A 57,632-nucleotide genomic window follows, 5' to 3' on the forward strand; every position below is an offset into this window, starting at 1 on the left:
AAATATGAGGCATGTCAGAAAGAGGAGTCAAAGACAACATCACATCAAAGTAAAGATATACCTCAGTGATGGTGGTTGGCCACTCTTATGAAACAAAATTGTTGTTCGTGCATTCTCAAGACAAGATATCACAGATGGTGATTGATCACATCAAAGAAGATCAAGCTGGAAGCAACTGTAAAAGAAATGATCTTGTGGTCAGATAATGGAACTGAATTTAAGAAGCAGTTCTGATTAATATCTGTAACATCAAGAATATTTTGAGACATATTCAGCACTGGAAGCTCCGTGTCAGAATGAAGTGGTACAAAAGAAGAACCAGAACTTGATTAAAGCTACAAGGGAAATATCAAGCTAATCAAGACTTTCTAAATACCAAAGGGCTGGAGCAGTCAATACAGTTTACAACACGTTAGATCAAACCTTGATCCGGATGTATACATGAAGACCACTAATGAGTTAATGGCTAGTAGAAGCAAACACTGGATAACCTAAAAGTGTTTGGAGAGAATGTTCTACAGAAGCAAACAATAAAATGTTTTTAGTTGTTTGGAGATCTTGGCATTTGCAGCTAAGACCTGTTAGGATATTTTCCATGGCTACTCAGTGGAGTCTACAACCTATAGGGCATTTGTAGTTGATCAACAAAAGATGATTGAAAGTCTAAGTGCACAGTTTAACAACCCCATGCTCCAAGCTGTTAAAGGAGAAATTGATGGTATTGATGATTCATATCCAAGCAGTGGAATGCCAATGTATAATATAACTCATTATTTCAATGAATCCAGTCAGCATGGGTAAGGATTTTCAGGAAATCCCAGCAACAACTTAGGGGGAACAATAGAAGGATCAACTAGTCAGACACAACACCACATTGAAAATTCAGAGGACACAACAAGAACATATCTGTTGAGACAAAGGGTTTGATGTCAAGTCTATTCCCAGAGTTTAGTTCTTAAGTGATCCAGATGGTGAAGTAATGATTAGCAGGGCTACTGAATGCGAATGATTATTTCTCTAGTTTTCTATCTGAAGAAGAAACTAAGAAAGTTATAGAAGCTCTGATAGATCCGGATTGGTTGGGTGATTGTAAAGCAAAATGAACTCAATCAGTCAGCAAGCAGATTGTAGGGAAGCTGGTATCCAAACCAAATGACAATATTGTAATTGGTACAAGGATAACCAGGAGTCAAACTGGATGACAATGGCATTGTTATGAGGGACAAGGCCAAACTGGATGCTAGGTTATTATCAGGAAGCAGTATCTAACAGATAGCACCAATGATGAGACTTGAGGATATTACGACATATTAGGCACCTGATGCACATTACACTTGGAATTGGAATCTAGTAGATGTGTATAAGTGCACTCCTGGTTGGTGAGTCAAAAGAGGAAGTCAATGCACCACAGTTCATGGGATTTGCAGTTACAGACCTATTCGACTACGTATATCTCTTCTTCACAAGCTCACTTCAGGTCGGTATGAACTAGTATACTACTTAAGTAATCGTCAAGGATAGGGTATGGCACTCTAACTGAAGTTACAGTTTAATATGAACTAGTAGAGTCGTCATATTAATAACTCTCTTATCACTAGGCACACACATAATGTTATATATGTGCTCTGATATAATGATAATGTTATATGTTGGTCTACTAACAAAAAATTGTGCAAGACTATTTGCTAAGTAATTGCAGAGTAGGTATGGAGGAGCATGTGGGAAAGGTTACAATTCTTTTTGGAATTACTTCAAGCAAGACATTAGGATAATTCTTTTAGGAGCTCAAGCAAGCCAAACGAACAATTCTTTTAGGAGCACAAGTAAACCAAAAGGATGATGGCAATACAAGTAAGTTAAGGATCTTTTGAAGATGCAAAATTTGGAAGATTCTGAACATGCCAAGACTACTTACCAACGGAAACCACTAAAGCTTGATCAGTGCAACTCAGGTATAATGATAAGCTATAGAGGTATGACAAGCTCACTCTTTTACTCAAATGCTAATAGACAATGTGTAATGTTTTCAAGATTCCAATATGCAAGGTTCCAAGTGGATCCTAGAGAATTCAATCTTATAGCTATTAACAAGATTATTAGATATCTTAAGGGACTACCAACTCTTGGAGTAAAGTACCCTAAAGATATTATGCTTAACATGTTTGGCTATATAGATACAGATTATGCAGGTTGTAAAAAAGACAGGAGAAGCATCTCTGAAGCTGTCAACTTAAGAGACAGGAGAAGCATCTCAAGAAGCTGTCAACTTCGTGAAAGAAGATTGATTTCTTGTTATGATGAGAAACAACCTCAAATCCAACAACTCTGTGAACACTCTATGACAAGGAACCTTCACACCAGGTATCATTTCTTTAGAGAGCATGTCTTTAAGTCAAAGAGTTACTTGCGAAAACATTTACCAAATTACTTGTTAAAGCTAATTTTTCAAGACTGATTTGTAAGTGTGTGATATCATTCATTGCATATTAGTTGGAAATCCCATATGTAAGGAATTCTTAATATAAGCTCACAAGTATTAAATCTTCAATATTTAAAGGACTTGTGAATTTATCAGTAATCCAGTACCTCGTACTTAGTGCTACTATCTTGATTATCATGATTACAATGTCATATACATTTGTGGTAGTTAAGTATTATAGCATTAAGTTTGAATATTATTTTAATTAATTTAAATTATGACTGCAGACAATTCCATTCCATATCAGTCTCATAATTTGAATTGTATTAAAATAATATGCAGCATAGTTATTTGTATCATGCATAAATAAATATGATATTTTTAGTATTAGTGATATTATTTAGAATTTTTGTTCTAAGTAATCAATGCTTATTTCTAAATCACTGATATTGAAAGTTGAAGTATTTTCTAAGTCATGTGTATAAAATTCTCAATATTTTATATGCTTAGAAAGTATTTCTAAAATTTCTAATTATCTAGAGAGTGATTGCCATGTATATAAGTCATATATCCTATTGGTGATTATTCAAGGATAATTATGAAAACATTTAAGTGCTAATATCTAAATCATAGATATTTAGTATTTATTTATTTAATATTTATTTTGGGTAGTTTGGATTATGGAAATTGAAGCAATTCAATGATTTTATTTGCTCCATAATTCAAACTAACTTAAAATAAATAAGCAGCATGATTGATTATAACTAAATCTGTCAACAATTGATATCTAGTATATTGATTGTAACTTATGTGTTATAAGTTAATTATGAGATTTTGGCTTTAGTGAATTTAGCAATGCTTATATCTCAAGAATTCACTGAAATCAGAATCATGATTGTAGCATGATTAGTTGTGTGCTAATTTTTGACTTATATCAGTTAATGATATTTAGTTAAGAGTTCAAGTATGAATTAATTGTGAAGTATTAGTATGTGTGACATTACTTAGAACTCCTCTAAGTAATCAATGTTTATCCTCAGTCACTTATACTAATATAAAAAGTGTAAAAATATCTCTTGAAGTACAACTATGGTCAATGAAGATTTTGCTTTATTAGAAGTAACCATATGTTGTTCACCTAGAATAATTTTTATACTTATTTGCAAATTCCTAAACACTTTGATAATAGATGCAATACTCAATGGATCAAAGTATATGGAACTTAGAATATTTTTCTAAGATTGCAAACAAGTCAATGTTGGTTAATGTTGATTTATTTATCGAACCAATATTGTTTGAGATATTACAGTTGTTAGGAGTTAACAATTGTATGATATATGAAATTGAATGCTGATGTCTTTTTGATAGATAATTGGTATTTAATTCATTGATATCTTATTTTAATATTTAAAATAGGATGCAATATAATTATTAGTATCGAAAGTACTTGACAAGTATCAGACAATGATATATTGTTAATATTTTGTTGCAGATAATTGTGAGATTTTAAGTTCTAGTGGATTTATATGAGTTGCTACATCTAACAGATTCACTACAACTTGAAATCAGCAGCATAATCAGTCTTATTAAGGTTATTTATCAATAAACAATTTTGTTGATTATAATCTTATAAAGATAGATTATGGAGCTTTTAATATGAATGAGAATTGCTTAGACTTTACCCTAAGTGATCAATGCTTTTACAAAAACTCATTCATTTTGAAAGACAAATCTTTCTTTCTCTTCTTAATACTGCTAGGTCATCAGTCCGTGTCTTATCAAATCATTTATCTTTTTAGGCATAAAAATAGACTTGTGCACTCGAACAGTTTTAGGAGAAAATCAAACTTCTTTCTACATTGGTGATTGCTTATTTCATTAAAATCTTTTAAAATCACTATTGTACATCATTTCTCTCAAAGATTAAATGCATAATTTTCATTCATTATAGATCTTAAGTGTATTTTATCTCTATATTGCCATATGCTCTGTGATACAGGTTCAGCCTCCAATGGCTTTCTTTCATTTGATAGTCATGAGGTTGAAAACCCACAACTTCTATCCTAGACTGTAAAGACAAACACAGAAACAGAACCAACCAACACTCTCTTACCACTAAAATGAAGTATGAATGAGCGTGAGGGAGAAAGTGCCTTAGTGCACCACATAAGGAAGATTCTGAAGTCAACCCAACAGCTCTGTCTTCTACAAAGATGAGTAGTATTTAAACCGAGACAACTGCTAGCCCCCATACATCTTCTTAAAAAGATGTAATGGATGAAAAGGCACAAAAATAGTTACTAGATTCATCCCCTCAACATGGTGCGTCTATTGAAATTCGCTTGTCGGCCAGGGTATCCGATATAGTGTCACCACCTCAAACATAAACAATTCTTGATGCACAAGGAAAGGGTACACACACATAGGATGAGTTGATGAAAACAAGAGTTTCGACCATTTTAAGGCCAGATTCGATTGTTCAAGGTTCTTTAATGGACCAATTGCCTTTACAGGTGTTAGGAGAGGATAATGATCCAATAGCCATATGTCAGTGGTCAGTGTCTACCTCCCCAGGACTAATAAACCTGGATGTATCTGCGGATAGTGGATCTGACATAGGTGCAGATCAGCAACTTGTTGACAATGATTCATATATTACCTGATGAGTCACAAGGAAATGTCTTCACAGACATTAGAAGGGAACTTTGATCTTTATGCTAAATTCTTTGGATCATTGTTTACCTTCCCAGAGTTCAAATCTGGAACCCTAAAAGGGAAACTAGCAACTTGTAGATTATGACTCAGATTCATCTGACGAGTCTAACAAGGATGGGGATTTGCAAATTCCCATTGCACCACATGTGACCTCCTTAAGGATGGCTAAGGTGATTTTCCTTGCAGGTACAACTGGATTTTGGAGCTATGAGAGGAGTGATACACTTGTGAGAATGAGTGTAAACATGAGTGGAGAGAAGAGTGAAACACTTGTGAGGTACACGAAACAGAATCATACACTCACAGTGAGGAAGAAAGACAGAAACACCATATCCAATTCCCTATCCCTAAACATGGTTCTTGATACTTCGGGTCTCAATTTTGTTTATGAATGGAACTTAACTCTTAGGAACCTAACATTTACAGATTGGATTAGAATACTTCGGGACCTTTGGGAGCTCACAATTGGTAACACTTGGTGATCTCACATTTGGGAGGTATAAGAAGTTGGGAAGATTGGTGAACATGATGATCAATAGTGAAGTCATTCTTATAGCATTTAAAGGGACATGGTTGATCAGACTCTGACTTGTTATTTCTTTTCCAACCAAGTAACATACGAAAACTCCTTCAGACAACAACATACATTTCTTCTCTAAGGGGGAGATAAAAGCTTATATAATAGTTTGGAGGATTCCTCAACTAAGGGGGAGAAATAGCAGGGAGAAAAGAAAAAGGTGAAGCACATGTACATCACACAACATCAGAAGAAGTGGTTTGGTTCATCACTATTCTTTATAAGGGGAGAAGGTAAAGCACATGTACATCACACAACATCAGAAGAAGTGGTTTGGTTCATCACTATTCTTCATAAGGGGAGCAGCTGTTTTCCAAAAGGGGAGTACCATCAGTTCTTATATGCGGATCCTATTGTACGGGAAAGGTGGTAGACGAAGGTGATCTCCTTTAAGCAGTTGATTCTCATAGGGGGAGAAGCAAGAGAGATATGCGCTTCTCAACAGGAAATGTGGTTGTACAAAAGAAGCTGCTGATGATTACTTCAAGACTGAGAAGTATTATCTGGAAGAGATTTGAAGAACCAAGGAAATGAAGATGAAACTACTTGAAGATTAGTTCAGTGCTAGAGGAACAAGCATCTTTCATTTCAGTTACTCAAGAAATCTGGAAATGCGGTATTTGATCCAGAAAACTAGTAGCATTATTTACAAGTCCTGGTACATTACTTTTTCTAGTTGTTAGTTGAGTTATCCTCTCTATTTAATTTGTTTGTTAAGTTTAACAATCAAATAAGGGGAGATTGTTGGTGAGACTACGTAGCTATATGAACAGTTACATGATAACTCAACACAATAACAATACTAGAACATGACATGTTAATAATACGACGTCTACACAAGAAATCAGGAAGAATGAAAACAAGGCAAATACAAAGAATCAGAAGATTAGAAGAAAGCCTGAAGTCTGTCTACAGGTCACTGAAAGAAGTTCATTAATATGATCATGCCTCAGTGAAGAACAAAGGTTAAAGACTTTCAGGGTTTCAGAAATGTTGAAGATTCAGTATACAAGTGCTACCGGAAGATTTCAGTGTATTGGCATTGATTGAAGATAGACAGTGTTCGAAGCATAGGAATCTGAAGAATTGAAGACAGGGTATAGACAGAGGTTAATGAAGACGTTGTCCAAAGTACCAGAAAGGATTCCAGTGAAAGTACAATTGTTTATTGATAGTCAGTGTTCGAAGCAATAAAGTTGAGGCAAGCTTAACAATGTAATCAAGGCTATAATACGAAGACTTGAATCGGGGTTAGTCGTCTGTTAACCAGACCAGTTGTACTAGGCTTCAACAGCTCGTGAAAGGAATTTGGGTATTATTTATAGAAGGATTGTTAAGTTGAGGAATGTACTTGAATTGAACGTTTATCTGTTAAAGTACGAGAAGATGTGCGCGGGGTATACAGCTCAACAGCTCAGGGGACTTGCGAAGCTCTAAGTTTAATTGTTAAATTAAATAAATTATTTAATGGACTTTAATATAATTTATTTAATAAACTTAAAATGATTTATCTTATAAACTTTAAATAAGTTTATTTTATAAATCTAAATTAGTTTATTTATATAAGTTATATTTAAGTTTATTTTATAAATTAGTTTAATTACAATTTAGACTTAAAAAGAAAAAGAGAAAAAGAAAATAAGAAAAGAAACAAAAAAAAAGAAAAAGAAACAAAAAAAGGAAAAAGAAAAGAAAAGAAAAAGAAAACAAAAACAAAAGGAAAAAGAAAAAGGAAAAACAAAAGAAAAGAAAGAAAACAAAAAAAAAGCAAAAAGAAAAAAATAAAAAGAAAAAATAAAATAAGCAAATGAAACAAAACGTGTACAAGTTTTATTTTTCTGTTTTTGATAAGTTCAGTTAAGTACAAATACATGTACTTGAGTTAGTTAGTCGCCACAGAGGTTTTGTCGCCACAGAGCCTTTTTTGTTTGGTTAGTGTAGTGTTATTGTCGCCACACACTCATGTCACCACAGAAGAACAAAGCTGTCGCCACAGAAGCTATCAATTCTCAGCCACATATTATTGGATAAAAGACTACACTTTGCAGCAGAAGAGATTCAGCCATTCATTCTGAATTATTTACTGTTCATCTTCTCTCCCAAAAAGAGAAGTGAAATGCAGCATTGATTTACAGAGAAACTCAAGTTATTTGTTTATCCGTTTAACTTCTCACCAGAGTAACGTTATAATGCCCGATTTAATTCTTGTATATTCATAGCGGCATTATAATCGTTACCCGGTAATTAAATCCTAGTACAAACAAAAGTTAGATTATTGTATAGGATTTGAGTTGTAAATCTTTGTAGTAGCTAGGAACTTTGTTGTTCTTAGATTGTAGTCGGTTAATTTATTTACCGGAGTGTAGCAACACCCTCGAGGATTTATATACGAATATATATTTCCCCGAATATCTCGTGTTCCTTATTTTTATCATTCCAAACACTATTCCTCTCAAGAACATGAAAACACTAACCGAGCACTAAATATTTTATCTGCTAAAGATTCGAAAGAATTTTTAATTTAGTGATTATCGTATTCAACCCCCCTTCTACGATAATTCGGGACCTAACAGATTCCAATCAGCTCCGCTACATATTCAAGTAAGAGTTCATCGGGCAACGTCGTAACAGACTGTAATCTAGCTATCAAATGCTACAATCCGGCTTCAAAGGCAAATGCTAAATTTAATCACAGTATGTGTCCCTCCCTCCTCTGGATTTGTTCTGCTCTCTTCTTTTAATACCATATTATGGATCATGGAGTTATAAGAATTTACCATTAATATTCATTTCTTGAACGTGCAGATAAACTAGGATCAACAAATTATAGGAAGAACAAGCTTGTTGGAAGAACATAAAGTTTTGCACAAAGAGTCATAGAGCATGGTAATTATTTCTTGTATATGATCCAACTTGAAAACATAATCTATACACGAGTAGTGTTAAGGGAAAATAAACTTGCGATTTCTTTGTAGCCGAGCTAGCTGGTTTTAGATTCTTACTTGAAGCTTGCTTTGGGTCTTGTAGGCATGCACCTGAGACAAGGTTTGCTTTGGTCGGTCCCTTCTCCACGTGGATCGCATTTGTGGCATCTGCAAGTAAAGTTACATATATGTTGTAAATTATTATGAAGCACCCACCAAGGCCATAAATATCTAAATTCTATCACTATATCCATAATCAACAACTATGTAGGTGAGTACTCTGTACTCACATGGCAGCCACAATAAGTACCCAATTCATATGACATTTTACGGAATGCTAAATCGGGAGAAAGTTTATGCACATATATAACAAGTCATCCCATCAGTACTGATCTTGACAGCGTATGTACCTTCACATATCTGCTTTGGAGCTTATAGTCATGTACTTGTATTCCAGCTAGACCACCTTATGTGATGGGAGTAGAAAATTATCTAAAACTTTCAAATAAAGAGAAGTTTGCAAGAAAAAATGAAGACAATCATATTCTAGCAGCCTTCGTAGCTAAGATGGGGCTAATAGCACCATAAGACACACAAACAGGATGGCAGTGACAAGAACATTTTCATAAAGATAGCGCAGTTACTTAATAAGTGATTCTGAGGCTTATCCCATAAATGTTCGAGCTCCTTCTAGCTGATAACTCGTGTATTACTTACAAGTAAACGGAAACTGAGACTGGCGGACTTAATTTTTTCAATCAAAAGAAACCGAGCCTTGCACAAATTCAAATCACATAAAAACCTCAATTCACCTCAATACAATCAATTCCAAAAAATCCTATCAAAAAAATGCCAAATTTAATCGAAAACATAACTTGCTCGCGTAGTCAATCAACAAAATATCTTCAATTTACACACAACTCCTCAATGACACAATCCTTGCAACTTCCCCTAAATATCCAATCAAATCAAATTCAATCACACACACACATACAAAGAGACAGTCAGAGAGAAAGGGGAGAGACAGAGAGAGAGACATAAAGAGAGAGGGGGAGAGAGAGAGAGAGATTTGAAGCAAAACTACCTTCTTCTCGAGTCCAGAGGTAGACTGCGAAGCAATTGGAAACTGAACATTAGCTTACAAACCCTCACGGAGTTTCTTCAACAAAATTGAGCTTCTTCTCGGCCGGCTTCTTCTCTGCTTCTTTGGGAGCCATCACACAAATCTAGGGTTTGAGAATTGGGGGAAATAGAGAGAGAGAGAGAGAGAGAGAGATTGATTTGTGAATGTGTTTGTTCATGAGAATTGAGAAAAAATCGAGACGTGTATAGGTGGGTATTGAAGGAGATCTATGAATGTGTTTTTGGGCTTTGTTTTGCACGGATCGATGAGATGGCGTCTCTTAGAAGCGTTGGATTAGATTTCCTTTTGTAGGATGTTGGTGTTCAAGATCGAGGAGATATTATATATTTTATTTAAGTAAGAAAAGAAAAAACGAAAGCTAATAAAAAATTTATTTATTTATTTATTTTCAGAAATAAAACAAATAATTGATTACTCAATACGAAATTGAGAAAAAAGAATAAAATATAATCTTTTTTAAATAGATTATTTTTATGTTTAAAAAAACATGAAAGAAAAGAAAAATTATCATATTATCTCATAAAATAAATAAATAAAATCCTAATAATGATGGTACATCCCTAAAATCGATAGTTCCTAACATCCGTATGGACGGATCGTCAAAAATTTAATTTAAAAGAATCGATACTTCATTCGGGACAGTAGCGCATAAAGGGCATAGTCTATTCTGACTACTTTGACTGCTATATTATCTCACAAAATAAATAAATATGTTAGGTCACACACACTGTAGAAGGGGGTTGAATACTGTGTTTATCACAATCAAATCGAATATAAGAACACAAGTAACATAAAATAGATTTTATTCAACACAATAAACTCTGTTACAATATGGAACTGTCCTCTCTTAGTGATGAACAACTTATCACGAGAGCTGCTAGGGTTACAATAAATAATAACTTCGATTATGATAACACATATAGTGTAAACCCTATGTCTGTGTTTATATACTACACAGTTACAATATATTCACTAAATGATATTGAATATGATTCTGTATCCTAAAATATATCAATTAAATATCTTCTTTTCCAAGTCTTCTATTTTCCATAGAAATCTTCTCCATGCATATCTCTTCTTTATTTAGTCTTGATCTTCTTTCCTTTCAATCAACCTTTCCTTAACTGTTCGTCCTCCCGCACTTAAGTTCTGATATCCATCTTCTGATAATTATCTTCTGATAATTTAAGTACTGATATTCTTAAGTTCTGACTTCCAGTAAGTGCTGATTTCAGTAAGTACTGATATTTCCTGTTTGTTAAGATCTGAAAACTAAACATGAAACACATTAAACATGACATCTCAAATATATCTAACAATCTCCCCCAACTTGTAAATTAGCATAATATACAAGTTCAATATATATTTGATGATGTCAAAAACATTAAGTACAAATGCACATGAGAATTTGACTAAGAAACTACAATTTACAATACTTGTAGCTTTTACCATCCTTAAAGTCTGATATCAGCTTTAGCCTGTATGTTCTTCAAAATTTAGCAGTTGTAGTCCCTGACTTGGCTTCATTATGTGATCTCTTTAATATCAGGAGTTGCCCTGAGATAATTCTTCAAAAGACATCTCTCTGAATATGCAAGTTCATTCAACATCCTCCTTTTGGCTTCTTTTAGCTCAGATGTATTTCACTTATCTGAAAGATAGCAGCTCTGAGATCATTGATCTTTGCCTTTCTTATATCCTCATTAAGTATGATATAATAGGCTTTGTCTGATTCTATGTTGAATTCAACAACCCTATAACCCAGAAAGGTAGTAACAATCTTTGCAGTGTTAGGCTTCATTTCAACAATTTTTTCATCATGAGCTCTGTACTTAGGATAATATGAGCTGTTAGGCTTTATCCTGTAAAGTTTCTTCTGTCTCTCAATATTAGACCTTAAGAATTTGGAAGCATCATCTGTAGACTTGTTCTTTACTTGAAGCAAATATAGCACATGTTCCAATTCTTCATAGTACTTCAAGTTAATAACATCCTGCCTAATCTGGAATACCCTCCCATCTGTCATGAAATATAACATATCTTGTTCTTTCAGTGCAGAGTGGTAAACCATCTGTATAGACTCCAATTGATCCAATCTTTCAAGAGTTGTGCCTATTCCTGGTTCAGACAGAGATGTAGGATCTAGAGTTGTGTTGCTTACTCTTCTTTCATCAGCATTTCCCAAACCAGTTTTATCTCTTGCCTCCTTTCCTAGAAGCAATCGACTCTGAAAACCTCTTGATGTACTCTTCAGAGTTTGAGCAGATTGTTTAGCTTGGGTGAATCCTGGTAGAGTAGTTGAAGGTTTAACATGAGCAATGTCAGAGGTTATTCCCTTATCTCCTGAAGTCAAGCTAACTTAAGCTGTGTCAGAGGTTTCTTGCTTTCTTGTAGCATCTGAATTTACTAACTCCTGACTTTGAACAACTTGAGCTTTGTCAGAGGTTGTTTGAGAATCTTTCTTTTTCTTCAAAATCATATCAGTATCTTTATCGGCATTTATTTGTCCATCCATAGTTAGCATGTAAAACCCTTACAGGTTCATCAACTTTACCTTTGCCCTTAAACTATGGATCATACTCCACTTGTGATTTGGCTTTAGATGCCTCAACACTTGTTCTTTCTTTAATCATAATGCCATTAGCCTGTGGAGGTTTCTTTGCTGTTGCAGAAGCTTTAGACTTAGATTGTGACTTATCAATTGCAGCTTTCAGTCTAGCTTCTTCTTCTTCCAGCATTTCAAGATCCATCCCTGGATTTTCTTTAAGAAACAGCTTCTTTGAGATCTCTTCATCAAGATCTTCAGGATTGACTAGAACTTGTTTACCTGAGCTTGATTTCTTGCCAGCATCAGAACTTAGCCTTTGACTTGTAGTTTTATCTTTCTGTAATGAAGAGCCTTTGCTTTTTCTTTGACCTCCACCCTTTTCAGAGTTTTCCTGATCTTCATTTTCATCATCTTTTTCTTTCTGTGATTTAGTAGACTTGCATTTGGACTTAATTACTTTCTCCCCCTTTTTGGCATCATCAGGAAGAAGCAGGGAGACAAGCAATTCCACAAAATTTTGAAGTTCATTAAGCTGAACTTGTTGAGTAGCTTGATTTTGTAAAAGATCAGAAATTTGAGCTTGCTGCTTGTCTTGAGACTTTTCAATATTTGCTAAACGGTTAAAGTTAGGCTTGAAAAACTTCTGCTTCTCTATTTTGATCTTCTCCGCATCCTCTTGCAATTTATTTCGAATTTTGTCCAGTTGGTCGTGAGTTGCTGAGTGTTGACCTTGAAGGTGCCTTGTACTCAGTGCTGTAACTCTAAGATGTGTCTTGAAATCATCATTGGCAAACATCTCACCAGCTTTTGTCACATGTTGCATTAGGGACAATTTCAACATTATTCCAGTCTTTGATCCACTCTTGCCCTCTTTGAGTCTCACTCCAAGGAACTGGAGGAGCCCTTTCTACAAACTTCTCGATAAAAGCAACCTTAGAAGTTGGTGGTAGAGGAACATGTCCAGATGGACCAGCTGCATCAGCATCTACATTAACATCAGCTTTATCAGAGTTTGCAGCAGGCAGTGCAACAGAAGTGGCAGAATCTTCACTATCATCATCTGCTATAAAATGACTGTATGAGAAACAATTGGAGATCCATCTCCATGATCATCAGAATTTAGCACTGGAGTGGCTGGAGGAGTGTGCTGAGAAAGTTGTGTAGTTGGTGGAGCTTCCAGATGCAAAACCTGAGGCACTTCCAAGTTATGGATGTCAATTTCATCACTTGGCCCCTGGTTATAGCAATTAATTCTTCTTCCTATCTTCAATAAAAAGAATAGCAAGACGAATGATTCTCTCCTGCTGACTAAGAGAACGGAGATGAAGATCTCTTTGAACAGTCAACAAATCATTTTTAATGATTTCTGGAAATTGAATCCAGAGATTAGAAGGAATGTTGTTGATAGGATAACGAGTTGGAACTCCATTATTCCAAATAGTCACCTTGTCTAAGCCATAGCAGTAAAACCAACCAAACTGAGTCATTGTTTGAGAGAAAAAAGAATTGGTTTTTACTGAAGGATTATCGGTCAGTTATATAGACAAGGGAAGACCAAGGGACGCAGGGAGTGTAAAACGAAAAGAAGTAAAGCCTCGTATCCCTAGACCGATGAGTAATTATGACAGTCATTAAAAGCTTAAAACAGGAGTTAATGAGCACATGAAACAAGTAAAAATTACTGTGCATATACGAGTACCACTAACCCAAATTATTTTGACTGTTTATATCTCACCCAAACATATTCTGATTTTAAATATGACTGTTTCAGATTTAACCACAAATAAGTCAAGTAAAGAATCATGATTTAATATCAGAACTTAATAGTCATCAGAACATGGCTCCTTAACTCGAAAAGTGAATGTCTATTTCTGTAATTCTTCACACAAATACTGATTTCATTTCTTCAGAACTTAATCATCAGAATTTCCATCATAACTTGTCCTCAGAATTTATGCAACTGACACTTAAACTGTTCATCTAAAATAACATTTATCACCACAGTAATTGTCATCATTCATATGGAGTGTATGTGTGTGCAGTAAGCTAAATATCAGATAAAGATTAAAGTCTGATTCACTTCAGTACATCTTAGAAATAAGGCATAACTAAGAACTTTGCTCAAAATCTGTCATTATTCTGAAGTCTACTATAGAATGAGCTCATGTATGAGTCCACCTCAACTGTTTTGTGCTCATTTTATGCATCTTTTGAAATTCCATTTTACAGTGGCTTCTCAGTGTAAGTGAGTCACAAATGCTTATCAGAATTAATGCTATTGTCAGAGTATTTCTCCAGTAATCAGAGAATGTAAAAAGTCACCAAGAATTTTTTTTTTGCTTTTCTAATGAATATAACTTAATACCAGCAATGCACTTGGGTCTTCCCTTCCACATTTCTACTCTAGATCTCAAAGGAGTACCTGATTTTTATTTTATTTTATTTTCTTTTGTTTTTGATAAGTGAGGCTTATCAGCACTTAGTACATCCATCAGATTTACCAACTTCAGAACTTAACAGATAAGAAGCACTATTCTAGTTTTTGACTTAGTAACAAGATACACAAAGGAAACTTTAACTAAGCTCAATATCAGAATTTGCTTGTGTTAAAAGATTTCCACATAAACAATTACTTCATACATGAGATCTTTAGTATATTAAAGACTACTAGATCAGCATCTAGCACAGTTATCCTCATTGGATTAAATAGTCAGATAAACAGTCATATCACTATCAGAGTTTAGAAATTCTCATCAGACAACAATCAGCATTTAGAAAATGTCTAATTAAGCACAGAATACACACAGATAGTAATATCTGTAAATACTGATCATAAAGTCTGATGTATCAGAACATAAACTAAGCAGATTTAGAGAAAGAACCTGAAACCATTCCAAGTTCATTTACTAATCTTGTAAAAGTAGCTTCACACAGTGGTTTTGTGAAGATATTTGCTAGTTGTTGATCTGTTGGAACAAAATGCAATTCCACTGTACCTTCATCCATATGTTCCCTTATGAAGTGGTACCTAATGCTGATGTGCTTTGTCATTGAGTGTTGAACTGGATTACCTGTCATAGCAATAACACTTTGATTATCACAGTAAATAGGAATTTTAGAAAATTCTAACCCATAATCCAGTAACTGATTCTTCATCCAAAGAATCTGTGCACAACAGCTTCCTGCAGTAATGTATTCTGCTTCTGCAGTTGATGTAGAAATTGACTTCTGTTTCTTGCTAAACCAAGAAACTAATCTGCCTCCAAGAAATTGGCAGCTTCCACTTGTGCTTTTCCTGTCAATTTTGCATCCTGCAAAATCTGCATCTGAGTAACCTATTAGCTTAAAGTCTGATTCTCTAGGATACCACAATCCCAGGTCAGCTGTACCCTTAAGGTACTTGAAAATTCTTTTCACAGCTGTTAAGTGAGGTTCTCTTGGAATCTGCTTAAAATCTTGCATAAAGACAGGTAGCATACATGATATCAGGTCTACTTGCAGTTAGATAGAGTAATGAGCCAATCATACCTCTGTAATCAATAATATTTACTGATGTACCAGTATCCTTATCCAATTTTTTTTGCAGTGGCCATATGAGTGGATGCACTTGAACAATCTTGCATTCCAAATTTCTTCAACAAATTTCTAGTGTACTTAGATTGACAAATAAAAGTTCCTTCTTCATTATGCTTGACTTGAAGGCCCAGAAAATAGCTGAGTTCTCCCATCATACTCATTTGATATCTTGACTGCATCAGCTTGGCAAACGTTTTACAAAGTCTGTCATTTGTAGAACCAAAAATGATATCATTAACATATATCTGCACCAAAAGTAAGTCCTTTCCATGGTTGAGATAAACCAATGTTTTGTCAATAGTCCCTCTGTTCAATCCACTTTCCAGAAAAAACTGAGCTAGTGTCTCATACCATGCTCTTGGAGCTTGCTTAAGGCCATAAAGTGCTTTGTCAAGTCTGTAGACATGATTAGGAAATTTTGAATCTACAAAACCTGGAGGTTGTTCAACATATACTTCCTCTTCCAATTCTCCATTCCAGTTCTCCATTGAGAAAAGCACTTTTTACATCCATTTGAAAGACTGTAAACTTTTTATGAGCAACATAAGCCAAAAATATCCTTATGGCTTCCAATCTAGCAACTGGTGCAAATGTTTCATCATAATCAATTCCCTCCTGTTGAGAATATCCTTTTGCAACCAGCCTTGCTTTATTCCTTGTAATTATACCATCATTATCAGTTTTGTTTCTGAACACCCACTTTGTACCAACAACAGATCTGTTCTTTGGTCTTGGCACTAGGGTCCAGACTTTTTTTCTTTCAAATTCATTCAACTCTTCCTGCATTGCTTGTGAAAGAGATATGTCCTAAGTCCAATCATGTATGAGGATTTAGGAATAACTTTTATGTAATCTGTTTTGATTTCATTGATATTAATAAAAGGCTTGTTTTGTTTTTATTGCGGGCTCTATCTATTTAAATGTTTAAATAAGATATACCACAGTTTAGAGTAAAGCTTTTTATGGATTGTGATGAGATCATAATAATGAGACCTAAAAGATGATAACTCTAAACTTAAATAGTTCCTGGTCGTAGGATTACTAACTGGTAATTAATAATCCGCAAAGATCAGTACATACTATGCTTGTTTCATTATGAAGGATGTCTGTTCTCATAGACATTTGTGTGGTGACACTATAGCTAGTATGTAGGTGCTTATTATAGAATAAGTTCACTGAACATGACTCACACAGCTGAACAACTGATGGAGTTCACTCACGTGTCAGCAGTTGTTCACATAGTGATAGTTGTACAAGTATCCTTAGACTTGAGGTCATCATAGTCATCTTGTGTACATTGAACTATGCTTTGGTTTAGCTCTTAGTCTCAAGGGACAATTATAAGAGCTCTACTGGGTATAGGAATTTGTACACGAAGATAGTGTATGATCAATAAAGGATCTACCCCTTCCAGTGTAGGAAGAGAATGTTCAATGCTAATCCACTTATGTTAGTTCAGGAATCTCTGGCCAGAGTGAATGAAATTAGAAAGGAGTTTCTAATTTACATTAAATAGAACTAAGCATAGTGAATGGGAAAGCAAGTGATTAAATAAGATAGGCTTGACACAAGTTCCATGCCTTGTATTTAATCGTGACATTGCAGGGTAGAAGGAATTAATTGTACGGTAACTACTCACTGAATAGGTTCTTGGTATTCTAAGCAGTGAATTCGTATTATCCGGATAGTCGCGATATGCTGAGAAGTATCCCTCACGATGTAGAATAAATATGATTAATTAATTAATCATATTTAATGAATTAGAGAATTTATATAAATAATGATAAAACAGTTTATTATTATTTATTTCTACTACCGACTTAATATGGAACCTACAGGGTCACACCATAAAAGAGAATGATTTAATGATGGAGGAATTAATTAATAATGGCTGATAATTATTTATTTATGAAATAAATAATTAATTGGAAAATTTAATAATTGAATAAATGAGATTTAATTGATTATAAATTAATTAAGAAAATGTTCTTAATATTATTAATTAAGAATTTAATTTTTAGAAATTAAATCAAGTGAGAGAATTATTTCTAAAGAGTTTAGAAAAAGTATTAATAATTAAAAGGTGTTTTAATTATTAGTGAGAATAATAAAGGGTTAATAATAATATTTTATGGGAAAATTTTCAGCTGAAAATTTTGCCTATAAATATACTATTATAAACCCTATTTTTGCCTCAACCAAAAAGATTTACAAAACCCTAATTCTCTCCATCTTCTCCTCCTTCATTACATCGTTTTCTTGGTGGATACCGGTGGAGTGCTTCACACTTGAGGAGCAGCTGCTAAGGATCTCCGTTCATCGTTCTTGGATCGCTATTAAAGACCTCCATCTTTCCATTAATGTAAAGCTTCTTAAGGTAAACATACTGAACTACGAATTAAATATTATTTTTCGCATGGATCCTGCGGAGGGTTTCGGTTTTTTTAAGATTAAATTTACGTTTTCGCTGCGTTTATGTGCTAAAAACCCTTCAATGGCATCAGAGCTACTTGCGAAAAGTTTTTAATTTATTTATGTCTTTAACTGTTTTCGATATATGAGCATGTACGTGATTCACCATGATTTGATGTTGATATAATAGGCTTATATATGTATGGTTTTGAATATATGATATTCATGTGAGTTGTATAATCATAAGATGATTATGTAATCTGTATATATACTGATATATACATGATTTATGTTCGTTCTAATTATGAGAATCATATTAGATACGGATTCTGAATTGGCTGCTGCAGATTTGCTGAAATTTGGGTCTGGTGTCCGATTTACGCAAACGAATACCTTATTCCATAGGTATACTGATAGCTAAAGCTATCAACGACTCGTCTGTAAGGCGTTTGACGTCGTTTACTGCCCGTAAACAGTGATTCTTGTTTTTCTGATTTTTGTCATATTTTTTTTTATGATTAGATCATGGATAATATGATATGTTAAGATCAGATTATGTGTTTTAACATGCTTTTATGTGTTGTATGAGCATGGTGGATGGTTATGGCCTTTCGACCTTAGTGTAATGGTTTTGATTTTAAATACGACTTGCATGTCGTCAATCTTTGTAATCATAAATCTCGAATGTAACTCGAGTTATTCTTGTAAGTTTATTAGATTAGTTTTACTTTCAATCATGTAATGTAATTGAAGACTCAAGAAGGCTATCCGATGGAGGTGATACAAAGAAGAAGACGAGGCATACAAGAAGTCTAAACAAAGAAGAAGACTTCTGGAATAAGTAGTTGTATTTATTTCCATCACCATATTAGATTGACCTTGATCTTTATCATGAGCTTGATAAAGATCACATAGGATGGGGCCATAACCAAACACATTTACTTTATTGCACTTTACATTTACTTGTTTATTTAATTTTATATATGAGATATATGCCTATGTTTACCATGCGATGATAGATTTAGGTGAACTTAAATCAATATAAGGCGTGCTCTACAAAATCTAGAATAGGAATCGTTTCTTGCCTTAACAATAATATTATGAATACAATCATGAGATTCTTGTGTTTATGAAATACGTAATTGAATATGAATTTTCAATATTGAGAGAAAGGATGATTCTGTCAACAACAGATTTCTATCTGTAAGAAAGGGTTATTAAGTGACGCCTCTTGACAATGCTCCACCCGATCTGGGAATCATCTGATTATCGATTATTGATTTGAAATATTTAATTTAAAAGGAAGAATCTCTTTATAATATGATTATGATTGTAACGTAATATAATCCCTCTAAAATTAAATAATATCAAGTAGTAATTGGCCAATGACACAACGGGCTTGTGTCGGTCATAGCCTTCCAACATGGTAGAAAGTGGTTCTTACTTTTAAATCATTGTCGTTTCGTGCTACAGCCGAGGGCTTCGATTTCGAAATAAGAAATATTTGTCTACTACATAGAGATGTGTACATTGAATTAGAATCTAAAGGTCGGTACATGCTACAGCCGTGGGCCGTTGGAGACTGATTCAATTGTACGAAATGTTGGGTTAGACTTGACTTAGAATATTGAGTTTGTCGTGCCACAGCTGTGACTCAATTATTCAAGAGGCTAAACTTATATTAGGGAATAACATAAGATGTAATTGACAAGAGTTGTCTGCCTATTGAACATCACATGACGTTTCGTGCCACAGCCGAGGTTGTGTGATGGAATGTAGGATCCCTATTCCCACTAGCATTATGAATGCTTAATTTTCATTTAGGGGGTTGAATAAATTAGATAAACTAGTGGGAGACACTTATGAATAAAGACCCGATTCATATAGTGTTTTGAAATGAAATTGAATATTTGCTAAGTGTTGTTATGTGTTTATCATTTACAGATTTACTATATTCGTCATGTCTTCTGCACTATCACTCCAGAGCATACTAGATGCTCACAAGTTGACTGGTCCTAATTTAGCTGTTTATTTTCACTGTAACAAGTTGGGGCACTGGAAGAGGAACTGCAAGGTTTACCTTGCAGAATTGAAGAAGAAGAAGGGTAGTAAGACTACCACTTCTGATTCAGGCATGTTCATGATCGAAGTTAATATGTCACTAGGCCAAATTTCTACTTGGGTATTAGATACCGGCTGTATTTCTCATATTTGCAATTCGTTGCTAGGACTAAAGGGAAGTAGGACTGTAATAACCCCAAAATTTTTGGACTTTTTGTAACCCTTATGAATAGTGGTTTTGCTGATTATGCTGAATAAGGAAACTTTTCATGCCACACTATGTAAGGGTTCTTTTATTGATATTCTGAGATCTTATAAGTACTCTATGTGGTATATAAGTGTATGTAAAGATCGTCATAATCCAAATCCGAACACTTTGATTTTTCCCGAAAATCCACCAGATACCGAATGAATTGAGTATAAGGTAACAGGATAAAAAGGATTTAAATTCAAGGATTATAAGAGAGGATCATAAAGGGAATATAATTTATTGAGAAAGGTTAAGGAAACCCAAGTAATAAGATCCCGGGTATGATCCCTTAAACGATAAACAAGAACGAAAGTTAAGCGAACCGTATAACAGATCAGCGGTCATTAGCCAAGTAATTAGGAGCTACTCAAAGAGGTTAGTGATGATGATGTCATCACACCAACAAGAAGAGGACAAGTGTGGGAGGATGACATAGGAGGATGACATAAGCATGACCAAAAGGGAAGGAATTGTTGGATGATTGTGAGCCACATAATTTTTACCATGGTAACAACCTAATTAACAAGCAAATCATCACACAAATACCTAGGCAACCAAACAAGAAGCATTTCTTCTCCCCCCTCATTCTTTCTCTCGGCTTTTCCATGAAAAACAAAGGAGAAATTTCAAAACTCAAGCTACACACCTTCAAAAATCAAGAGGTTTGTTTCTTTAGCTTCCATAATTCATAACTTAGATGAGCCATAAGTTTAAGCTCAAGATTTCATGTTTAACATAGCTAATCAATTCATCAAAGTTCTCGGTGAATAGTGTTTTCAAGAAACTAACTTTGTGTTTTCTTATGTTTTCTTCAAGATCCAAGCTTAGTAGAGATAGTTAGTAGTTATTTAAGGCTTCCTAAGTGATTCTCCACTCTCCAAGGAAGGTATAACCCCTCCAAACCCTAACTTTACTTTGGGTATTAGGTTTGGTTTTGTTTGTTATAGTTCATGAGAGCATGATTCTTGTATGTTTAGATTTTGGTTGGAATTATAATGATTTTGAGTTATAAATCTTGGTTGTTGGTTGATGAACCTTAAGTATAGTTAGTAGCTCTTGTTGTGATTGAATAAGATGGATAAAACATGAAGTAATGGACTGATTTAATAGTATTTGGATGAAGTTTGGTTGTATGGTTGATTTGTGATTGAATGATGGTGGAATGGTGTTGATTGGTGGTGGTTTAATATTGAATTGATTGGGTAAAAATTTGGGAATTGCTAAGTTATAGCCGTCGTAATGCCCAATTTTCCTTAGACTATTTTTGTTCTTAACTTAAGGACCCGTGCACTCACTGTTAGATTCTGACCATTGCCATGTTTAGATAGTTCATGTTATGAGCTTCGTTTTAATATGTGGTTCACTTGAATCCGATGTAGGATTTAGGAGAAACGACCGTTTTAAGTAACGGCATTTCACGACCGAATCATTACCCCTCGCCTTACTTTGAAACATTGGTTAAGGCCCTTAAATGACTAATTGGAGTATGAAACAATTATGTAAAGTGGACTATGCAGTTGGTAGGGTATTCGCGAAAGCGTCGCCTTAAAATTCATAACGGTTAATTTATTAACAATGGTGGAGCCGAGGGTACTCGAACGACTTATGTGATTTGTTAAGCGTAGAAATGACCATAAGCAAACGTTAGGGTTCAATTGGTTAAAGTCTAGTTTCTTAAGCGACCGTGGTTTAATTCCGACTTATGTTGTTGTTCATAGGTTATCGGACCCACTCTAAGCTTAAGTCCAATCGGGAACACTCAGGCAAGTTTTCTACCCGTTATACTGTTGTTGTGATGTATATATGTATATGCATTATCTTGTGATAGATGCATGATGGTTAATTAGCAAATCTTGCGATATATTGGAGCATGCTGATATGGAATATATGCATGTCTGTTTCGTAATCTTGATATCTATATGTTGATTCCAATACTTATAGTTGCATAATACCTATGCTAGAGATAAGCAGTAGTTGCGTATACCCTTAGTATAGGGGACCCAAAGGTGGATATTTTCTAAAACCGGGAGTCGATATTCCCGAGTATATTATATATATTTATATATATATATATATATAGTTTTCAAAACTATTAATCGAATAAGGTTTATTCGATAACTTTATTCTATGTAATGAATATTATTTTGAATATTCATTTGAGGACTTATGACTCCGTTTATTTTATTTAATGAATATTACTTTGAATATTCATTCAAGGACTTATGACTCCGTTTATTTTATTTAAATGAATATTATATTGAATATTCATTCGAGGACTTACGACTCTGTATATTCTATTTAATGAATATTATTTTGAATATTCATTCGAGGACTTATGACTCCGCTTATTTACTAAATAATATTCTTTATTTTATTAAAGAATAATGTTTCGATAATCAAACTTATTTTCGATTATTCAAATAAAGATCATACTTTCGTATAAGTATATCTTTGGTTATTTAATATCCATTTCAAGTATGAGTTTTAAAACTTCTACTTCAATTATTTTTATAAAGATTATTCTTTATGGGAATATTATTTAAATAATAATATTCAGATATTTTCTAAATATATGGGGACTGATTTATTTTATTAAATCAGCATTACTCCAAACATTCTTTAAAAAATTTTCGAGTCTTCAAAATGATTTTAAAAGTTAGAGCGGATCCCAAAACTCATTTTTATATTTAAGATCTTCCTTTCAAATGGGATTCAAATACTCGCTCAAAACCTGAGGGATCCGGCTTTGTGGTGTATTTATATTCGCAACAAGGTTGTTGTTTCGATAAATGAATTGATTACTTACCCAACGTTGGGGAAGTAAGCCCATCTAAATGAGTCGGCATAAGCGATAGGCCGGGGTACGGTCTATCAAAGTGTAATTGGCTGGGTGGCATTCCATCAACGCGTAAGAGGCCGGGTGGCGGTCCAGCACAAGGTCCTAATGAGGCCAGGGTGATGACCGGTGGGGGATTCATCCATCTACTAGTAGAAAATGTTACTTATTGGTATCTTCGTCTGATCAGCAGGATATCGGGTTTATGCCAAAATTCTTTTCTTTCCAAATTTATTGGATATTGCAACTCTGTTCATACTTTACATGACAGAGGTTTTTAGGAAATGTATGAGAGATATATATGGATATATATATATATATATATATATATATATATATATATCAGGACTTAATGAAGTATCTCGTAACTTCATTTCATTCAATAATATTTCAAAGATTGAATCTATTCAAGTCTTATCTTGTAGTCTCATCTGTGTGATGAACTTTTGAAACTAATTATAACTTGAACGGTGGTAGTTCAAGTAGTATTCGGAAAAGATATAAGTATATTGGAGTATCTTTTAACTTCATCTTTTCAACTTATATCTAGTAAATGATTATCTTATGCATGACAAAGATTTTCAGAAAAACGTTGAGACAAGGTTATATATATATGAGATCACCTTGCAACGATATTTTTATACAGTTATAAACTGGAACTCTGTATATATTATACCTGTCAGAGGACTTCAAAAATTGTGAAAAGTATATATGTATATATCTACTGGATATTTTGCGAATTGGTCACGTTAAGATATCAACTTGGTTCATTTCTACTTGACCAAGACTTTCATGAGTACTATGAAGAATGCTCATATATTGTTAATTATTATACCTATTATTTCGGTGGGCTGGTTGCTCACCCTTGATTTCTTCTTTCATCACACAACAACAGATAGACAAGATGAACAGGATCAAACTCCCAATTCGTGAGCGGTTAGGAAACATTCCGCAGTTTCCTGTAGGCATTGATGCCATTGTAGCTGAGGTAGGAACTACCAATAGGCTAGGCTTTCAACTTTTGTTGTACCAGACTTATGTATATTTATGAATTGTAATAATGGCAAAGAATATGTAAATTTATTCAGAAACCCATTTTAAGGTGTTATGGCATATAATTGTGGAATAAAATGACTCGTGTTATTTTTGGATATTCATCTCTGAGACTATAACTTGTGGTGTGTGTATTTATTGTGGGGTCACAGTACAGAGTAGTTGATTGTTTATTAAGATTGGGTGTTATTAAGGGAAATGGAACTCGTGACAACCCGGATCCCCGACCCCGAATTTGGGGGTGTTACAAGGACTCTTGAAAAAGATGAGGTGATTCTACGTATGGGCAATGGAGCAAGGGTTGCGGCCATATCTGTAGGATCATTTAGTTTACATATGCCTACGGGCAAGACTATTATTTTGAATAATTATTATTACGTTCCCTCTATTGTGAGGAATATTGTTTCTATCCCTATGTTGGATTTGGATGGCTTTTCATTTATGATTAAGAATAATGAATGTTCTATCCGTAGAGATAATGTTCTTTATGGATGTGATATTATAAATAATGATCTGTATGTATGTGACGTAGAGCATGATTTACTTCAGATTGAACAAACTAATAAAAGAAAACGAGATGATGAAAATCTGACCTATTTATGGCACTGTAGGCTAGGTCATATTAGTGAAAGTAGACTGCGGACATTGCATAAGGAAGGGTTACTTGACCCCTTTGATTTTGAATCATATCCTACATGCGAGTCTTGTCTATTGGGTAAAATGACCAAATCTCCATTTAGTGGACATGGAGAGAGGGCTGCAGATTTGCTAGGATTGGTGGACCAATGTCTACGCAAGCCATGGGTGGGTTTTCGTACTTCATTACTTTCATAGATGATAGATCTAGATTCAGATATGTGTATTTGATGAGACACAAGTCTGAAGCCTTTGAAAAGTTCAAAGAATATAAACATGAAGTGCAGAAATAAACCAAACACAGTATTATAACTCTTCGATCAGATCGAGGTGGTGAATACTTGAATGGAGAGTTTCTTGATTATCTCAAAGAAAATGGTATAGTCTCCCAATGGACTCCTCCATATACTCCACAGTTGAATGGGGTATCTGAAAGGAGAAATCGAACTTTGTTAGACATGGTTCGGTCCATGATGAGCTATGCGAATCTTCCAGTATTCCTATGGGGTTATGCATTGGAAACCTCAGCATATTTACTGAATAAGGTGTCTTCCAAATCTGTTCCTCAAACACCATATGAGATATGGAAAGAAAGGAAACCGAGTCTTAAACACGTTAAGATTTGGGGATGTCCAGCTTCTGTCAAAAAGGTTGACCCAGATAAGCTGGAATCTCGATCCGTAAAATATAATTTTGTGGGATATCCTAAAGAGACTTTGGGGTATTACTTTTACACCGATCATCGGGTGTTTGTCTCCAGATATGCTACCTTCTTGGAAAAGGAGTTTATCCTTGAAAGAAACAGTGGGAGCAAAATTGAACTTGATGAAGTTCAAGAAGCACAAACTACTACGAATCAAGTGGAAACACCTGTTCAGACTGAACAACCTTCTGTGGAACAGCCCATTCATATGACAGGGAGAGTGTTTTGCCAACCTGAGAGGTATTATGGCCTTGTCATTAAGAATGACAATGAGTAGTCAATCATTGATGATGACAACCCTGTGACCTATAATGAGGCTATGAGTAGTGTTAACTCAGAGAAATGGCATAGTGCCATAAAATCCGAAATGGAATCTATGTATATCAACCAAGTATGGACTCTGGTTGAGGCGCCTGAAGGTGTTAAGCCTATTGGGTGCAAGTGGGTATACAAAAGAAAGATTGGAGCAGATGGCTAGGTGGAGACCTATAAGGCCAGGCTCGTGGCAAAAGGATTCAAACAAAGGCAAGGGATTGACTTTGATGAAACTTTTTCGCCTATAGCCCTGTTAAAATTAATTCGGATTTTGCTTGCGATTGCTACTTACTACGACTATGAGATCTGGCAAATGGACGTGAAAACGGCCTTCCTCAATGGGGAACTTGAGGAGGAAATGTATATGACACATCCAGAGGGTTTTCTTTCCAAGGGAAATGAACACCTAGTGTGTAAGCTGCTGCGAACCATATATGGTTTAAGGCAAGCTTCTCGTAGATGGAACATCCGTTTTGATAAGATAATCAAAGAGTTTGATTTTTCAAAAACATAGATGAACCATGTGTCTACAAGAAGGTTAGTGGGAGGGCGGTAACATTTATTGTATTGTATGTGGATGACATACTTCTTATAGGAAATGATATACCGATGCTACAATCAGTCAAAGTATGGCTATCAAAGAATTCACCATGAAGGACTTGGGAGAAGCATCCTACATTCTCGGTATGAAGATCTATAGAGATAGATCTAGAAAAATGATAGGTCTTACCCAGGGTACATACATCCAGAAAGTGCTTAAAAGGTTTAGCATGGAAAACTCCAAAATAGGTCTCATACCGATGAGCCATGGAGTGTCCCTTTCTTAAAAAAATGTCTCCTAAGACACCTGAGGAAAGAGAGCGTATGAGTAAGATTCCTTATGCTTCAGCAATAGGATCTATCATGTACGCGATATTGTGTACAAGGCCTGATGTTGCTTATTAAATTAGTGTGACGAGCAGATATCAGTCCAATCCAGGTGAAGACCACTGGAAAGCAGTGAAAAACATCCTTAAGTACTTGCGAAGGACTCAGGACATTTTTCTTGTTTTTGGTGGTGAATCTGAGTTGAAAATAGAGGAGATGTCAACGTCGAGAGAGTTGACACACATAACAACGTAGCAGACCCACTCACAAAGCCACTTTCTCAGAGTCACTTTGATCGTCATAAAGACAAGATGGGTATTAGATACCAGAGTGATTGGCTTTAGTACAAGTGGGAGATTGAAAGAGATATGTCCTAAGTCCAATCATGTATGAGGATTTAGGAATAACTTTTATGTAATCTGTTTTGATTTCATTGATATTAATAAAAGGCTTGTTTTGTTTTTATTGCGGGCTCTATCTATTTAAATGTTTAAATAAGATATACCACAGTTTAGAGTAAAGCTTTTTTATGGATTGTGATGAGATCATAATAATGAGACCTAAAAGATGATAACTCTAAACTTAAATAGTTCCTGGTCGTAGGATTACTAACTGGTAATTAATAATCTGCAAAGATCGGTACATACTATGCTTGCTTCATTATGAAGGATGTCTGTTCTCATAGACATTTGTGTGGTGACACTATAGCTAGTATGTAGGTGCTTATTATAGAATAAGTTCACTGAACATGACTCATACAGCTGAATAACTGATGGAGTTCACTCACATGTCAGCAGTTGTTCACATAGTGATAGTTGTACAAGTATCCTTAGACTTGAGGTCATCATAGTCATCTTGTGTACACTGAACTATGTTTTGGTTTAGTTCTTAGTCTCAAGGGACAATTATAAGAGCTCTACTGGGTATAGGAATTTGTACACGAAGATAGTGTATGATCAATAAAGGATCTACCCCTTCCAGTATAGGAAGAGAATGTTCAATGCTAATCCACTTATGTTAGTTCAGGAATCTCTGACCAGAGTGAATGAAATTAGAAAGGAGTTTCTAATTTACATTAAATAGAACTAAGCATAGTGAATGGGAAAGCAAGTGATTAAATAAGATAGGCTTGACACAAGTTTCATGCCTTGTATTTAATCGTGACATTGCAGGGTTGAAGGAATTAATTGTACGGTAACTACTCACTCAATAGGTTCTTGGTATTCTAAGCAGTGAATTCGTATTATCCGGATAGTCGCGATATGCTGAGAAGTATCCCTCACGATGTAGAATAAATATGATTAATTAATTAATCATATTTAATGAATTAGAGAATTTATATAAATAATGATAAAACAGTTTTATTATTATTTATTTCTACTACCGGCTTAATATCGAACTTACAGGGTCACACCATAAAAGAGAATGATTTAATGGTGGAGGAATTAATTAATAATGGCTGATAATTATTTATTTATGAAATAAATAATTAATTGGCAAATTTAATAATTGATTAAATGAGATTTAATTGATTATAAATTAATTAAGAAAAGGTTCTTAATATTATTAATTAAGAATTTAATTTTTGGAAATTAAATCAAGTGAGAGAATTTTTTTTAAAGAGTTTAGAAAAAGGATTAATAATTAAAAGGTGTTTTAATTATTAGTGAGAATAATAAAGGGTTAATAATAATATTTTATGGGAAAATTTTCAGCTGAAAATTTTACCTATAAATATACTATTATAAACCCTATTTTTGCCTCAACAAAAAAGATTTACAAAACCCTAATTCTCTCCATCTCCTCCTCCTTCATTACATCGTTTTCTTGGTGGATACCGGTGGAGTGCTTCACACTTGAGGAGCAGCTGCTAAGGATCTCCGTTCATCGTTATTGGATCGCTATTAAAGACCTCCATCTTTCCATTAACGTAAAGCTTCTTAAAGTAAACATACTGAACTACGAATTAAATATTATTTTTCGCATGGATCGTGCGAAGGGTTTCAGTTTTTTTAAGATTAAATTTACGTTTTCGCTGCGTTTATGTGCTAAAAACCCTTCAATGGCATCAGAGCTACTTGTGAAAAGTTTTTAATTCATTTATGTGTTTAACTTTTTTCGATATATGAGCATGTACGTGATTCGCCATGATTTGATGTTGATATAATATGCTTATATATGTATGGTTTTGAATATATGATATTCATGTGAGTTGTATAATCATAAGATGATTATGTAATCTGTATATATACTGATATATACATGATTTATGTTCGTTCTAATTATGAGAATCATATTAGATACGGATTCTGAATTGGCTGTTGCAGATTTGCTGAAATTTGGGTCTGGTGTCCGATTTACGCAAACGAATACCTTATTCCATAGGTATACTGATAGCTAAAGCTATCAACGACTCTTCCACTATGACCATAGCATATTTCTTTTTTGCAATAGACATGACATTCACTGGACCAAATAGATCAACATGTAGTAGTTGATAAGGCTCAAGAATTGAAGATTCAGTCTTGCTCTTGAATGAAGATTTTCTTTATTTTGCTTTTTGACAGGAATCACAAAGGCCATCAGGAGCAAATACTGATTTTGGCAAACCTCTCACAAGATCTTTCTTGACTAGTTCATTTATATTGTTGAAATTTAAATGAGACAGTTTCTTGTGCCAATTCCAGCCTTCTTCAATTGATGCTCTACTTAACAGACAGATTGCAGAACCATTAGTACTTGTTGAAAGCTTGGCTTCATAAATGTTACCATGCATGTATCCTTTCAGAACAACTTTGCCTGTAGATTTGCTTACAACTTCACAGTGTTCTTCAAAGAAATCCACATGATAACCTCTGTCACAGATTTGACTAACACTCAGCAAATTGTGTTTAAGTCCTGAGACTAGAGCTACTTTTTCAATGATGACATTCCCCAGATTGATATTGTCATATCCCAAAGTTTTTCCCATGTTGCCATCTCCATAAGAAACACTTGGGCCAGCTTTCTCCACAAAGTCTGATAGCAGGGCTTTATTTCCAGTCATATGTCCTGAACATCCACTGTCCAGAACTAGGATGTTTTTCCTGTTACCCTGCAATCACAAAGACCACTAATGATTAGTTTTAAGGACCCAGACTTGCTTGGATCCTTTGGCCTTATTAAGTTTGTTAATATTTGCAGCGGATTTAGCATCAAGGTTTATGTTAACATTTTTCTTATCAGCATTTACACTATCAGACTTTGCATCAGAACTTACACTAGAAGGAACAATGCTAACTTTCTTTAAAGAAGGTTTTATTTGATAATAATCATAGTACAAACTATGATATTCCTTACAAGTATAAATGGAATGCCATAAACTACCACAATGAAAACAAGGATTTTGTGGCCTATATCTAACAGACTGACTCTTAACTCCTGACTTTGAAGGTAAGGAGTTTATGTTCTTATTTTTCCTGCAAAAAGAAGCCAGATGGTTAGAATTTCCACAGTTATGACATGTTTTTCTAGGAGCATTAGGAATAGGCTTATAATTGTTACTTTTGTTCACACCTTCCTTTCTATTCCTATTTTTCCTAGGTGCCTTTACCTTGTTTACATTCTTAACATCTTTCAGCTTATGCTTAAGCTGCTTCTTTGTCATTAAGCCTATGTTTACTTCAGTTGGCTTACCCTATTTTGGTTTGTCAGAAGTTAATTTCTCTTTAACTTCTGATTTATCAATATCAGACTTTACAGCTACAAACTTAACAGGATTTACCTTTGGCTTTTGTTTAACAACTATAGGCTCAATCTCTACAGTTCCCTTATCATTCTTATCATCTCCATAACCTAAGCCCTCTTTCCAGTTTCTACTACTAAGAATATCCTGAGTTGTTTTACCAGAGTTAGTCCAAGTCCTGATAATCTCTATTTTCTTTTCTAACTCAGTTTTTAGAGATTCATTCATTTTAAGTACTTCATCCCTAACATAGAAAGCATCATCTCTATCTTTCTGAGTTTGATGGAACATGACTAACTCTTTTTCTAAATAATCATTCCTCTTTTTATAAGCAAGATTTTTAGAAGTTAATCTTTCACATGTTAAAGTTTGATCTCTATAACTAATGAACATGGTTTTAAGATATCCTCTCAACTCATTAATATCATCAGTATGAAAGGCATAAGTAGTTTGAGGTACCTTTAACTCAGCAGCATCAGAACTGCTATCAGCATTTGTCATCAAGGCATAGTTCACCTCACTTTCAGAATCTGAAGTGTCTGTCCAGCTTTTCTTCTTTGTGACAAGAGCCTTGCCTTTGTCACTCCTCACTTTCTTGCAATCAGGAGATATGTGGCATTTCTCACCACAATTGTAGTATTTGACATTTGTGTATTCTCCTCTGTCAGACTTTCCTCCTTTGCCTTCAGATTTTCTGAAACTCTTCTTATCAGAACTTGCACCTTTCCTGGAAGACTTCTTTCCCTTTCTGAATTTTCTGTATGCAATCCTTGTGATTCCTTTCACCATAAGGGCACACAGCTTCATCATCTCTTCATCAGGATCCATCTCAGGTAAGCTTTCAGTTTCTGAGTCATCATCAGTATCAGAACTTGATGATTCAGTATCAGACTTTATGATGAGAGCTTTTCCCTTGCCTTTCCTTGAGGCAGCTGCTTTGGGGGATTCTTCCTCAACCTTAAGAGCAACTGTCCTTGACTTTCTTCCATTCCTCTTGCTTCTTTGTTCCATCTCAAGTTCATGAGTCTTGAGCATCCCATAAATTTCATCAAGAGTTGTTTCTTCAAGAGCATAGTTGTCTCTTATAGTGGTGGCCTTCAAATCCCAACATTCAGGAAGAGCTAACAGGAATTTAAGATTTAAATCTTCAAGATCATATTCCTTGTCAACTAATGACAAATCATTCAAGAGTTTGACAAATCTGTCATATAAACCAGTTAATGACTCATCGGGCTTTGAGTCAAAGTGTTCATACTCTTTAGTGAGTATAGTCTTCCTGTTTTTCTTAATTGAATCAGTTCACTGGCATCTTGTCTCCAAGGCATCCCATATCTCCTTTGCGGTCTTGCAGTTGATTACCCTGTTTGACATTATATTATCAATGACACTATGCAGCAAGTGTCGTACCTTAGCATCCGTAGCAATTGATGAGATATCTTCAGCAGTGTAATCACTCTTCTCCTTTGGTACAGACTTTGCTGGTTCACCTGCAACTACAACAGAGAGTTTGGTTGGCTTGTGTGGTCCTTCATTGATTCTGTCAAGGTATTCTAGATCAGTAGCTTCCAGAAACATATACATCCTCACCTTGCATATGGGATATTCAGATGGTTTCAGTATGGGAACTCTAATAGTCTCATATCGACTGTGGATTTGAGTCTTTGGAGGTTCTTCAGTTTTGGTGGGCTTGGTTGGAGTTTTTTCTTCTTCAGACATGATTGTTTTTGGATCTTAAACTGTTTGTGTGTTAACAGATGTGCTCTGATACCACTTGTTAGGTCACACACACTGTAGAAGGGGGCTGAATATAGTGTTTATCACAATCAAATCGAATATAAGAACACAAGTAACAGAAAACAGATTTTATTCAACACAATAAACTCTGTTACAATATGGAACTGTCCTCTCTCAGTGATGAACAACTTATCACGAGAACTGCTAGGGTTACAATAAATAATAACTTTGATTATGATAACACATATAGTGTAAACCCTATGTCTGTGTTTATATACTACACAGTTACAAGATAATCTCTAATTGATATTGAATATGATTCTGTATCCTAAAATATATCAATTAGATATCTTCTTTTCCAAGTCTTCTATTTTCCATAGAAATCTTCTCCATGCATATCTCTTCTTTATTTAGTCTTGATCTTCTTTCCTTTCAATCAGCCTTTCCTTAACTGTTCGTCCTCCCGCACTTAAGTTTTGATATCCATCTTCTGATAATTATCTCCTGATAATTTATGTACTGATATCCTAAAGTTCTGACTTCCAGTAAGTGATGATTTCAGTAAGTACTGATATTTCCTGTTTGTTAAGATCTGAAAACTAAACATGAAACACATTAGACATGACATCTCAAATATATCTAACAAAATAAAATCCTAATAATGATGGTACACCCCTAAAATCGATAGTTCCTAACATCCGTACGGACGTATAGTCAAAATTTTAATTTAAAAGAATCGATACTTCATTCGGGACAGTAGTGCATACAGGGCATAGTCTATTCTGACTGCTTTGACTGCTATATTATCTCACAAAATAAATAAATAAAATCCTAATAATGATGGTACACCCCTAAAATCGATAGTTCCTGACATCCATACGGACGGATCGTCGAAATTTTAATTTAAAAGAATCGATACTTCATTAGGGATAATAGCGCATACATGGTATATCTATTTTGACTGCTTTGACTGCTATATTATCTCACAAAATAAATAAATAAAATCCTGATAATGATGGTACACCCCTAAAATCGATAGTTTCTAACATCTGTACGGACGGATCGTCGAAATTTTAATTTAAAATAATCGATACTTCATTCGGGACGCATACAGGGCATAGTGTATTCTAACTGCTTTGACTGCTATATTATCCCACAAAATAAATAAATAAAATCCTAATAATGATGGTACACCCCTAAAATCGATAGTATCTAACATCCGTATGAACGGATCGTCGAAATTTTAATTTAAAATAATCGATACTTCATTCGGGACGCATACAGGGCATGGTGTATTCTAACTGCTTTGACTGTTATATTATCCCACAAAATAAATAAATAAAATCCTAATAATGATGGTACACCCCTAAAATCGATAGTTTCTAACATCCGTATGGACGGATCGTCGAAATTTTAATTTAAAATAATCGATACTTCATTCGGGACAATAGCGCTTACAAGGCATAGTGTATTTTGACTGCTTTGACTGCTATATTATCCCTTAAAATAAATAAATAAAATGCTAATAATGATGGTACACACCTAAAATCGATAGTTCTAACATCCGTACGGACATATCGTCGAAATTTTAATTTAAAATAATCGATGCTTCATTCGGGACGCTAGCGCAAACAAGGCTTGGTCTATTTTGACTACTTTGACTGATATAAAATCTTGAAAAATAAATATAAAAAATTTATAATAATGATGGTACACACCGAAAATCGATTATTTTTCAAATCCGTACGGATGGATCGTCGAAATTTTATTTTAAAAAAATTAAAGGAGTTAAAAGAGCCTTTACTTTAAGTAGAAATGGATTATTTCTATAAGGTTATATTTAAATAATGTGGAATAAAACACATTGTCTTCCTTGGTGTAGTTGTTTGCATTCAACTTTGTTTTGTAGGAGGTCTTGGGTTCAAATCCTGGGTAGTGCAAAATTTTTGAAATTTTATGATTATGCCACGTCAGCAGAGTGGGGCCCACATGGGGACCCCCTGTCACGTCAGCAGGGTGGGGCCCACACGTGACCCGCTGCCACGTCAACAGGGTGGGGCCAACATGGGGGACACACACACCACGTGAGCAGGCCCCCTGCCACGTCAGCAAAGTGGGGCCCACATGGGGGACCCACCTGTCACGTCAGCAGGGACCACCTGCCACGTCAATAGTGTGGGGACCCAGCTCTGCCACATCAGCATTTATTTATTTATTAATAAAAAATTGAATATTTTTATTAATATATGTATTGACAACAGTTTACGAGACCTATGCTAACATAATTAAAACATGTTGCAGTATGGTACATTATTATATAGCTACTGCAACATTATCTACGGCAACATCATGTAATTACGTGGTAGAAGGTCGTTTATGGCGTAGTGGATAAAGTATATAGAGAAGAGAGAAAAATGAGATTTTATTATAATAAGAATTGTTCTTGATTACAATAGTAGAGAGGCTAATATAGACAACAACTATACATAATAAACGAAAATATCTTGACAAAGAAACTATTATAATAATGAAACTATTCAATAATATAATATTCTTTTTTTCAAAAAAATAAATAAAATAATATAATATTATTATATATGTTAACCGTTTTGACAGCAAAACCTGCATGATTTTATAAAATAAAACAAAGCGAATACGATGAAGCAGTATTGGGTGAGTGACCAAAATACCCACCATTTGGGGAGATTTGCCCAAAATACCCACCTGCGGGAAAAGTGCCCAAAATACCGACGAAATATGCATTATTATCTTGCGTATTCTGATTTTCAATTTTTTTACAAAGAATACGCATGTCAGACATGCGTATTCACTGTCAGAATACGCATGTCAGACATGCGTATTCTTTGTAAAAAATTTGAAAATCAGAATAAGCATCTCTCAAATGCGCATTTCGTCGGTATTTTGGACACTTTTCCTGCCGATGGGGTATTTTGAACAGTTGAAGCTGGAAAGTGATGTATTTTGAGCATTTTTTCTCAAATATTTACATCAATTCACAAGGTACATATACAACTACGGAAACATACAGAGAGTATATTACTATACCAGACGATTATAGCCAGATTTTGTATATGCATGTCGTCTTACTTTCGCTGCACAAGTGTAGAAAACACTTGAAAAACAAATCTGATCATGAAGTTTGAGAGGAATAAAGAAAGCTAAATATCAAACGGATCCTCACCTTACGGTTTTGTAACTTAATTTGCTAAGTGAAAGTACGACACATACATATATGAGCACACTCATCCACTCATCCACTCATCGCACACTCATCCACGTTCAACGATTGTTGATAAGCAATTTGTACGTGAAGAATTTCCGCGATTAGGAAGAACTCTGAAATCAAGCTAAAGTGCGGATAGAGTGAAATCGCCTTATCTCCTTTATTCGTATCAATTTCTCGTGTTAAATCTATCTCTGAATTTTTTTTTGCGGAGAGATGATTGCAGCGACTGTCACAGACGAGGACCCTTCAAATATAGTACGTCTTTTAAGTTTAAATTGATGACCTATATATCTACCATGTGTAAATTTAATTCATCATATGCTAGTTGTACCTGCATTCTCCGGACCATACCAGGAATGGACCACAGGAGACCAATATCATCCATCCCCCTATCAAACTCGTACCACGTTAGTTTTCCTTGCTCACAATCAAGAAATACTTCTGTTTAATTACGTACTTAAATGTTTTAAGTTATGAATTAGTATATTAGTATGATCCAGTGGCAGATTCTGGTTCCTCATTCCTCAGTACCGCCTGGTTATAACTTATAAGTAATCAACCAGAGATGGGAAACTACTTAAACTAATGACAGGGACAATGTTGGATCTGATATAAAATGTGTGGAATTAGATATGCGGACGTAAAGACAACACCTAATTGTGTATACAATATTGTTGTTACAACTTGAAAGTGTACAGTTGGGCCGAACAATATCTGACTTCCATTAACTCTAATCAAGATTCCATTACCATCTCTTTCTGCGATTACTTCACTACATTATACTATTAAGTTGAGTAAAAGACATTTTCTTTAATTTTTGAATCGACATCCTATATTGGAGTGCTAAAAACAATTTTATTAATGTTTATAAAGGTATCGACAAGATATTATTCAGCGTAGATATGATGTTAATTTTGTCTATGTACCGACATTACTTATGGACCAGAGGGTAATATATACGGCTTGGTAGCCGGTTCCTGACAAGCGTTTTATGTCGATTGATGATCAATTATAGAAAAAGATTTGCATTCACATAAAAAATTAAGTGTTAAATCTAAAAACGATAAAAGGAATTGTGATGATTGATAAATGATTATAACAATAATTTGTCAAGGATTCGGATACTATAAATGTATGACAAAGTAATAGAGGCAGATGGATGGAGTACGGGAATGGGTATATCAAATATGTATAGGTGAGTGCGGTGGCCTAGCTAGACTATTACTTGCAAATATGTTCCAAACTCGTATGGTGCCAAGAGCTAGAGTGCCAAGAATAAGTAATGTTGAGTGGGTTAACTTGTAATTAGATGGTGATGGGGGAAATTATTTCAAGGATATACACCAACGCACTATGCCTTCTTTTTGCACCATAACTACACCAAAGATTCAGTGATTCATATGACAAGGCTATGTAATGCACAAAATGGCATGCCCGGCTCGATCGACTGAAAAAGTTCTGATTCTTGCATAACTATTAGTATATTCTTTCTTCATGTCTGTAATGAGAAATTGTGTCATTAAATAACTATCCTAGCTAAAGACCGAAACAAACTTCAAAAACGGGGAACCTGTTTTTCATTAATCATGTATTGGTCTTGATTAATCCTGAATTGAGCTAGCACAACATTTCACAGTCATAATTCGCTATTTAAATCTGAGCATTCATTTAAAATCGAAGCTACTTAGGACTTTAAGGTGATAAACACCTAAAGTTTCGATCTCAATCAGCTGAGTTACCCTGAATGGATGAAAGTCTAATGAGGAGAGAGGTAAACTAAATGTACTGAGCATGGGATAAATCAGGTGGAGATAAATAGTATATTCAAGTTCCAGATCTGCATTTAAGCGTGGGTTGAGTTGGTATGTACATTTACTGTACTCTCTCCATCTTCCTTTGTGTAGTAGGTCCATGGTCTAACTGTTTCATCTTATTGGTCGCAGCTTAATTGGACTGCCTACCTAAACCAAAAACTCAAAGAACTACAACTGCAGATATTAAACAGCACAGCTTAAATTCTTCTTCCCAGGGCTGGGTACACGTCCAACGATTGTTAGAAAATAATCCGTTCAGGAAAACTTTTGTAGATGAAAGATGCCTATAAAGTGTCATCGACCTTCTACATTCACATCAATTTTTTATGTTGAATCTATTCACAAAAATGTTCATCAAATTAGACATATATGTACATTGAGATCCAGAGATTCAGGTCACCAGAAAGGGTGACATCGGTAGATGTGTGAAATGAATGTCAAAAAATACACTACCTTTACAGAAAAAGGGAGGGAAAAATACAAAGGAAATAGCACCATGCAGAAAGCATCAAGCATGCTTTAATTATTTGAACAAGCCAAACAGATCCTCCAAATGTTCACATGCCTATGGTTTAGGTCTTGAAATCAAGGCCAACTCACAATTAGTTAGTATAGAACTCAGATGCACCACTACCTCAATTTCTTAAATTCTTTTCCCCCACTAAACTATAGACTCCCAAGTAAACCATTAAGTCAATATGCCTGCGTAATACTTAATTATAATCATGGAACTCATTAACTTCATTTTGGAGTATAAAAGTACATTATAGTCAGCTATGATATGGGATTTGCGTATTAAATTTCACAATTGCTGACTTAATTAATCGATTAGTATGTCAATTTGTAGTTTCTTAGTGTATATTATCCTATAATCAAGCATGCCCTATGTCATTAACAATTTATAGTCAAGCTAGTGAACCAAGCAGTACTACTTTGTTTTATATAGATAACAATACAAGGTCGTTTGAGTGTATTACTCTTACTACTTTTCTTTAATCAATGTATTTGATTGATTATAATTCAACTCAACGAGTATATAATAATTTAATTAGCCATCAAAATTGTTCAAATGGATGTTATTAATCAAAATAGAAATATGAGGAGCACTACGCGTGCAGAATTGGATACAGAAAATTATTTTCAAGTAACCTGACTGTGTGGTGCCAAAAAAAAATATTAACGTGGTCGGAATATGCAAAAAAATCCATTTTTGTTGAATTTTGTTATAACCAATTGCATGTCATTTAAAATTGTTTTGGGAACCTATCAAAAATTTAAAGGAGTCTCTGCATTGAGAATTTGTAAACTAGTTACACCATACATACCAAACAAATAAACATGCTCACTAATTAATCAAACTAATATAAGAAGGGCATGATATTATGGGTGAAAATGTAAATCACAAAATAACATAAAACCAAGTAGAATAGAGAATATGAGTACACACTTACAAAGAAAAAGACCCACCATCTCCTTAACATTCATTATATACTCACCTCAAGTTCCTACCCTCCCCTCTCTCCATTAAACTACTAATCCAGCCAGCTCTCTTCTGCAACACCTCTTTGTTTCTTGTATCTTCTCTCTTCTTTTCATGGCACTTCTCACTTTCCAAGAAGCCTCATCACAATCCAACAAACACAAACAACCCTCCTCTTCCTCCTCCTCCTCATCCAAACGCAAGAAAAAGCAAATAAAACAGCCTTCTTCATGGGACCAAATCAAGAACTTGCTCACTTGCAAACAATTGGAAGGTTCCAAGGTCCATGATCCTGCTTCTTCCAAGAAAATTGACAAAAACACTTCTTCCGGGTACTCGAAACTAGGGTCTTGCAGCTCAATATGTACTTTTAAAGATGTTGTTCATGGAAACACTAGTAGAGTTGTACACAGAGCTGATAACTCACCGGACAGTAGCACTGTTGGCCAGGAAACCGGACTCATTCGCCGGAAAACTGTTAACAACTCATCCTCTTCCAGGTCCAATATGAGCAGTACTACTTCTGTCAGATCAAATGGTGGCGGCTCTTGCAGGTCATCTTCTAGAGGCATGCAGTTCAGGAAACTTTCTGGGTGCTATGAATGTCATGTGGCTCATATGATAGTTGATCCTAGCAGGTGCATGTTCTTGATTTTATTATTTTCTGTTCATTATATCCAATCCAATTTTAAATAAATTTAAATTTTGGTTTATCTAACATTACTCGTTAAAAAATTATTAAGCATCATACTTGTTGCAGGTATCCGAGTCCAAGGAGTACTGTATGTGCTTGCCCGGAGTGCGGCGAGGTTTTTCCAAAAATTGAAAGCTTAGAACTTCATCAAGCTGTTCGACATGCTGGTAAGTACATCATTCTGTAAATTTTTCTGTGAACAATTCTGTGAACGTAGTATTATTCATTAAAATATAGTCTTCCACTTCAACTATATAGGGCTGGTAAGTTGAATTTGAAATCTTCGTTAACATTTCAACCAGCACTCTTTAATTTCTGCAGGGTGGTACTATTGTTTTGCCTCGCATTTAATACATACATATTCTCAGTTTATTACTGTGTCGTTGTTCATGAAATTAATTTACTCTTTTACATCTTTCAACTATCTGTTCCTGTTCTCTGCTTGGATTTCCCCACAAAATTAAAATTTTGTATTTATTACGTTATTGTCAGTTATTACTCCATCTTACATCTACTATTGCACTGTAGACATTTAATTTCTCTGAACGCAAGGTCAATGCTTTCATTCAATTTATATTAATTCAGTTCGATTTATTATATTACTAATAGACACAACTAGCCAATACAATAAGCTAACTAGACAATTAAGTGCGATTAGGTGGCAGAATTGCAAGTTTTTGATTGAATAACACAAGTTGGGACACTTAGATTTTATTTATAAATTGCGGAGCAATCGATTGTTATAACATATTATATTATACAAAAATTTATAGTACATACAAATACAAGACTCTTTGTGTTCTAATAAAAAATTCTACCGCATGTAAAAACGTATAATTTATTATAATAATTGCGATCCAGTACGCTACAAACTCACTAAATCCTTAACATATAGTATGTAAATTGGTACACACTGACACACGCATTGATCTGTATGATCTGTATAATAATGTCGGGGTGTAAATTTTGTGACAGTTTCGGAGCTGGGACCAGAAGATTCGGGTCGAAACATCGTAGAAATAATCTTCAAATCAAGCTGGCTAAAAAAAGACAGCCCAATCTGCATCATCGAACGCATCCTAAAAGTCCACAACACTAAACGAACCATCCAAAAATTCGAAGACTGTCGTGACGCCGTCAAGTTCCGAGCCAACACAAACACCAAAAAAGATCCAAGGTGCGCCGCCGACGGAAACGAGTTACTTCGTTTCCACTGCACTACCCTCACGTGCTCGCTCGGCGCGCACGGCTCGTCCAGCTTATGCGGCTCCGTACCTGGCTGCGGCGTATGTACAGTCATCAGGCACGGCTTTCAAGATAGAAAGGTGGATAACAAAGGAGTGCGTACTACAGCGAGCAGTGGCAGGGCCCACGACTGTCTGAACAGTACGGACACACGTAGGGCAATGCTTGTGTGTCGTGTGATTGCTGGGAGAGTGAAGAGAAGCGAGGATGAAGTGGCTAGTGAAGAAAGTAGTGCGGCGGCTTTGAATGGTGGCTCGGCTTATGACTCGGTGGCTGGCTTAGGTGGCGTGTTTTCGAATATGGAGGAGTTGCATGTGGCTAATCCGAGGGCTATACTTCCTTGTTTTGTCGTTATATACAAAACGAGCATCTAGAGTTGACTGCATCTGCATGTAGTGTAGTAGTATCAAAAATATTGGACTGAGAGTTAGCTGTAACTAGCTGACTGTCCTACTGTCAATTGTATTATTATTGTTTCCTAATCATTTTCTCACCATTGTGTATTTTCCAACTGCAAGTCTGCAACTACTCTCCTTACATTTTTTGTTTTTTCTTTTTGCTTTTTTTAGAAATAATGTATTTATATTCTAAGTTTATAGATTGCGAGGTATCAATTACTATCATTAAAAAATGAGCATTTTCAAAAATGTTCAAATTTTCTGCACTATTAAATTTTTCTATACTAATCAGGTGATTAAACATTTTTAAAGATTAAACTGTCTTATAAATGGATTGAGTTTTTTAAAACACTGAACATTTAATAGAAATGTGTATGAAATAAAAATTCAAGATATATGGTGGATTTGATTTACTTAAGGAATGATTTTATTATTCCACAATACTAAATTAGTGATCCAATCCGATCACTGGGATTCAAGTTTTCAATTATCATTAACCAAACATATTAAGCAAGAAACAAACACCCCTAATTTAGATTGATTTATCTTAGTAGAAAATTTATAGATTATTATGAAACTTTAGAGTGTACTACTACTACTTAACTGGTCAAAATGGGATTTGGCTGTAACGTGTGTACTAAATGAAACGCACATAAATCTCGACTAGAATGTGCTAACAAATGGGACATTATTGTTGTTGAAAATTAGAAGAAAAAATTATTGCTTCTAGATAATTTGTTCGTTAAATGAGTGAACAACCGTGTGTAGTCTTAATCTAGTAGTTGTGTCGCACCTTATAAAAATATCTGTATACATCAACGGGGAATCTTTTTTTTTTGGGGGTCATATTATACGCGTATGAATATGAAAAAAAAACTAGTACAATAATATCAGGTTTGTTAATTGACAATTAGGATTGTAACCGACCCGTGACTTTCAGTCTTTGGGTTGTTTGCAGTCAAGTTCATGTGTTTGTAGATATAGTTATGCATTGTGTGTTCTCTTCAAAACTCGCCCATTATTTTTTTCCTTTGTATATGGTGACTTGGTGAGCCAATATATATTGACTGGACGTAATCAGAAGTTAGGAAGATCCATGTGTAAATGATCTTGGGATGATTGAGAATTTGTTGGGAGGGGGTGTTTTGGCCATGCTTCACTTATTAATTATAATTACACATGCAAGAGTACTGATTGGTGTGTAGTGTGTACTCCACAGACCATACTCCGTAGGGTTAGCAAACAAGTTCATTGCTCCCTAGGTTTCTTCTTGATTCCTGGTGAAACTGCACATTGTTTATGCAGCATGGAGTAGTTATTAATGTACATGAATTCAGTGATAACTAACAGTATCTTAGTTATAATACTATAGTACTCCTATAAGAATATACTCCCCCCACTCATATCACTGAAAGTTGCAACTACTTCTATATTAGTACTCCAATGGAATTAGAGTCCAACACGAAATTTCAAATTGCTAACTCTGGTGCGAATATGGTGCATTTGCCCATGTGCTGGGGTGGTGTGCAATTAATTGTTAAGTTAAAATGAGTTGATTATAGTCATAAACTAACAAGTATGTTCCGTAGGTGTAAAATGACAATCAAATGCAAAATCTGTTTTCCTGAGCTTATTTTGACTCGCTCTAATTCTCGTTCTTAAGAGAGTGATGATTTCTCATGCACCAAAATTACACCAGTTGAAATAAGTTAAATTTTAAATTTTCAATATTTAGTATGTGCAAATGAGATTAAAAAAATGCTAAAATACATCACTTTTTAACTCTAAATATTCAAAATACCCATAATCGGAACAAACATTCAATACCCCCACGAAGTACACATATGGAGATGCGTATTCATATTTGTATTTTTTTATAAAAAAATATGCATATTTAACATGTGGATTCCATTTATTTTTTAATGAAATACATATGTTGTATATGCACATTCATAAAAACATAAAATGATATCCGATAGATATGCTTTGTTAATTTTTAAAAACTTGACTATACCTTTCCCATATACATATTTGATGGGTATTATGGGGGTCATTAGCGTTTTTAGGTATTTTGAATTTAAAAAGGAATATTTTGTATAATTCTCCGTGAATACACAAAAAATTCATGCAAAATTGTTTTTACGTATTTTAGACATTTTGAACTCAAAAATGAATATTTTTATATAACTCCTTATGAATACACACTAGAAAATTCATGCAAAATAACGAAAAATCTTGTAGAAGGATCTTTGTAGAAAATGATAAAGACATATTGATGTGGAACATGACCTTAAGATATTCATATGTATTTATTATCAATTGAGGACAATTGTTTTTCAAAGAAGAGGAGAATGATGCATGGGCATATGTGCTGATATACTTGTTCTCGTGAACACAAATACGGTTTTGAACTGATCTACATTCATTATTATTTGTGAGAACCAGTTGGACAATATTACAAGACCAATAATCAGTTTAATTACCAACATGAATGTTCAATTGGATTGGACTGATTATTATTGTTATGGATAAAAAACTAATATATATAATTGCTGTATTTATTACTAAGGTACGGGAGCTCAAGGCCTTTAATGGCTGCTCTCCTGTTTCGTAGCTTAACTCTGCCTTTACGAGATGCCTACGTATCTCTGTGAATTAGAGAATCAAGCCAAAAAACGTAGTTCTGATTTATGGGGTGAGACCCCTTATATAGATGTGGGAGTCCTTGAATTGGACTTGGTATAGGAGACTTGGTGGTCAAGTCTCTGAATTAGGATAGACTTAGGAGTCCTTGGGAGGAGGAAGCTGATTCCTTATCCCATGAGGTTCCTTGGAGGCCAATCTACAAGGATTTATATCCCCACTAGGACTTAACTTAATAGTTATTTTTCTCCCTTATTTATTAATTATGAAATTAATAAATAATCAGGGTTTTTGGGCCTTCTTTGTTCCATCAGGCCTGATCTGGTCCATCAGGTCTGATCAACATGTTAACCTTTCTGGTCTGAATGTCATACATCTTCTTATTGGGCCTTGCAGCCCAAACTGTAATATTTAATTATGTAATCAGGATTTATTTATCCCTATCATTTGCCCCCCAACTTTTGGAAAACCGTATAAGATTTCGCGAAAGTTAAGTTCATTTATTCCCTTACAGGGTTTCGGTTTTTGTGTAAAGTGTGGAGCGACCTACACGTTTACAACGATTTTTCCTTTTATTCAGGAATTATCTTAATTTCCAGGAATTTTTCCCTTAATTCCAGGATTTTTCCCTAATTTTCTGGATTTTCCCCTAATTTTCTAGGATTTATCCTTAATTTTCTGGATTTTCCCCTAATTTTCCGGGATTTATCCTTAATTTTCTGGATTTTTCCCTAATTTCTGAAAACACCAACATTTTTCAGAAAATATTTTAAGGAATTTCCTTATTTTTCTGGAATTTTCCTCAATTTTCTGGCTTAAAATCGATCAGGATGTATACAAAATCGATCAGGATTCCTGATCGATTTCGATCAGGATCCTGATCGAACTAGCTCAGAAAGTAACACTCTGGTCGATTGGATCTTTGACCACGATCTATGCAGAATCGATCAGAACTCCTGATCGATTTCGATCAGGATTCTGATCGAACTAGCCTTCAAAGTGACATTCTAGTCGGTTGAACCTTCGACCAGGATCTGGGCTGAATCGACCAGGATTCCTAATCGATTTCGATCAGGATCCTAATCGAACTAGGTGGCTTTCTACCGTTTTGATCAAATGAAGTATCGATCTAGATTCGGTTTTGTGTCGATCAGGACTCTGATCGAATTCAATGGATTTCTTACCTTTTGTTCGAATGATATATCGATCTGGATCCTCTTTTGTGTCGATCAAGACTCTGATCGAACTTAGTGAACTTTTTTCCTTTTGTTCGAATGAGATATCGATCAGGATCCCTTTTTGTGTCGATCAGGACTCTGATCGAACTCAATGGATTTCTTCCCTTTTGTTCGAATGAGATATCGATCAGGATCCTTTTTTGTGTCGATCAGGACTCTGATCGAATTCAATAGATTTCTTCCCTTTTGATCGAATGAAATATCGATCATGATTTTCTTCTTTGTCGATCAGGACTCTGATCGAACCATTTTAAAATTCTGGTCGATTTTCGACCCTTCATTTTCCATGGGAGCTTCTAGATTATTCCTGATACTTCTTGTAGATGGGCTTTTTTAGGTTGGGCCTGGCTACATGGGCCTAAAAACGCCTCGTATTCCGAGCTTTTCGCTTATATAACTGTAGTGTGAAGTGAGAATCCTCACTTCACTTCACATTTCTCATACTTTCTCTCACAATTCTCTCTAGAGTTCTCTCTTTGAGAAGGTGATTTCCGGCGACCTCAGCCACCGCAGCTCCACCTTTCTCAAGTTTTTCTGGGTTTCGAGCATTCAACCGAAGCATATCAATGGCGGATCGTGACTTGGCTCATTTGCAGAAGATGAATGTTTCTAAGAGAGGTACAAACATTCAAATTCAATCTCCGTATACTTCCCTAATTGATATGATTAACTCTAGAGGTGATGAATATCCCTCTCTATCTGAGTTAGATTCGTATAACCATGGTAACACCTTTTATGAGTTAGATGGTAGAATCGAGTCCATGAACACCCTGTACAGACTTCCACCCCACCTTAGGATTACTCCAGCCGCCCCTGGGGATAGGACATGTAACTGGGAGGGGGATACCTTGTTTATTTATCGAGGAGCCCTGACCGCGGGTCTTAAGTTCCCATTCCATGAATTTATTCCTCGCTTACTCGCTGATGTACAAATCAACCTTTGTCAACTCCCTCCTAACGCTTGGAGGAACATTATCTGTTTTATGGTCCTTTGTCTTAGAAACAATTTTCCTCTTTCCGTAGCTATCTTTAGGAAAGTTTTCCAATTCTATAATAGCTCCACGAGTCAACCGGGTTGGGTTTTAATTCGTCAACGACCCAAAATCCCCCATATCTTTGATAGTAATTCCATAGTTGAGAACAACCCCAAATCGAGGGATGAGTTCGTTAGGCTAACCTGGGCCGGGGGTGATTGGGCCACACTCTTCCGTAGGCCCATTTGCAAAGTGTCAGATGGGAGTCCAGGTAGCATCAGGTTATCTGATGAGGAGGAGGTGGCCTATCAAGCCTTAATTTCAGATGATGGGAAAACAGACACCTGGACCCTCTTAGAGGAGTTTTCCTTGAAGAAAGTTGGTCTCTCTCAGGCCAGTGATAAGGGTAAATTTATAACTGGATAGCTATTTTTCCTTCCCTTTAACTGTAACATTTTATCTCCTGCAATTTAATATTCCATTTTTTTTTCAGCTTGCGAGGCCATCAATAACGTCAACAGGCCCAAGGAAGGGGAGTCTGGCCGCCAGAAGAGGGCCAAGCTAAACAGGGACCCCATGAGCAAGCCTGACGGTCCTGCTTTCCTTAAGCCCCACGTCCCGGTGGTCGAGCTGGGGGACGATATGGATCCTCCACTTAAGGCACATTCCTTCAGGCCTAACTGGGGCTTCAGGAGGAGCGATACGGTGTTTGGATCCACCAAACATGCTAAGGATTGGTCGTACAATTCCATCACTCCCCACGATTTTACTGACATTGTTACGGGGAGTGATATCGAGACTATTGAGCTTCTGGGTTCTCAAGCCCAAGCCGCGGTAACTTTCTTTTTTCTTTTTTTCTTTGAATTCTAACTTTCTCGTATTTCAACGAACTTGTGTTAACTCATATTTCTTTGCAGAGTAACACCTACTTCCAGGCGGCCCTCCATCAAGCTAGGTCCTGGAAGGGTAACTCTGATGGGTTTGAGAAGGAGATGAAGAAATGGGAGGAGAGAGCCAAGGTCCTGGAGAAGAAGCTGGACACGAAGAAGGAGGAGCTGGCTAAGGCTCATTCCGAGCTGGTGAAACTTAGGAGTGATAAGGATAAGCTCATTGATGACTACATGGATTCTGACAAGTTTAAGAATCTCATGGAGATTCATGATGAGGGTCTTTATTCCCTACAGTTTACTCAGGGATGGGATGCGGCCGTGAAGGCGGTTTCTGAGAGGCATCCGGGCTTAATCGACCCTAAGGACTTTATAACTCCTGAGCAGGCTGAGACGGAGGACAGCATAGATGCCCTCTTCAACTCCCCTCAGCCAGATGATCGCATCTTGGATCCTAACACTGCTTCTCCTCCCGCTTCTCCTGCGAAGGATGCTGAAGGTGCTGATAAGGAGCAAGAGAATGAAGGCTCCCGCATGGAGGAGTAGTTTTTTCATTTTGTAATTTTATCCTTAACTTATGTCTGGACTTTTGTTTGTATCAAAACTTATTACCCTCCGGGGTTATTTTATATGCTACTTTCCTTATTCGCATCTTTCTCCTTTATCTTTCCAATACTTTAATATGCATTCAAACTTGAACTAATTGGCCACACAAGTACTATCACAACTCAAACATCCATAGGTTGAAATAATTTCGAACTCTTCAATTTGAAGTCTGGTTTTTCAAAACCTTACATAATATGGGTTCGACCCTTAACAATTATAACTTGACAATGTAAATTCTACTGGAATATAAAATCCTATGCAAGCAAAGCTTTAAGGTGATTTTCAACCTACTTGTCATCCAGACAAGTGAGAATCGTATTCAATTGCCCTACACATAGTAAACCTTCAGGTTTTGTGCATGCCAAGTTCTTGGGACTTCAAAACCATCCATTGTCTCCAGCTTGTAGGTTCCTCTACCTTGAACGCTCTTGACTTTGTACGGCCCTTCCCAATTCGGGGCAAGCTTCCTTTTCTGTCCTACCCCAGAAGCTTCTATCTTCCTCAAGACTAGGTCACCTTGTTTAAAGAACCTTTCTTTAACCCTTAGGTTGTAGTAAAATGAAGCCTTCTTCTGATACTCTACTATCTTTGCATGTTCCCCATCTCGCACTTCATCGATTAAGTCCAGAGCCAACCTTTGTCCTTCCTCATTTTCCTCAGCATTGAAAGCCTGAATCCTTGGAGAAGAATGTGATATCTCCACGGGAACAACTGCTTCTGCCCCATGTGTCAACATGAAGGGGGTTGCTCCAGTAGTGACTCTACAGGTAGTCCTATAGGCCCATAATATTGGAAGTATCTCATCCACCCAATTATTTCTTGATTTCTCGATCCTCTTCTTTAGTCCATCCAAGATTATTCGATTTGCTACCTCCGCTTGCCCATTGGCTTGCGGGTGAGCCACAGAGGTAAACCGTAACTCAATTTTATTTTCTTCACAATACTTCTTAAATTCCTCGTTGTTAAACTGCGTTCCATTGTCGGTGACTAGGATACGGGGAATTCCATACCAGCACATAATATTTTCCCACAGGAATTGTGCAACCTGCTTAGTTGTGATCTTGGCCAAAGGTTTGGCTTCAATCCATTTGGTGAAATAATCAATGGCTACAATCAGGAACTTTCTTTGTTCCGTGGCCATGGGGAAAGGCCCTAGAATATCCATCCCCCAAATAGCAAAGGGAATAGGTGAGTTGATAGAGGTCAGCATCTCGAGGGTTGTCTAACAACTGGTGCATGCCTCTGACAGCGATCACACTTCTTCACATATTCTTTGGCATCAGCCATCACTTCTGGCCAATAGAAGCCTAAACGGGTTATCTTATGAGCCAAGGCCCTGCCCCCCGAGTGTTGCCCACAAATACCTTCATGCACTTCCTCAAGAGCCAAGCATGCCTCATCGGGCCTGAGACACCTCAAGTAAGGAACCACGAAAGATCTTTTATACAGAATCCCATTTATCAAAGAGTATCTTAGTGCTCGAATAGTTAACTTCCGTGCTTCAGTTGCATCGCTTGGAAACCAACCGGTTTGAATGTGAGCCTTGATGGGATTAATCCATGACGTCCCCAGGCCTATGGGAGCCACAAGCTTAACATCTATGCTTCGTGTCTTCAAAACACGGAAGTACACACTTCCTGAACTTTCTTCTATCTCAGATGAAGCAAACTTTGATAACACATCTGCCTTAGCATTTTCTTCCCTTGGAATGTGTTCAACATGGCATTCATTAAATTGGGTCATCACAGCCCTTACTAGGCGGACATACTTAGCCATCGTATCATCCCTTGCCTCAAATTCTCCCTTTACCTGGGATATGATCAGTTTCGAGTCTCCACGGACCTTTAAGTTTTTGACTCTAAGTGTCCCAGCTAGGCCAAGGCCAGCTATCAGGGCTTCATATTCTGCCTCATTGTTTGTGGTTGGGAAGTCTAGCTTCATAGCATACTCAATTAAGAACCCATCAGGGCTTTGCAATACCAATCTTGCTCCACTGGAGTTTGTTTTTGATGCTCCATCAAAATAGAGAACCCAATACTCTTTCTCCTTATCATCCTTCTCTCTGTCCCCATTATCGACTCCCTTATCTTGTGGTATGGTATCTTCCTGCTCCCCGACTTCTTGGTTGGGTATGGTACATTCCACCATAAAGTCAGCTAGCGCATGGGCTTTTATTGCCGTTCGCGGCTTATACTTGAGATCGAACTCTCCCAGCTCTATTGCCCACTTAATCAATCTCCCACTTGCCTTGGGACTGTGAATGATATTTCTCAGTGGCTGATTTGTTAGCACCTCAATCTGATGTGCCTAAAAGTAAGGACACAGTTTTCTCGAAGCCATTACCAAGGCTAGAGCAAATTTCTCAATAGTTGAATAATTCAATTTAGCACCATGCAGAATTTTGCTGACATAATATACAGGTTTCTAGACATTCAGCTCCTCCTTAACCAACACCGCGCTCAAGGCGCTCTCTGAAACAGCCAAGTACAAGAATAAAACTTCATTCAAAGATGGTTTGGCCAACAACGGGGCCTGAGCCATATATTTCTTTAACTCTTCGAATGCCTTCTGTTTTCCTCATTCCATACAAAGTCCTTGATGTTCTTTAGTGACTTGAAGAATGACAGGCACTTGTCTCCTGACTTGGAGATGAATCGTCCTAGCGCAGCAACCTTTCCTGTGAGCTTCTGAACATCCTTGACGGTTTTTGGTGGTTCCATGTCTAGGATTGCCTTTATTTTTTCAGGGTTAGCCTCTATCCCCCTCTTGGAGACCATCAATCCCAAAAATTTTCCAGATCCTACTCCGAAAGCACATTTTGTAGGGTTTAACATCATCTTATGGTACCTCAGAACCTCAAAAGCTTCCCTCAAATGGGTTATATGATCAGTCTTTGCTAGACTCTTGACTAACATGTCATCAACATAGACTTCCATAGTCTTACTAATAAGGTCCTTAAAAATTTTATTTACCAACCTTTGATAGGTGGCTCCTGCATTCTTAAGACCAAATGCCATAACAAGATAACAATAAACACCAAAGTCAGTGATGAATGATACCTTTGGAATGTCATCCTTATGCATTTTGATCTGGTTGTATCCGCTAAATCCATCCATGAAACTTAGCATCTCATGCCCAGCAGTGGCATCAATCAAAGTATCAATCCTTGGCAACAAAAAACAGTCTTTAGGGCATGCATTATTCAGATCAGTGAAGTCTATATACATCCTCCACTTTCCATTAGCCTTCTTCACCATTACAGGGTTTGCTAACCACTCCGGAAATTGAATCTCCTCAATGAAACCAGCTTCTAAGAGCTTTTCTACTTCCTGTTTTATAGCCTCTTGTCTTTTCGGGGCAAAAATTCTTTTCTTTTGTTTCACTGTCTTCCGGCTTGGATCCACGTTTAACTTGTGAGTAATCAGCTCAGGGTCTATGCCTGGCATATCAGCTGCTGACCACGCAAACACATCACTATTTTCTTGCAAAAATTTCACCAACTTCCCTCTAAGGGGCTCCTCTAATGTGGCTCCAATGAAAGTCATCCTCTCAGGATTCTCGGGGTCTAAAGGAACCGAAACCAAGTCTTCTGCTGGCTTTTCTCTCTTCTCGTCATTTTCTCGGACATCCATACCTTCAATAGGAAGAACCTACCCCCCGACTCCATCTGCCCTCAAAGAGGCCACATAACAGCTTCTAGCCATTTTTTGATCTCCTCTCTCTTCTCCAATCCCGTTCCGGGTAGGAAACTTCATGACTGAATGGTAGGAAGAAGGGACTGCCTTGAAGGCATGTATCCCTGTTCTTCCCATGATAGCATTATAGGTTGAACTAGCCTTTACTACCACAAAATTCAACATATGCGTTGCTTGCCTTGGTTCCGTACCTATGGTGGTTGGCAACTTGATTATCCCTTCTACAGGACATTCTACTCCAGCAAATCCATATATCGACATGTCGGTTGGTGTCAACTGGGAGTCGTTATACCCCATCCTTAGAAAGGTGTCGTGGAGCAAGATATCCACAGAAGCACCATTATCCACAAGGACCCTCTTAACCGGGCTATTTCCTATTATCGGTGTTATGACCAGCGGGTCGTCATGAGAAAACTTTACACCCACTAGGTCAGAATCATCAAAAGCCAATGTTACTTCTGTCCTGGCCCTCTTCGGGGCTTCTCCAACAATATGCATAACCTCTCTAGTATATGCCTTTCTGGAATTTTTGGACAATCCAGCATCAGTTGGACCCCCAAAGATCGTGTTTATCACAGGCCCTTGAGGTCGCGGCCCTCCAAAAATTGCATTTATAACCGGCCCTCTAGGTTGGGGATTCCGCCCCTGATCGTCTTGGTCCCTCCTACGATCTTCAAAGTTCTTCCTTCCATTATTATTCATGTCCCCTCCTTCTCCAGTATACTTGTTCAATCTTCCTTTTTGAATCAAAAAATCAATTTCGTCTTTCAATTGCCTACACTCATCAGTGTCATGGCCAACATCTTTGTGAAATCTGCAATACTTGCTCTTATCTAGTTTTGCGGGATCAGCCTTCAAGGGCTTAGGCCATCGAATATCTCTATCTTTCTCAATCTCCATCAAAATCTGGCTTCTAGGAGCATTCAGCTTAGCATATTCAGTGAACTTTTGCCCAGGTCCTCCCTTCTTGGGGGTTGAATCAGAATTTTGTTCGGTTCTAGGATACTTGTCCTTAGCAATATATTCTAAATCAGTTTTCCGCTTCTTGTTTCCAGTGGGCTCATTACTTACTATGGTCTTCCTTATACTTTCTTCAACCTTGATATACTTCCCTGCCCTCTCTTGGAGCTGCAACATGCTTTCAGGGGGACGTTTGGCCAAGGACATCTTGAAAAACTCATCCCTAGTTCCTTGTTGCAGTGCTATCATGGCTACCTTATCATCAAGGTCTGGGACTTTTAAAGCCTCCTTTGTGAAACGATTTAGGTAATCTCTCAAGGATTCCTTAGCTCCCTGCACAATACTCATAAGAGATGCTGAACTTTTCTCATGGACTCTCCCACTGATGAACTGCTTAATAAAAGCCTGACTTAACTCTCTGAACGATCCAATAGAGTTTGGGGGGCAAGCGACTGTACAATCTTTGAGCCATACTGTAACACCCCCAGATCCGGGGTCGGGGATCCGGGTCGTCACGGTCTTTCTTTCCACAATATCACTTCACTTAATTAATAAAAATAACCTTATGCTGTGACCCCACACTAACACACACCACAACCCGTTATAGTCTCAGAGATGAAATTGAAATAAGTACAAGTCTTTGAATCCACAATTTAAAAGTTATTACAACCCAAAACGATTACTTGATAAATTTACAGTTAATTGCCATTATCTGCCACAAGTTATAATTATACATAATTGATTCTCAAAAGTAGAATGCCTGATCTACCAATGGATCTACCTCTGCAGCTATAGCAGCCACAACATCATCGGGAAGACGCGGGACGCTTCCCACGCGCTTGCGCTGGGTCTGCTGGAGTCTGGCCATCTTTCCTAACTGTTGTTGTGTGATGAAGAAATAAAGCAAGAGTGAGCCTTACAGCTCGCAAGATAATATATAGTGATAACAATAATACAAGTATCTAAATGGATACTTACTAAAATTCTTTATCATGAGTAAGGTAATTACTTACTGGATATAAGTTTTAAAAGAAGATGAAGTTACCAATTACTTCACTATACTTATACCATTTTTTTTTTGAAATCTACTTGAACTACTACTGTTCGAAGTATAAAAGATTCACGAGGTCATCCCATAGATGAGACCACAAATAAAACTTGAAAATATTTGATCTTTGAAATATTTTGAAAAGAAATAAAGTTACGAGATACTTCATTCAATGGATACACCAATAAAAATGTTTGACCCTGTCAATGCTTCGGCAACCACCCATTAGTAGCCTTTCGATCGAAATGCTACGGGTAGTGTTGCAGAATTATCCAAATGGATGATGAACTCATTACGGGAGTTTGCCGCGCCAGGAAGACCACTTACGATGATCAGTCGTAGTAGTACAACCCCACCATTTTCTACATGTAGAGAAGAACCTGTCGGATTTACTTGTCAACCGAACACTGAACTCCTAAGGAATGGACCGCCTTAGCGGAACTTCCAGGCCATTTGGGCCAATATAATAAGGCTGGGCCGGCGCCACTCGACCACTTACGCCACTCCTAGTTCAGATGAAATCCATGACTCTAAAACGTAAAGCTCATTCCCCCTTTCCCCAAGTAGAACTTGTTGATACGGCTCCACCAAGAAGGCGTATCTAGTTGGAAAGGAAAACTCACCGATATTTCCCAAGCGATGCCTGTTAATGGATTAACTTGTTCCAAGAATTTTACTTCCCGAGTGTTGGGTAAGTAATCAATTCATTTAACAAAACAGCAACCTTGTTGCGAATATAAAACACACCACAGAGCCGGATCCCTCAGGTTTTGAGCGAGTATTTAAATCCCCTTAAAAGGAAGATCTTAAATATAAAAATGAGTTTTGGGATCCGCTTTATCTTTTAAAAATCATTTTGAAGACTCGAAAACACTTTATAGAGTGTTTGGAGTAAAGCTGATTTAATGAAGTAAATCAGTCCTCAGAATATTTAGAAAATAACTGAATATTATTATTTAAATAATATTCCCATAAAGAATAATCTTTATAAAAATAATTGAAGTAAAAGTATTAAAACTTATACTTGAAACGAGTATTAAATAACCAAAGATATACTTATATGAAAGTACTATCTTTATTTGAATAATCGAAAATAAGTTTGATTATTTACACCTTATTCTTTAATAAAATAAAGAACAAATCTCAGCAAATAATCGGAGTCATAGATCCTCAAATGAATATTCAAAAATATTCATTAAACAATATAAACTGAGTCATAAGCCCTCGAATGAATATTCAAAATAATATTCAATTAATATAAAATAAAAGGAGTCATAAGTCCTCGAATGAATATTCAAAATAATATTCATTTAATATAAAATAAAAGGAGTCATAAGTCCTCGAATGAATATTCAAAATAATATTCAATAATAAAATAAAGTTAAAGTTATCGAATAAACCTTATTCGATTAATAGTTTTGAAAACTATGACCATATATATATATATATATAAGTATAAATATATATATATATATATATTTATATCCATATATACAAAATCTACTCGGGATCCTCAACTCCCGGTTTTAGAAATATTTTCACCTTTGGGTCCCTGTACTAAGGGTATATGCAAATTACCGCTATCCTCTAGCATAGGTATTATCAACTGAATCAACAGATATATATATGGAAAGAATGCGAAACAGGCATGCATATATATATACCATAGCAGCATGCTTCAATATATAACAACATTTGCTAATTAACCAACATGCATCTATCACAAGATAATGCATATACATATATACATCACAACAACAGTATAACGGGTAGAAAACTTGTCTGAGCGACTTGGGGTGATAAAAGGCTCGGGACGAGTCTGGTAACCTATAAACAACAAGTAAGTTGGAATTAAACCAAAATCACTTGTAAATCTATACTTTAACTAACTTAGACTCTAACGCTTGTTTTGCGCTCACTGATTCGCTTAAGTCACTCGGGTACCCTCGGCTCCACCATTTTTAATAATTTAACCTTTACGAGTTTTAAAGCGATTCCTTCGCGAGTGTCTTACCAACTGCCTAACACACTTACCATAAATGTTTCATACATTAATTAACCCTTTTTGGTCTTTAACCTATGTTTCAAAGTAAAGCGAGGGGAAAAGTTTCGTTCGCGAAACGCCGTTACTTGAAACGGTCGTTTCTCCTAAACCGTGCATCGGAATCGAACGAACTACATATCAAAACGAAGCTCGTAACATGAGATATCTAAACATGGCAGTGGTAATAATCTATCAGGGGGTTCTCGGGTCCTAATGCTATGCACAAAAACAGTCCAAAGAAAATCGGACGTTACGACGGCTATGTTTACGCGATTTCCAATATTTTAAACCATTCAAAACCATCCCAAATCAACCTCAAATCCAACATACAACCAACATCCATCCTTATCACATCATAACAACCCCAACCAATTCAATTTAATCATTCATACTTATGCCTAAACTTAACTTTAATCATACTTAAGTTCTTTTAATCAAAACCACAACATTTACCATTCCATTTCACTACCATTCCAAATCCCAAACTCTAAATCACAACAACAAGCTACAATATCATCCTACTAATCAAAATCATCTTATAATACATAGGAATCTAGGGTTTGGAGATGGTATACCTTCCTTGAAGTGGTGGGAGGAGCTAGGAAGCCTTAAGAAGCTTTGAGAAGTCTTAAGAATGCTTGGATCTTCAAGAAAAACAAGAAAAACTTCAAGTTAAAAACTTGAAAACACTATTCATAGTCTTCTTCTTTGATTAAATGAAGAAGATTGAGAAGGAATTAATGGCTTAAACTCCTGATATAGCCCTAACTAAGCATGAAGATGATTAGGGAATTTACTCACCAATTTAGGAAGCTTGGATCTTGAATTTTTGAAATTTCTTGCCTAATGAATAGTGAAAAGCCGAGAGCAAGGATGAACAAGGCCTTGGTTCTTTTTGATTTTTGATGAAGAATGAATTTACTTGGCTTGGTTGCTTTGCTTTTGTGTTTGATTTAGTCAATTACCTTCTTGCCCTTGAATTTGTGTGGTTACAAAGCCACCACACCTCCTTCCTTCCCATGTCATGCTTGTGTCATCCTCATGATATCATCCTCCCTTCCTTGTCCTCTTTCTATTGGTTGGATGACATCATTCCCACTAATCCCTTTGATTAACTTCCTAATCGTTTGCCTAATGACCGCTGATCTGTTATACGGTTCGCTTAACTTTCGTTCTCATTTATCGTTTGAAGGATCATACCCGGGATCTTATTACTTAGGTTCCCTTAACCTTTCTCAATACATTATATTCCTTTTTATGATCCTCTATTATAATCCTTTAATTTAAATCCTTTTTATCCTGTTACCTTATACTCAATTCTCTCCGTATCTTGTGGATTTCCGGGAAAAACCAAAGTGTTCGGAATTGGATTCTGACGATCTTTACATACACTTATATACTACATAGAGTACTAATAATATCCCAGAATATCCATAACAGAACCCCTACATAGTGTGGCGTGAAAAGTTTTCTCATTCAGCTAAAACACTATTCACAAGGGTTACAAAAAGTTGAAAATTTTGGGGGTTATTACACATACCCGACAGGGTTTGAGGGAAGGCCCAACACTTTATAGCATCATTCACGGGTTGCAGCAGCAGTGCATTAGAGAATGTCCTAACATGATTATCGGGGTCTTCCGTGCCATCATAGGCTTTGATAGTGGGCATCTTGAATTTCCTTGAGATATGGGCTTTCATTATCTCTTCAGTGAAGGGCGGAGTTGGATCATCAGGATCTCCAAGAGGAAGGAGATTGCTTGGATCAGTTCTTGGGACAACAGCCCTTCTCCGTACCGGACCATCTAGGTCTATGACAGGAGGAGGATTTCTCCCCCTAGGAGGTATCTGGGGTCTGGTGGCCTGGTGAGCCTCCAAGTCATGCCTCAGCCTTTGGATCTCGGCCTCATGAGCCCTGATCCTTTCCTGCACTTCTTGGGGATTCACCCCTTGGGTGCTTTGAGGGCGTTGCCTTCCATCGGCCATCGGCTTTTTGCCAGGACGCCTCCTTCTTGGGGCCACTTCATCATCCGAAGATTCGGAGTCCCTCTCGGTGTAAGGACCAATAAATTCCCGATCCTCGGGGATAGGAGCCAAACCTCGTATATAGGGGGGCGATTTCCCTCGTGCTTCACTTCGCCCAGCATATCCACTTCCTCCAACGTC

General features: G+C 36.1%; 1 protein-coding gene across 1 annotated transcript; it reads left to right on the top strand.

Annotated features, from left to right (window-relative positions):
• Positions 1-38,990: 38,990 nt before the first annotated feature.
• Positions 38,991-41,485, top strand: LOC141713441 (uncharacterized). The gene is made up of 3 exons (XM_074516867.1): positions 38,991-39,673; positions 39,796-39,896; positions 40,705-41,485. Exons 1-3 carry the CDS (start codon positions 39,150-39,152, stop codon positions 41,346-41,348), a joined length of 1,269 nt encoding a protein of 422 aa, XP_074372968.1. The 5' UTR covers positions 38,991-39,149; the 3' UTR covers positions 41,349-41,485.
• The last annotated feature ends 16,147 nt before the right edge of the window (positions 41,486-57,632 follow it).

The sequence above is a fragment of the Apium graveolens genome, chromosome 3 (assembly GCF_009905375.1).
Source record: "Apium graveolens cultivar Ventura chromosome 3, ASM990537v1, whole genome shotgun sequence".
In the NCBI taxonomy this organism is placed as follows: Eukaryota; Viridiplantae; Streptophyta; class Magnoliopsida; order Apiales; family Apiaceae; genus Apium; species Apium graveolens.

What these genes read in the sequence shown, in the direction of transcription:
- LOC141713441 (XM_074516867.1), top strand. Translation starts at nt 39,150, where the DNA reads ATGGCACTTCTCACTTTCCAAGAAGCCTCATCACAATCCAACAAACAC. An exon ending in ATGATAGTTGATCCTAGCAG is followed by an intron (nt 39,674 to 39,795) that starts GTGCATGTTCTT and finishes TACTTGTTGCAG; the next exon opens with GTATCCGAGTCCAAGGAGTA. An exon ending in TCAAGCTGTTCGACATGCTG is followed by an intron (nt 39,897 to 40,704) that starts GTAAGTACATCA and finishes ATTTTGTGACAG; the next exon opens with TTTCGGAGCTGGGACCAGAA.